We start from the raw sequence: 72089 nt of genomic DNA on the forward strand, positions 1-72089 counted from the left end.
TCTATCATTGTCGCAATGGATTGTTATCACATTATTTTAGGAATATCAAAAATGTTTGCAATACATTCTAAATGGAAACGGTACATCGAAATTGAATAGGAGAAATAATTTGGTATGCAACAATAAATTGATGTATTCTTGGTTGTCATATGAAGGTGGTAGTAATGTTGATAACAATGTTGAGGCCAAGCATTGAGGTGTCATAACAACGTTGATAACATTCAAGTATTGATGTCCAACCATGTTATAGACAATTTTGTGCCTTGCAGCATCAGGCATGAATTGTCAATAATCCAAGGGATCCAAAGTCCCTAAACATGATGTTCCTACCCCTAGAGGAACAAGGTCAGCAAACCAACAGCTCTCAGATCAGTTCTCCACCTGAAAACACTCAAAAACAAGCAATCCTAAAATCAAAGCAGGTGCTCCACTAGGCTTCTGCGCTGAAACTCAACTCCTCCATGGTGTACCTGCGTTGCAAAGCAAGTGGAACAAAGGCCACCTGCACTGAGCGAGATGGGACAAGTGGCACACTGAGTCATTGCTCTGGAATCTTCCAAAAATGACACTTGGATCAGGGATTTCACCTTCTGATGAGTCAGAGGCTCTGTTTCTCCAAGTGGAAGCAAGGTTCTCCAAGTGGACTCAAGAACTGAAGATCAACTGAAGAGAGAGAGGACACAAGGCAGCTACACATCAGTTGCAAGCTGACTCATCCTTTCTCAATTCATCTATATATTGAGCTCTCTCCTATGAGCTCAGGAGGCTGGAATTTTGTGCAAAGTAATGATATGCTGTTGGTTTCACTATAGAGCTATTGGGTGATTGCTTGAAGGAGGTGAAGAGGAGAAATTCTTTCTGCTGGGAGGCGTTGCTGGATTAGGGCCTTCAATGGTTGTAACCTTCTCAGAACTTTACTTCTTCCATTAATAAAAGCTATTGAGGTTCTTCTATATGCATTTGTTTCAATGATGTATTGTGATGATTGTATATTTGATTTATGCTAATCCTTGAATCAGTTATGAATGCATGCTTCTTGTAGTTTCCTTCTTTGTTATTTTGCAGGATCTCATTGTAGCTGGGCCAGCAAAAGAGCAAGGAGCTGGGAGCAAGCAGCCAAAGAGAAGAGTTTGGATTCGACATTAAGCGCAAGGCAATGGTTAGTGCATTTCCTCATTCTCTCTTGCTTTCGTAAAGAAGTAAACCTTAAGTAGTTTTCTTTACAGTTGTTGCTGAGGTACTATCACCCTTAGAGTGGGATAGGGTCATCCGAGTCGGATACTTTTCCCTACAACAAACTGGCGACTCCACTGGGGATCATATCTGTTTGATTGTTTGTAGTATTTTGCTATTCATTTCCTGAACAAAAGAGTACCAAATCGAAGAGCTTTTGACTATATCAAAAGCGAAGTAGAGGGCAGCTATGTTAGGATATTCCGACACATAGGATATAGTTAAGTTCAACTTGGTCTAGTATAGAGTTAGGTTAGAGTTAGGTAAAGTGTGTTTCTTTACCGTTGTACATTTTGTAACTTACAATCCGACGGTCACGATATGTAGTGATCCGACGGTTCACTCTCACCTCGGTATTACCGACACTTGATCCGTGGCTTGACACCCGATTGGTCCATGAGTTCTATTTAAAGCGCATGGAGGGTCATTGTTCGGGTAATCCGTGCATGAGAGAAGCTTATGTAAATTTTCATTCTTTGATTAATAAATTGCCTGTAGTACCCACGTTGGGACAGGCCGTGGACTGTTTCCCTCCTTGCACTCTGAGGGTTTTAACCGCGTCAAAAATACTGGTGTATTGATTTGAGATATGGTTGTGAGCGGTGTCCTTTTGGTATTCTTTCTGTGGAACTTACCCTGTAAATTCCTACATGGTATCAGAGCTATTTGAGGGCCGCGTCCGTTGGTGATCCAAATCTGAAGCCGGTAGAACTGCATGCGGCTGTCGTTTCCTAGATCTGCTGTTTCTGACTGCTTTCGGGCCGAGAGGACTGCTCTGTTGCGTTCGGAGCATCTGTTCCAGTGAGGAACCCCTTTCGTTTCACGCGAAAAGGTTTCCGGTAGCCCTAGCTGCGTCATTTTTCAGATCGGGAGGTATACAGTGTTTTTTTGCAGTTTACTGTTATTTTCTCTCTGCTTATTTCGGTCTCAGTTTATTTAGCCTTTTTTTTTAACCGGATCTATACCTTTCATTTCTGCGTATGCTCTTTGCCCTGCGACTCTGTGCGATCTGGGCAAATCAGAAACAGAAAGGAAGGATTTTTCTCATGCGTATGCTCTTTTCCCTGCACCTTAGTGTGATCTCGGAAAATCAGAAACATTGAGAAAAATATTTAGATTTTCGGCTAAAGCTAACTTTGAGATTTTTTTTAAATTTCTAGTTTTTTTTTTGCTAAAGCTAACTTCGAGCCGTAAGGTTCGTTTTTCTTTGCATATTCGTGTTGGGTTTTGTGTTTTGTGTTTTGTAGGGAAAAAGAGCTTTCTCAAGGCAAGCACGCAAACCAAGGCCCCCCCCCCCCTCTCTCTCTCTCTCTCTATCTCTCTCTCTCTCTCTCTCTCTCTCAAATTTTTTGTATAGATCAATTGGTTCAAAGCTATTTTAAGAGAGTAGAGGTCTTGGGTTCAAGTCTCCATTTTGTGGGGGCGGATTTTTTTCATTCCCGCACATTCGCGCACTTTGCCGGCAACGTCAACATTTTTTTTTCAAAAAGCCATAACTTCTTCATCTGGAAGCCTTTTTCAGAGCCGTTTTTTTTAAAACCGCCTATTTTTTCGAGATCTATCCATTGGAACACTTACTTTCAGCATCTTCAGCTTCAGTTTTTTTTAAAATGGAAAGTCCATGCCAAGTCATTCTTGACAGCACTAACTACTTCCAATGGGTAGCCTACATGGGAGATTTACTTAGAAGTAAAGGTCTCTACAGAATAGCCACAGACCAAGAGAAGAAACCAAAAGATGAAGACAAGGCGGCAAAATGGGAAAATAGACAAGATCAAGCACGTGGTTTGATAGGGATGTCTGTTTCTCCTGATCTTAGATTCCACATTGCAGAACTTGAGACTCCTCATGAAGCATTAGAAAAACTTGCTAAAGTTTTTGGAATTAAAAATGAAATTAGAGCCCATCAACTTGAAAATGAGCTGCTTACTTTGGATCCTAATAATTTTTCTTGCATTGAAGATTTCTTGTCCAAATTCAAGACCCTTAGATATCTCTTGGAAGGTGTTAAAGTTAAGAAAGAAGATGGTAACCTTATTTATTCCATCCTTACTAAGTTGGGACCAGCCTACTCTGTATTTGTTTCCACTTTCCATTCTACAAGGGAAGCTTTCATTTGTCAAGGACAAGAATACAAGGCCCCTTCCTTTGACTCCTTTTGTGATTCCTTAATAAGAGAACAAGAAAAACTCTTACACCTTGGTCTTCTTAATCTTGGAAACTCTTCCACGAAAGCGTTAGCCGCCCAGCAGCAACCAAATTCAAAGAATCCTAAGAAGTCATATCCTCAAAAGAATGGTCCTAAACCATCTCAGCCTCAAAATGAAAGATCATTTCAGCAAAATGATAAGACCAATAAAAACAAATGGAAGAAGACTGATAGACATTGTAACTTTTGTAATCGAGATGGCCACTTAGAATCTAAATGCTTTAAGAAGATGGAAGCCTTGGAAGCCGCAATGAAGAAACATAACATCCATGTGGAGCCTACTTCAACTTCAACTTCCGGAATGGCACTTTCTGCATGTCATTATCAATCATCTCAGTCTGGTTATGCATTAAATGTATCTTCTTCTTCTTCTCATTCTCATGAGTGGCTCATTGATTCTGGAGCCTCTTGTCACATGGCCAAAAACCAAGCCATGTTTTCTTCTTTAAATGATTGTAACACCAAAAATATATATATTGGTGATGATAGATCTCTTAATGTTGTAGGGACTGGAACTGTTCATCTAGACAATGGTCAGTTTAATGATGTATTATGTGTTCCAACCTTATCCTGCAACCTTCTATCTGTCTATCAGATAACTCATTCAGGTGAAGGTAAAATTGTTGAATTTTCACCTCATGATGTTGTAATCAAGGATCTAAAAGATCCTAAACAGATTCTAGCTACTGGTCTTGCTGATGATTCCAAAAGGTTGTATAAGTTTCACAACTTTGGGTCATCCAATCTTCCCTCAGTATTTGTTGCTCATAATGATGAAGTGAGCAAACTTTGGCATGAGCGATTTGGTCACTTAAACTATCGCTCCCTTCAGCATCTATGTAAAGAAAATATGGTGACAGGTCTTCCTATGGTATCTTGCAGAGATGGTGTTTGTTCCGGATGTGTACTCGGAAAACATCATCGGGACAGTTTTGACAAACGTGCCTCTTGGCACGCCTCAGCCCCTTTACAGCTTGTGCACAGTGATTTATGTGGTCCTCTTCCTGTTGCTTCATTCTCTGGCTGCAAGTACTTCTTAACTTTCATTGATGATTTCTCCAGACGCACTTGGGTATACTTCTTAAAACTCAAGAGCGAAGTATTTAACACTTTTTTGGCCTTCAAAGCCTTTGTTGAAAAACAATCTGGACATCAAATTCTTAAGCTAAGAACTGATAATGGTGGAGAATATGTTAAAAACACATTCATCAACTTTTGCACCGAAAATGGAATTCAAATGCAACATACTGTTCCATACACTCCACAACAAAATGGTGTAGCTGAAAGGAAAAATCGCACCTTAAAGGAAATGGCTAATTGTATGCTGCAATCTAAAGGACTCAGTCTTAGTTTTTGGGCCGAAGCAATTAATTGTGCAAATTATATAATCAATCGCACTCCTACTAAGGTTCTAGAGAATATCACTCCAGAAGAAGCTTGGAGTTCCATTAAACCAGATGTAAGTCACTTTCGTGTGTTTGGAAGTGAAGCATGGGCCCATATTCCAGATGAAAAGCATAAAGCTTTAGAACCTAAGAGTGAGAAATGTACTTTTGTTGGATATTCTGAAGATGTAAAAGGTTATAGACTTATTCCATTTAAGTCCAAAAATGTTATCATTAGAAGAGATGTAAAATTTGATGAAAATAAATCGGCCTGCGAGCCTAGTCCGGCGGATGTGCCACCTCTTCCTATCTCTTCTACTTTTGAAAACATTTCTTCTTCAGATGATGAAAGCGAGGATGATAATCCTCCCCCAACTTCTCAGGATCCTCAACTTCCAAGATGGGTCCGTGCTACTCGGGATGCAGCAGGTGATCTTGCCGGTGATCCTACAGATCAGCGACGTACACGTTCTCAGTTTGAAAGAGCCTCTTCTTTACTGGCTCAAGCTCCAGTAAATCATGATCCTGACACTTTTGCAGAAGCTTCAGGCCATCCACATTGGGAAGCAGCTATGAATGAAGAATATCATTCATTGATGACAAATGATACATGGGATCTTGTTCCTCTACCAAAGGGACGCAAACTTGTTAGATGTAAATGGGTTTACAGAACCAAGTATGGACCAGATGGGAAAGTTGATAAACATAAAGCTCGTCTCGTTGCTAAGGGCTTTTCACAGGTTGAAGGCATTGACTACACTGAAACCTTCTCCCCTGTTGCCAAAATGAACTCTATCCGCCTTGTTCTTTCCCTTGCTGCCTCTTTAAAATGGGAAGTCCATCAGATGGATGTTAAATCTGCCTTCTTGCATGGGGACTTGCAGGAAGAAATCTATATGGAACAACCCATTGGCTTCATACAAACAGACTCCAGCCTTGTTTGTCGACTTAAGAAATCCCTTTATGGCCTCAAGCAAGCTCCTCGGGCTTGGTATGCCAAAATGGATAGCTTTCTTTTAGAATCTGGCTTTTCTAGGTGTCATTCTGACAATACTGTCTACACCAAGAAAGTGGGCAACTCTCTTATCATCCTTGTTCTTTATGTTGATGATCTTATTCTTACTGGTAGTGATCCCAACCTTATAAACCATGTGAAGTCAAGCCTTAAAAAGAAATTTGAAATGACAGACTTAGGACACTTACACTATTTTCTCGGTCTTCAAGTCTTGCAATCCCAAGAGGGTATTTTCCTTTCCCAGTCCAAGTATGCTTGTGATATTCTTCGTCATTTTCACATGGAAGACTGTAAGCCAGCCCCTTCTCCCTTTCAGTCTGGAGTCAAACTTTCAGTCTCTTGTACTTCTCCTGAAGTTGATGCTACCTTATACCGTCAACTTGTCGGAAAACTCTTGTATTTAACCCATACTCGTCCTGATCTTTCCTTTGCTGTTGGCCTTGTTGCTCGTTTTATGCAAAACCCCCGTGAAAGTCATTGGAAAGCAGCTAAAAGAATACTTCGTTATGTTCGAGGTACAGTACAGTTTGGGATTCATTACAGTGCCAAAGCAGCTCCTCTGTTAGTTGGTTTCACTGATTCTGATTGGGCTGGTGACCCTGATGATCGGAAGTCTACTGCCGGTTATGTCTTCACTCTTGGTTCAGGACCTATTACATGGGCTTGTAAGAAACAGGCTGCCATTTCTCTTTCATCAGCAGAAGCAGAGTATCGTGGTGCCGTGGAAGCTAGTAAGGAAGCCTTGTGGCTTCGTCAGATCCTATCAGAGTTTGGCTTTGAGCAGCAGCATCCAACCACACTTTGGTGTGATAATCAAAGTGCCATTCAGCTATGCAAAGATCCAGTCCAGCATCAGCGCAGCAAACACATTGAACTACACATGCACTTCATCAGAAAGCTCATTCATGACCATGTTCTTGAAGTGCAATATTGTCCAACAGATGATCAGGTTGCAGACATCTTCACAAAGGCTCTCACAGAGGCGAAGTTCACTAAACTTCGATATATGCTTGGAGTTCAGGAAGTTGTCACTAAGGGGGGATAGGCTCTAGTGCCTCCTTCCTTCTCCTATTGTGTCATATTTGTAAATCCTTCAATCCTATCCCAAGTTGTTCTTAAGGGGGGATGTTAGGATATTCCGACACATAGGATATAGTTAAGTTCAACTTGGTCTAGTATAGAGTTAGGTTAGAGTTAGGTAAAGTGTGTTTCTTTACCGTTGTACATTTTGTAACTTACAATCCGACGGTCACGATATGTAGTGATCCGACGGTTCACTCTCACCTCGGTATTACCGACACTTGATCCGTGGCTTGACACCCGATTGGTCCATGAGTTCTATTTAAAGCGCATGGAGGGTCATTGTTCGGGTAATCCGTGCATGAGAGAAGCTTATGTAAATTTTCATTCTTTGATTAATAAATTGCCTGTAGTACCCACGTTGGGACAGGCCGTGGACTGTTTCCCTCCTTGCACTCTGAGGGTTTTAACCACGTCAAAAATACTGGTGTATTGATTTGAGATCTGGTTGTGAGCGGTGTCCTTTTGGTATTCTTTCTGTGGAACTTACCCTGTAAATTCCTACAAGCTACTCTAGCTCATTTCTGAGCATGTTCATGATTTGAAGATCTGATCTACAAGGATCCTTGTAAACTCTTAGTGATAGCTTTTCATCCTCCTTGTCATCCCTTAGTGTGTGCTTGATTGATTGCTTCTGATTTGAGCAAAAACTGTGAATTTTTGAGAAAATTGTGACCCGGAAACTGAGAAAACGCAACTTTCGTTTTCCAAAGCAGGTAGTACACAGGCTACCTGCTTTGCAACGCAGGTCCCGAAGGGGCTACCTGCGCTGAGAGCCAGACTGGCTGAGCAGCACCTGCGTTGGCCCAATTTTGCCTTGTGCAGTTGGGATTTCCTCCCTTTTTCTTGCCTGTTTTCACTATAGTTTTTGCAGCAAGTTGTCTTTCTTGTACCTATTCTGAAACCAACCTTACTTGCCATCATTCAGCCTCTGTTATATAACGAAATTGTACTTGTTCTTTTGTATTTCTTACATCATTTACAATTTCCCATAACGAAAGTTAACCAGTCTTGCTTTGGCCTCTTAGATCTGAACCTATGTTAGGCATTTTGCTGGTCTAAAGAGTTAGCTTGTTTGCTGTCCATAGCTGATTAGTCTTTTTACTTTCGTCATTATGGTTTGATTTCATGTATTTCCAGTGTTTAAACAAGTAAATCTTAAGGTGTCTTTTGATTTTGGACTAGCTTGTTTACTTTCGCTTGAAATCGAAATCAAAGTTATATAACAACTTTCTTTTTGTAATACATCAACATTAAGAAAGGGAAAAGAAAATACATGCATTGTGCATTTTGCATTTGACTGTTTGCATGCTGATTTAGGAAAATTTGCATTAGTGTGTGCTCTATGATCTGTGTGAAAAGATTTGCCTTTCTTCTCCCTCAGTAGTTAAGATTTTCAAAGTTGAAAGATTGAAAAGTTTGCTTCTCATCTTAGACTGCATTCAGGAATTTGTTACATACATCTCGTGGTGATCCTTAAAGGCAAACTGCTAAACAAGATCAACATTAAAATAAATTCAATTTACATAACAAAGCTTTGTAACATAACGCAAACACATAGAGGTCTAGGTAGAGACGTGTTCCAGCGTTGTTAAACGTAGTGACTGTCGATCTCTACGAAGGTGGGTGATTCCTCCTGAGAGTCGGTGGCACTAATACGGACTTGTGCTCCCACGTACCGTCGCGTATATATTGGGAGACCCCTATAGGAACAAAGCCTTTATCCATAGGAAGCCGTGTCGGCCGCCCTACTGATCGCGATGTAGTGAACACAGCATTCACGAAGATCGACCACCCGTACCGTAAAACGTATTCTGTGGTTTCGCGAAAAGTTTGCCACACCCTCTGCCTAGAACTCTAGAGAAGTTTCTTTTGGCCTTTTTCAAACTCTATAACTGAAAAAGTCCATTCGAGCATTTGTCACTTCGGGCTCGTTAAAACATCGAAGGAGACTAGAGTCATCTTTAGCTTTTTCTCGACTCTTAAAACATGAAAAAGCAAATTTGTGTCTAAAAGCGTCGTTAATAAAATTTATTTTAATCGGAACATAATCACCTGTTATTCCCACGTTGATCTTTCAGTTGAAAGGTATGGAGCCCACCAACCAAGGAAGTCACCTTGGCGGAAGTCCCAATCCCTTCTCCTCTTGGGGAGATGTTGGTGCGCCTCATATGGCCACATTGTCACTTCCAGGATTGACAATTGGCCTACCTGTATGGCTCTCTTCAACTAATGTAGTTCAGATCACCACTAATCCTGAGCAGTCGAATCAACAGTAAGACCAGTCTAGAGCTACCCACCAGCCTTCCACTTCTTACAATTCTTCCTCTGATCCTTCATCTTCGCAAGGTAGAGCCGGCAAAAGTCAGCCTCCCATGGAGAAGAAGGAAAAGAAGAAGAAAGAAAAGAAGCAGAAGGGGCCTATGGCGAAGGCGACTGGGGGCAAGCAAAAGACATCTGACAGAAATCCACACACTGCACCGACCGGGCCTAAATCGCCATGTGTCATTTGCAAAGGGGCCCACTTCCATCGTGATTGTCCTTGTATTCCCTGGATACTAAGGGACTGGTCCCCCAGGTTGCACAATCCGGTAGCATCAACCTCTGGTAGTTGTTGATTGAAGTCCGTCAACTAGCGAGAGTGAAGGACGAAAAGGGAGACCAAGATCACCTTGTATGTTGTGTGAAGGCGATCACGCCATCCACCGATGTCCATTCTTAGACGAGGCGAAGAGAGTTTTGGAAGATTGTCCGGTTTCACCGTTACGACTTCCTCCTGGATACCAAAAACTCGTGCCAAGTCCCTCGATAGTTGAAAATCCAGCTGGCCCGATCAAGTGGTCAGCTGAAGTGTCGGTCATTGAGAATGAACCTACTGAATCCAGACCAGACGAAAGTATAAAGGTCGAAACGGCAGTTGACCCGGTTCTTCCTTCAGAGGTTTCATCCTCAAATGACTCCGTCATTGAAGACCCATCTTCAAATGACACCCTCACTGAAGAGGATAAGGATGACACCGTCCATATTCTTTTCATCAACACAGACTCTGATGAGCATCAGGGCAATGCGCCCATTCCTTTATCACAGGAAGGAACATCGTCAGGGTCATATCCGGCCGTGTATTTGGTCCCACCACCAAGCAACCTAGTTGTATCCTTTGATTGGAATCAACTAGGCAGACCCCGGTTACCAGCCAGTATCCCATTCAGAATCATCGTCCAAATCTACAGAATGGTGATGGCTGGAACTATCATTGATGAAGGGGCATCTATGAGTATCCTTTCCTCTATTGCTTGGAAAGCAATGGGTTCCCCGACGCTTTTACCTGAGATGAGAAATCTATCGGGTTTTGATAAAGGAACCAGTCGCCCGTTAGGGATTCTCCCCAATGTTCCAGTTACATTGAAGGGGAAGACAGTTCATATGAATGTCATGGTCGTCCAGGGACCCTTGGTTTATAACTTACTCCTTGGACGAGACTATATATATTGCATGGAGGCGATAGTGTCCTCACTCTTTAGAGTTATGTGTTTTCCGCACGAAGGAAGAATGGTCAAGCTCGTAGACCAACTTTCATTTCCAGGATCACGCATCGCAAATAGTCAAATACCATCCCTTAACGGTTTATTCACTCAAGGAATGCCTCCCCCCCCCGGTTCTACTTCCCGATGAATGCGAGTGATTCGGAAAGATGTAACTGGGACCCAGGGGGCATGCACCCTGGCCTGCCTTGGGCAGAGGAAACCTTGGGTATAAAGTTAATTTCCGCAGAAGAATGGGACTAGTCCGTACCCCGTCCGAAGGAAGGAAGAGAGGGTTGTTCTAGGATAAAGTTCTTTTGTCAAAGTTATGTGAGTGAGATAATCAGCTTCTCGCTCCCTTTGTCTAAAAAGTAGGCTCTCCTGAGGGAGGAGATCCATTTGTGGCGGCAAGTAGCCACCATCTTTGAAGGCAAGCCTCACCCATTAAAACATATGTTTTGAAGGATAAGTAGGGGCAGCCTCCAAAGAAAGAGATGAAATTGCTGCAACAAGTAGTCACCATCCTTAGCAACCTAATGATAGACATCGCCGAAAAGAGAGTTTAGTTTGCGGCAGCGAATAAAACCATTTTTCGGATAATAAGTAAGAGGCAAACCTCCCTCCGTAACGCCAATGTTTTATCTGTTGCGATCTTGCAAAAATCAAAAAGTGAACTGATGGGAAGACAAGTACCATCGGCACCGAAAAATAACGAGAAGACAAGTATCGTTAAAAATATAGCAAGACGACAAGTAGAAAAACAGAGGTGGGACAGAGGAGGGGTAGCCTTGAAATTATACTTTATACCTGGGGGCATGCGAACCTTTTGGAATGCAAGCACGGGACGACTATTTATTTTTTTAAATTTTTAGGTCCTCCCTTTAAACCTGTAGGTCTAACCCGTTAAACTCGTAGGATTAGCCGTTTCCAGCTTGCATAAAGAAAGAATGTGGGGCAAAAGTTAAAACTTGCCAAATCGGAGTAACTAGTGAGGTATAGCTCCTTAAATATGACTACCTCACCTGAGGCGTTCCTTGTATTAAGACTGGTATAATCGAGCAGTTTTAGCAATGTTCATGCTCGTTTAAAAAATAAACGCAAGATCCGAGCAGTTTTAGCACATAGTTCATGCTCGTTAAAAAATAAACATAAGTTGTGAGCAATCTTCCCCTAGAGTTCAAGCTCACTCAGAAAAAATGAACCGGTAAATAACCTTGGTAAATGTAACCTTTGACAGCCATATTAAAGCCCTTGGTCGTGTTCTTGCAGTCTCACCTCCATCCGTTCATTTGGCCAATTGTTCATCTCCATATGTTTGTTTACCCATTTTGAGGAACAGCTGCGAAGAGTGATTTCACTTAGCCATCCTTGTGACACTGCCGTGATTGGAATATTCCAACCTGTACCTGGAATCTGCTGCTATCCCTGTTTATCACTCGTTCCTCAAAAGACGAGTCTTCTTTGAGCTCTTTTCACTGACTCGTAAAATATGAAAAGTTTGCCGAGTTTTGGCCTTCCAGCTCGTTAAACGACCGGAAGAGCTATCCCTCCTCTAGATTTTAATCTTTTTGGACCTGAGGGATTATTGCACAAAATGATCGAGCGCTTGTTTTGTTCGGCTCGTTAAAACAATCGAAAATTCATCCCTTCTGTATTGTTTTATACTTTTTCGGACTTAAGGGATTAGATGACGAAAAAGGAATTTTGGAGTTGACTTTATGTACCTTTTCAGACTCTCTAAAAATGAAAAGGACCGAGTTATCCTTGTCGTTAGACTCGTTAAATTCATTAAATAGCGACAAACTTGTCTTTAGACGAGAACGAGTTTCCCTATCGCTAGGCTCGTTAAAACATAGCGATGGGCTTGACCGAAGGGCAGGTTATAGAACAAGCATATGTTATCCTCCTCAAGCTTGATAAAAATAAAGAGGTACTGGTCAGCAATGACTGGGGAAAAATTGGGAGAACCTCACAGCTTTAATAGTAGCAAGTCACTCTTGAACATGACACTTTGTCCTCCGTATCACATCGGGTTGGGTTGTTTCATTCACCGGTCTCATCACCATGGTCCTCGCCACACCATCCACATTTGGGGTAATGCTACCAATCCATCACATCAGTGTCGTTATATGTTCAAGAGATGTTGTTCTGCAAAGAGTCAACCGTGTCCCATCCACTGCCATACATTGTCCTTCATCCATTTCATGACCGCCACCCTGAATCATACATCACAGTTTGTTTTTACCTCATCACAATCACTAGCTCCGTTCCGTGTCACTGATGTGGGATTCATTAAGGCCCTCCTTTGACGGATCTCTCCTTGTCGACATCAGCTCATTATCCAAGGAGTTGATCTAGGAACACCCCCTTCAGTACTTTGAAGCTTGCATGCCTCAATGGCAAGTTTCTCACTTCCGGCGACAGGTATACAACAATGACCTTCGACCAGAAGATTTTGCATGGTGGTCGACGCCAAGTCCTTTATTCCCACCATGTGAATTGTACTGCCGTACCTTGAGGGTCATCATCCTTATCGGTGATTCCTCTCGCGCTTGTTAACGGTTTACATCATTGACCGGTAATCAAGCGATGTCTTTCCATGTTCGACTTCAAGAAATTCTCACATGGATCGACTTGTACATCGAGTGAAGATCGGAAGAGATTGAAGACCCTGGATCTAGTTTCATCCATCCGGGCTGCGATATATATTCAGGAAATAAAGACATTTGATATGTACACCATTGTAGTAGATGATCATCCTTCTCAAAGGATGATAATTTCAGCAGAGAATTATCAGTCTATCATCAGACGATCGTCTGTTCTATGTACCAAAATGTATTTATAAAGTTGAGCATGGGAATGCCCGCCTCAGCTAGATCATGAAAAAGAATGAAAAATAATGTATTGTATTGTATCTTATTACAAGACACTTCTCAGCAGATTGAATGAACTTCGGATCCTCCTAATAAAGCATTTCACCCGATAAACGACCTCATACTTTAGGGGGCATCTGTTATAGACAATTTTGTGCCTTGCAGCATCAGGCATGAATTGTCAATAATCCAAGGGATCCAAAGTCCCTAAACATGATGTTCCTACCCCTAAAGGAACAAGGTCAGCAAACCAACAGCTCTCAGATCAGTTCTCCACCTGAAAACACTCAAAAACAAGAAATCCTGAAATCAAAGCAGGTGCTCCACTAGGCTTCTGCGCTGAAACTCAACTCCTCCATGGTGTACCTGCGTTGCAAAGCAAGTGGAACAAAGGCCACCTGCGCTGAGCGAGATGGGACAAGTGGCACACTGAGTCATTGCTCTGGAATCTTCCAAAAATGACACTTGGATCAGGGATTTCGCCTTGTGATGAGTCAGAGGCTCTGTTTCTCCAAGTGGAAGCAAGGTTCTCCAAGTGGACTCAAGAACTGAAGATCAACTGAAGAGTGAGAGGACACAAGGCAGCTACACATCAGTTGCAAGCTGACTCATCCTTTCTCAATTCATCTATATATTGAGCTCTCTCCTATGAGCTCAGGAGGCTGGAATTTTGTGCAAAGTAATGATATGTTGTTGGTTTCACTATAGAGCTATTGGGTGATTGCTTGAAGGAGGTGAAGAGGAGAAATTCTTTCTGCTGGGAGGTGTTGCTGGATTAGGGCCTTCAATGGTTGTAACCTTCTCAGAACTTTACTTCTTCCATTAATAAAAGCTATTGAGGTTCTTCTATATGCATTTGTTTCAATGATGTATTGTGATGATTGTATATTTGATTTATGCTAATCCTTGAATCAGTTATGAATGCATGCTTCTTGTAGTTTCCTTCTTTGCTATTTTGCAGGATCTCATTGTAGCTGGGCCAGCAAAAGAGCAAGGAGCTGGGAGCAAGCAGCCAAAGAGAAGAGTTTGGATTCGACATTAAGCGCAAGGCAACGGTTAGTGCATTTCCTCATTCTCTCTTGCTTTCGTAAAGAAGTAAACCTTAAGTAGTTTTCTTTACAGTTGTTGCTGAGGTACTATCACCCTTAGAGTGGGATAGGGTCATCCGAGTCGGATACTTTTCCCTACAACAAACCAATGATTGTTAATCTGTACTATAGAAGTAACATATACAATTAAATCCATGCATAGCCAATTCTAGTGAATATTTGTTCTAGATTACCTACCGAAACAAATTTTCATATATAGTAGAAACAAATATGTTATCTCCCCTCGCACTCCTCTCCAATGAAATTAGGTTACTTAACACGCGAGAAGAGTCAAATGGTCACACTCTGATAGTCTCAAACATACCAACCACTGTCACACATTCCTATTCCTTTAGGAGATCTCTTACGCTCATTGATTCATCGTGATCATTCAGTAAGTGGAACATTCAAATGGTCTCTATGAGTTTCCCATGAACAAATTTGAATCAGATATTGCAACCCTGGTCATATACTTCTATTGCTGGCACTCTAAAATGAGGTTCTCACATGCATGATGTTTGAAACGACCTTTTTTAAAGTCAGAAAATTGAATGATAAAACATTTTTGATCATGTGAATGAATTTCACCACATGCTCTCTATCAAATACCATTACCTACGAAGTACTTTGTTCTTCCAAAGGTATATGGACCGTTGTAACTGCTGAGTAAAGGCATAAATCCCCCAAGAAATGTGTGAGAACCATATCATTATCCTTTGACCAACTATCCAAGGTGTTAAGATAGTGAATATATGCAATGACTATTTTATAGTAAAAAGCACAGTCAAAGACATGTATTCAATGCATTTGATAGCATGAGTACATGGAAGGAGGTCTTTAATTTCCATGTTAGAATCATTTTCTTCGAATCAATGAGCATAATCTAATGAAACTAGCAACAATAAAGATGTGAGAATAAGACCTTTCATACTGATATCGACCTGCCACAATTGTGAAGTAATTAATTCACTCATAGAAGTGCATTATATTATAGTATCATTTTATATTTTGATTTTTTTTAATAAATATAAAATTAATTATGTTTGGATGAATTATAGTGTTTTTTTCTTCACTTGATTAACATTGGTAGTGGATGATATGTAGTGAGTTCCTTTTATATATTACAATTCACCATTATTAGATTAGTTGAGTTTGTTTTATTAATTTTGAAAATTGGTATAAAATTGATATAAAATGTTTTAAAGTGATTTCATGTTTGTGAAAATATTGAATTTTGATAAAAATGAATGTTGAGTAGAATGATAAATACATTATATTTTATAAAAGTGACATGGTCATTGAGGAGGTGACATGGGCATTGAGTGTGTGCTTGCATTACCATATTTTCTTAAATGGCATTTGAAATAGTTATTCAAGAAAATTTCTAAACATTTCAGCCTTTCATTCAACAAAGAATTAATGGTCTTCAATTTCTTCCAGATGCAATGCAAGAAATTGGGTTGAAGAAAGGGGACTTTAGTGAATCACGTGTGGAAAAAAAGGCAAAGGAACCCCAACCACCATTACATGGAATGTTTGGAAAGACATACATTGGGAGATTCACAGACATCAAAGACCCATTAGAAGAGGAAAATGAGCAAAAGGAAACATAAAATATTGTGGAAGAAGACAATGATGAAACTCTAGAGGACGAAGAGTTTGGATTATGTGACATTGTTGACTAAAGTTAAGTTATGCTTGGAAATCAAGCTTTGCAATGTTTTGACTTTGACGTTTTATGAGAAGAATAAACACTCAATTAGGGTTGTTATACGTTCAATATTTGTAATATGTGATTTTCGCATTGATTTTTAAGTTAATCATTATTTTTTGAAAAAAAAATGATTAGTATTATTTTTTTGACATGAAATTCATAAAAAAAGCTATTATTTAACCATTTTTCGTTAAAATTATCGTATAAAAATTGTGATTTTGACATGTCAATTCTAGAAAAAAATTATGCAAACACATAGTTTTTTAGTTATGTTTATGTTAAAAATGGTTATTTTCATGTCCACTGTTAAAAAATATTGTTTTTTAGAAACAATTATTTCATGTGGAGTGAAAAATTAATTAAGGATGTATAAATATGTAGAATATCGAAAATTCTAAATATCGACCTCCTAATTTAAAAATGAAAAACAATAAAAACCTCACTAAAAAAAAAGTTAAAATTAAAATAAAAAACAAGAAATTGTGAAGAAAATGACCACTTCAAAAATGACGAAATTTACAAAATAATTATTTACATTTTATACATTAGAAAATTTAAAGCCAAAAAGCAGGTCTTTTAAAAAAGGGGGTGATGCAGAATACTCATTTTTTTTTAAATCAGCATGAAAATCACTACTATTCAAAAACGTAATGTACATAAAAAAAATTAAAGTGCCAAAAACTATGCTCTAAAAAAAACATGTACGTTCTGCATCACCCCTTTTCAAAATCAGGTCACTTTTTTGCTATCTCTACAAGACGGGTAACAGTATCAATTCCTGTTTCAAAGTTTACATTGTTAGGTATTGTGCGAAAAATGGGTTATGTAGATACCTTGATGTTTGGAGCTACGCAAAGTGGAAAGACTTACAGGAACAAAGGAAGATAGGTTCTTGAATATAGTCCATTGATTTCACTGCCATTAGGTGACAAAGAGGGAGTAGCGCAGGCTTCTCTGCGAAGTGAAATTCAGTTGATAAGATAAGGATTCCTGTGACTGCCACCTCCAACCTCACCACCATCACCTGTGACTTAACCCATACCACTACCACCTCTGCTGAAGTTCAGCATGGAAAATTTAGTGAAGCTACCCTTGTTTAAAGGCTTGGGAAATGAGGACCCAGACTAGTTTTGGTTCATCTTGAAAGTTGTATGGGAAGCTCAAGGTGCCACAGATGATGACATGAAAAAGGCAACAATGATTAGAGATCTGTAGGATCGTGCTCTAACCTGGTACATTAAGTACTCTAATGATAACCTAAAAAATGTTGTAACAAATATCTAGACTGTGCTAAATAAAGAGTTTAGTATGCCTAAATATGAGGCACAGTTGATTGTGGGGTTCAGGGAAATCATGATGAAACTAGGTGAGACACCTTGGGAATTAGATCATAGGTTGTGTTATCTCAAAATCAGGCCCTGGAAGGCTGCTGACCAGGAAGACTTCAAGTAACTATTTCAAACCAATCTTTTGACTAAGGCTTAGCCTCCTTAGCCTGAGAGGGCTCTCTCATAGGGTTATTGATTTTGATTAAGAATAAGATGGCTAACTCTTGTGAAATAACAATGATAAAAATGAATGCTGGAAATACATTAAACTAGTTTCCATTGGGCCTATGGAGTCAATAGCACCTCAGTAAACAATGATACTGCCTTTACATAGAAGTCAGGGCATTTAGCATTTGGATGTTCAGAACACAACTCATATAAAACCACAGTTCATAAATGCATACAGGAAATCAGAGCATAATCAGTGAATTCTGAGTGATTACACATCTATGCAACTGTAAAAGACATTAAGGAAAGAATAAAAACACACATTCTGAACATGGAAATCCTTCATGAATCCTGAGAAGAAAAGCAGCCAAATTATATTACTGAAACTCTGTCTTTACATAAGCCAAAACAGTACTCTGTTTTATAAAATATCCAACCCTCATTACATTGTTGTTTCAGCTATATATAGAATCCTTATTCTAACTAATTCGAGCTTCCTCCTCCAGCATGAGGGGAATTCGATCACTACCTCTAATGACACCTATTAGCTATGCAACTAACTATTGAATACAATAAAGTGCTGACTGGAGTTCTAAAGAGTTCTAAATTAACTATGACTCTAACTCTATTTTCTATGCATAATGACTTCTCCTTGTTCTTTGACACCTGGTCTCTTTTTCAATTTGGCTGAGCTGGATGTTTCATACTCCATATCGACCTTGAACGCTGAATCTTTTAACTGCTCAGAAGTATTAGGAGATTTCCCTTCAGATTCAGAATTGATGACAAGCATACACGCAGGAGCTTGAGATCATGCCTCGTGTAAAATGCATCCACCCCAGAGCTATTTTGCATGACAGTTGCTATGGATTCGAACAAATCCCCAATTTTGTAGCGCAGCCTAAAACATGTTGCGCTGCAAAACTACAAAAGGCTTTATGCGCATCAAACTAATGTGAGCGGTTTTGAAATTTTGGCATTAGAATTTTCAGTGATAACAGTGGCTCCACTTGGGATAGTGTGCCCTTGTGGTACACTAAGAACTCGCAGGTCCAGTGCCTTATCCATTTATGACAAACAGAAATTTGCTTGACAAGCATCCCTTTCCAGCTTCTTGGGCCTTCACCTCGGGCTTAAACTTGATGATCACTGTGGGAAAAAGAAATCTACCACTACTGAAAAAAAAAATGCTCAGTCACCTTGAGCTTATTTGCACTTTCCTACCTACCTACCCTATCAGCTGCAAGCTCCACTTGTAGCTCAAGCAACATGATATTTCCAATAAAGCCAATCAATTGTCTTCTCTGATATTGGAGGCTCTTGACTGCATTCAACCTCAAAATAACCATGGTAGTGAGATGACCACATCAACTCATAATATACTTGATCTTCATAATACAAATGAAAATGAAAGACCGGAGTGCAAAGCTTGTCCATATATTCACTTATAGGGTCAAAGAATACATGGTTATGTTGATGATCATCATAACATTCTACATCTTTAGACAGCTGATTCTCAACCACACAAGATTCTTTTGATATGCTATCGAACTGCTTTTCTGAATGCTACCTACAAACAATGTAATTTTCCTCTTTCTTATGATCAGTTATTGCTGTAAGTTGCTGAGAAGTTTGACATAAAAAAGCAACCTTTTCCTCTGCCTGAGGGTCGTAAAAGCTATCTTCCAGTACTTCTTCTTTCTGTTTGTAATCTATTTCATACTCATAATGATCTGAAGCCTGATAAATCTGCTGCATCTCTACATCAACATCAAAGGATGAAACATGGTTTTCACAAATAAACCCCTGCTGATCTTCATGCTGCGTTTCATGAGATGTTATACTTTCTTCTCGGTGTTGGAATGCATTGTTATGAAGAGCCTCTAAAATTTCTTCATCCATAAATTCATCATCATCATAACAATCTTCCAAGTACTGAATAAGACTTAAAGAATGTCTACAGCAATCTTTAAGCAGCAATAAGGAAGGATAACCTTCTTTATACATTTCACAGAATTCATCATGAAAACTAGCAAGCGAATATATTGAACCATTTTCCAGACTTTTATACCAAGACCATGCTTTTCCTTCTAAAGTGGTCATAAACATTTTCATGAGACAATCTTCAGGGAAATGAACCTTAAGACTGCGTATATGCATGTGGAATTTAACCAAATGAAGAGCAGCATTATCCTTCTTTTCATCTTTGAATATTGGAAGATCATCTAACCAATCAACCTCTGGCATAGGATTTGGAAAACCAGGGATATGAGACCGATTCATAGGAGCATACCTGCCATTCATTCTCGCAGTGGAATTCATCTTGAAACTTCATCAAGATACTGATCTTCTAGCAGTGGATTCACCTTCCAATTTCTTATTTGATGTGTGGAGTCACCAAGGTAGTTTTGCAGCCTCAAATAGATGTCTGAGCTCCTGCTACCTTAAGAAGTTCAACCTCTTAATTTCGGGAATGAATAATCTCCAGACTCCCGTCAGACGCACCAAAATGTTATCTCAAAATCAGGCCCTGGAAGGCTGCTGACCAAGAAGACTTCAAGTAACTATTTCAAACCAATCTTTTGACTAAGGCTTAGCCTCCTTAGCCTGAGAGGGCTCTCTCATAGGGTTATTGATTTTGATTAAGAATAAGATGGCTAACTCTTGTGAAATAACAATGATAAAAATGAATGTTGGAAATACATTAAACTAGTTTCCATTGGGCCTATGGAGTCAATAGCACCTCAGTAAACAATGATACTGCCTTTACATAGATGTCAGGGCATTTAGCACTTGGATGTTCAGAACACAACTCATATAAAACCACAGTTCATAAATGCATACAGGAAATCAGAGCACAATCAGTGAATTCTGAGTGATTACACATCTATGCAACTGTAAAAGACATTAAGGAAAGAATAAAAACACACATTCTGAACATGGAAATCCTTCATGAATCCTGAGAAGAAAAGCAGCCAAATTATATTACTGAAACTCTGTCTTTACATAAGCCAAAACAATACTCTGTTTTATAAAATATCCAACCCTCATTACATTGTTGTTTCGGCTATATATAGAATCCTTATTCTAACTAATTCGAGCTTCCTCCTACAGCATGAGGGGAATTCGATAACTACCTCTAATGACACCTATTAGCTATGCAACTAACTATTAAATACAATAAAGTGCTCACTGGAGTTTTAAAGAGTTCTATATTAACTATGACTCTAACTCTATTTTCTATGCATAATGACTTCTCCTTGTTCTTTGACACCTCGTCTCTTTTTCAATTTGGCTGAGCTGGATGTTTAATACTCCATATCGACCTTGAACGCTGAATCTTTTAACTGCTCAGAAGTATTAGGAGATTTCCCTTCAGATTCAGAACTGATGACAAGCATACACGCAGGAGCTTGAGAGCATGCCTCGTGTAAAATGCATCCACCCCAGAGCTATTTTTCATGACAGTTGCTATGGATTCGAACAAATCCCCAATTTTCTAGCGCAGCCTAAAACATGTCGTGCTGCGAAACTACAAAAAGGCTTTATGCGCATCAAACTAATGTGAGCGGTTTTGAAATTTTGGCATTAGAATTTTCAGTGATAACAGGTTGAAGTGTAAAATCTACAAAGCTAATATGAACTTAAGGGATGGACAGCACCACGAGTGGTTCGTGTCTTCAGTCCTGCCACACCTAAGGGTTGCGTTGTCACAAAAAATGATAATGACTCAGGCAGAGGCCTTGGAGATTGCAATGAGACTGCATAAAACACCGATGCAAGATCTGAATCTGGGGGTTCAATAGATCCATGTGTAGTTGGAAAATCTCTACATTGAAATGCAAAGCTTGAAGCAAGATAGAACAGTTTGACCGGAGGTGCGCGAAGAGGTATGGTGCCTGAAATGTAAAGGTCGGGGGCATGAAAAAGACCATTGCCCGGTCTTTACGAACTATATTGCAAGAGGAGGACCAATGCGTTTGATGACAGAAGATTAAGTGGGACCAAGCGCGGGGCCTGCGTCGTGGCATGCTATATTTTAGGTAGCAGGAAAACTTACAACAAATAACTGTCATTTGCTACAGAAGTTTGCACAAACACCACAACAACTGGTCTAAAATTTTTGTATGTTGGTAGGGCATGATGAGTGCAACTATAGAAGTTATGAATTGATGATGAAGAGAACACCCACCTATAGGGTTCAGGCATAAATGCGCCCCCTAACCAGAATGCATGGATGGCACGAATAGGACTTCATGGGTGCGGACAAGGCCAAGGCAGAAGAGGATCTGGTAGAGGTCAGGAATAGCTAATCTGCTAGAATTACAGAGGACCAAGACACTATGACCGTGAAAGCACTAACCCTATGTGATTGTTGTGCAAATACTTCACTATGTTTGATCATGAAGCAGAAGATTGTCCTATGCTAATATCAAGGATACACGACAAAGGGGTGATACCACCTCAGCTGACACAGAACTTACATATGATGAGGTCTATGCCTCGCGAAGAGGATCCAAATGTGAATACAGTACTCTGAAGCAGAATTTCAATAGGGGATGATAAAGGGAAATAGCCCGAAGACAGTGCACAGGTTCGCAAAGCACCAATGAAGGAGACTCAATTTCGTTTGGAGCGTGCGCACGAAAAATTCATGGAAGAAAATAAGAGCTTCACTGAGGCCTCCACCTCAGGGAGCAAGGATAATCCTGATCAGGAAATGGACCCTTCTATGCTTACAACCTTTCTAGAAACCTCCATGAAGTTGTTGCCCGATAGCAAGGCTGTGAAGGGATTACATGAGATTATAAATAGATGCGCGAGAAAACACCTTAAGTGAACCATTCATGGTACGAATGATTGGTAAGCATAAAGCAAGGATAGGATGAGAGATGATATTGACCATGTAGATAGGAGAATATGAAATGGATGAGGTTATTTTGGATCTAGTGTCAAACGCGAATGTTCTACTAAAGCAGACTTGGGAACGGATAGGAAGACCCGCACAGTGGTCTTCGATTCAGTTAAGGATGGAAAATAAGCAGAAGATCATTCCCATGGGGTAGCTGTAAGGGGTGACAGTAGATATTGAAGGTGCAAGTGTGTTGGATGACTTTGAAGTAATAGAAATTGTCGATGACAGCAACCCCTACCCTACGCTCCTTGGCATTGATTGGGCTATATGATTGTGGATTAGTAGATGGAGACAATGTGATTGCAACCATTCTTCATGGATATATGATTGTGTATTTGTAGATGGAGACAATAAGACCTCTGCAGGTCTATACTACCAAAGGGATGGGAAATAAATAAATTTGGTATCCTGCAAATCTTTCACTACCCTCTGAATTAATTGTAGAACATTTGGAATTCTGACTTTTAATGCAACTCTAAAATTTTGACTCACATTGGATGTTTCCTAGATCCAATTTCTATGAAAATCAGTCTTAGGGCTGAGTTGAAGTATAAATTACAGCAACAAATAGTTAATAATATTTCGATTCACTTCAACTCCAATCCACTGGGAAAATCAAGAGTAAGGATACCAAACATATGCCAACAAATTTCAGCCTTGGGGCACACTTTCCGAGCATAAAATCAGATCTGGAATCACTGCAATCAATGCAGATGTATATCAATAAATCTGCCCTATTATCTTTTATATCAATGTGTAATCACTTAACAATTTCAACCTTCACTTATGTCAAATCAGCATGGCAAAGTTGCAAACTAGCACTAGAAATTAACAAACCAAGATGATGAATACTGAAAATCAAATTTTCAATTGAGACAATTTTGGACAACTGGAAATTTCATATTTATGTATAAAAATGAAGTATATGTACATACCATAGCCTCATCACAATGTTAGTACAATTTTCTAGCTCTCCAAAACCCTAGCTGGAAAACAATGAAAACCCTAGCTCTACTAGAGGTCATCTACAAATTAGTATCAAATTATCAAGACTTTTGGCTTCAAGCAAGATGTCTCCTCTTTCCTCTTCAATAGTACCACCTAAGGTTTAATCATAAAACTCTAATCTCCAAGGGATGAACCCTAAACCTAGTATTAAAGATGCTCTAAGTGCTCCAAGAAACCATAGCACCTCCAATACAAGAGGAGAATGTACCAAGAAAAAAACCAAAGAGAGAGAGAGAGAGAGAGAGAGATCAAAACAGTCTTTTCACCATATCCTTCCTAGGGTTATCTCATGAAACCCCAGTGCTCCATCTCTAAATAGAAGTTGAACAATAATGATTGAGTGAAAGAAAATACTCTCTTCTTCTTTTATATATATGCCAACAAGACACAAGTGGGCCTAAATCATTACAAGAAATCTACTACAAACAAGTAGGTCTGCATGTGTGAAGTGCTACACTCTAAAGGTACACATGTCAATCTCCAAGGATGATGTCCTACAAAATCAAGGTTCTAAGGTGATGTTGCTACACATGGTGTGTCCACACTTTTTTTCCATAAGCCCACATAGACTCTATCCCTCTTCCTAATCCATGTGCTCCTTTTCATCCATTCCACTTACTTGATCATTGTTCCAGCCTAGGTGTCCCTAAGTCAACTCTAAGCCTCAATGCAAATATCCAAGCAACCCAATGCCATCTAGGGCTAAATGCATTGCTTTAAAGTGTCCAATAGTCCTCCTCTAGTGTAAGGTGTCCTCCAAGCAAGTAACATGTTTTGACAAGATCTCCAATGCTCTAGAGAAGGAAGCCACATGAGCATTGAGTTGAGGTCTAGCAAATCAAGAGAAAACCACCTCCACATGTGCATGTTCATTACAGACCAACCAAGGGGCCATCCATATGTCATATACCTCATATCACATGGTCCAAATTCCAAGGGTTAAGTGCCCAATGCTCCTCTTCTTATGCTAGCACCTCTCCTTGTTGAGTAATCAACTCTCCCAATGTGTGCACCCAGTGGGTTACTTAGCAAGCTAATTGGAGTGTAAACCTCCTAGGAAAGAGCACCATATTGGTATTTTAACCAAGGTCAAGCATCCACTTGAACTAATCCATTCATGTGCCCATGAAGCATTGCTGAGGGGCTAGGAAACATGGTGCTTTCCTAGTAAGGTGAAACACTTTTGGAATAATATGAAAAGCTAACACTTCCTTCTCATGAGAAAAGTGTTTTATGAACACCTATCAACTCCCTCTAGAAGTCCACCAAGTCTATTATTTGCAAATATGTAGTTTCTACACTCTCAGAATTAACCCAAACACCTCCATCGAGGTATCACACCTCTCCTCCTTAAGATACTTGGAAGACTCAGATGGAAGAAGCCAATGCAACATGGCTAAAATATCTCGTGGGAGGTATACTTTCCCTCATTAAACATTTGGTTGTTCCTACATGCTTTGGAGCCTCCTACAATGTCTAGGAAAGCCATCTTCATCTTGTACATGCTAGGATAGTGGTTGAGGGCATATTTACTCTCAACCTCACCTCATCTATTTCCAAATTTGACTCATCTTGAGTCTTTGAACCTATCTTTGGAACAACAACCTCCTCTTAATTCTTCTCAATATTTGAAGGAGAATCACGTGAATTGGAAGAGCTCACATCCTTATCAAACTTCACATCTCTACTCACCATAGTCTCCTGACGTGTCAAAATATAGATCTTGTATGCTATAGAAGTATCACCATATATTAGATCTTGTATGTTGTAGAAGTATCACTATATATGTTAACACAAGATGTTATCGTAGCATCTCAAACCTCCAAAGAATGTTGACCACCTTTGAATTTGAAGGAACATAACTTTGGATCATAAGGCACATGCCAACCTCCATCATCCCTCAAGTCATCATCATGGGGAAAAATCCTATGGAACCACATCAAGAGCTACTCAAGATATCCTACAAAGATAACCATATCTTCATAGAGGACCAAGACAAGTAGACAAGGTCCATCAAAGCATAAGATGAAATATGCATACATCTCAACTCTTTGATCCTAAAATATCAAACTCAATGGAAAAGGGAAACAACAACAACCAAGTCATCATCAAATATGAACATGAGAATCCTCTCATGTACCTCAAAAATGCTAGAAATTGAAGCAACAACCTCATCACAATCAACTCCCTCGATATTAGGGAATCTCAAAGCAAGATTAACATCATGGTCAACTCCGTTTGTCTGAGAGAATCCAACAACCCTATCCCTAGTACTCATCACTACTTCCAACAACTACAAGCTTGGTATCAGTGATTGATTCCACCACCATAGGAGTAGATGTAAAATATCACCAATATCCTAACATCACACTAGCTATCTATTGAAAATGTAGCGAGTAAAGGTCTTCTGGCTTTTGCCTTAGCCAGTGAAGACCTCAATTTGTCTTTCTCTAGCATGAGTGCGAGCTCATGTGTTAGACTTTAGTTAGGAAAATTAAGCATAAACCAAAGAGACCAACATTCATATGTATCTGGAATCCCAAACTCAATGGTCAATATCTCTTCTATATTACATAAAAGAAAATAAAAGGAAGAGCATCCAAAAGCCTTATTCCTATTGTTGTTTTTTATTGCCCCCCCAACAAGAGAAATCTAATGGAAAACAAATAGTCGTTAGATGCTAGGGCTCTCTTTTGAGTTGACTTGTAGGAAAAGGCCAATTATGAGACTGTGCTAATGGCATTTAGAGGTTCCTTTGAATGACAGTAGAATAAACTGTATTGTGTACCATTTGAATAGAATTTCAATTGATCAAATGAAATCTGTTAGTGAGTGTTCTACAAGACAATATACAAACAAAATAAATATTTACTTGTTGACAATTCCAAGCTTGATGGTAGTGACCATGGAAAGTACTTCTATTTATTTGATGCCTTTCATATTTAAATAAGAAAAATAGGGAAAAATAACTACGAAACCAACCAAATGCAGTTCACTATGACCTCACTACATACTGCTAACAATAAAAATGTATGATGCATTTGTGTACATGCCTACAGGATAGAGATAGAGACCAGTCATCCTGGTAATGTGGATATTCATTATCATGATTGTAGAGTATTCCAAGTTGAGATGAGTCCTGTACAAATCTCTAAACTGTAGAACGAATGAAGAAGCCACCATCAGGGGTTGATATTATCTAGTATGAATTTGCTGTGAGATTCTTTGATGCCGGATAAAATTCATGAACCTGGCAATCAAACGTATCAAAAGATGGATTCAAGCCACTACTTATGTACCAATTTCCACTAAAATCTGCTTCCAAAGAACCATGCTTTAATTTCCAGCAAAAGGATCAACCTTTGAAAGCTTAAGTAGTTATTTTGAGCATCATATCAAACATATCTAAGTGGTTAATACCAGACTATTGTCAAGCAATGACCTAAGCAATTAGTGTTGTCAGCTCTGTTAATGAAAATAAACAGTGCACTTGTTGTTTGAATGTGCAATAACAACTTCCAAATTGCACATATATCAATTATAACTTATAATACACTATGGATTGAAAGTGCATATGCATCACTCTACTTTTTTGTGGTAGCACAAGGAACCATCTGTAATTTTTCCCATCCACACATCTTTTTCATAATCTTAGTGGACAAAATGCATGATGTTTTTTCTATCCTCGTTAGTAAAAAAAAACTTCCACTTTAGCCTCCAAAAAGTGAACAATGGAATAACTTTGAGGCGGTTCCAAATCCCTGAGAGGGTTGAGAGCACAAGATACTAGTAATTTCCAAAGTTTGCAGTATCCAATGCACTTTTTACTAGAAGAAAATTGATTGTTGATCCTCAATGTCCTGCTAGTAGTCTCTTGCAGACAGGCAGTCCAACAAGATGTGTTTCACTTGTCTCTGGTTTGCCACAAATATAGAAAAGCCCATCTGTCAACATGCTCTTATCCAAATAGGTCTTTGATGGCCTTGGATGGTTGCTGACCAACTATGCAAAGGCCCATAGCCAAACACTATGAAGCCTGTGAATCCACTTATCCTCGAGATTGAAGAGTTGAGAGAAATAAGAATCAACTCAAACCCAAAACAACTAAAAAAAGCACAACATAAAAGTGAAAAGGACCCCATAAATGATAAGAAATAAGGAACCACTAAATAATCCCCCTAATGGTTGCCACAAATGCCTAGTTATACTATAGAAGTATGGTATAACTGACCAATGAGAAAGATAGGATTCTTATAGTAGTACTTTGCAGCACACTGGGTAGTCATTTTTGATGCCTTGTTTGACGCTACTCCAAGGTAACTTGAGGTCTGTGAAGTCTTTAACACAGCTATCGACATTCTTTCTCATCATCTGAGACATTGCTACCAAGTGAGAGATTCTTATACCCAGTTGCAAGTTATTACATTACAATATATGTGGCTCTGGAATCAGACAATTTTAAAATAACCAGGCATGCAATGTAAATGTATCCAAGTGTTGTTGTATGTGCTATGACCCACTCTTTACCTTGATGAATTGTAGAGAAAATCTTGATTGATTCCTCACATTGGGCTTGGTTCCTCACATTGATTGAAGGCAGAGGATCATTCCCATAATATTATGGTTTAAAAAAATGAAAAATTAATAACACCACAATTCCTTAAGACCTTGTTATGTGTTCTCTCACAATGTTCAACCATTTTCAAAATATTGTCAATAATCTGAACTTGGAAATTAGCATAAATTCCTTGACAGGAAGTGTAAACTTTTCCTAATACGGCTTGTTGTGAAGCACAACAATTTTAGTCAAATTAATCAATCACTACATAGGTCAATCCATGTTACTTGGTATGCAGATATCGGTAATTATGATTTGTCTCGGAGAAGCGTGATCACATCCAAGTAGGGCATAGCTAGCCCGACCTATCCTTGAAATCATTAAACCCATTTGAATCTCACAATAGAGAGCTTGAAAGTGAAAAAGAGTAACAAGATCATGTTTGTTAAGGAAAAACACACAACAAAAGAATGCATATTATTACAATATCGACTCCCTTGTCTTCATCAATACCAGATTCAATAAGAGCTTTTGAATGGTTTCTAGGATTCATCTGATAACTTCTTATTGAAGTTAAATTAGATGGAAATATTCATTCAAAATTAATCTTGAATTCTTTCAGCATAATAAATAAAACTTAGAAAATGGTAAGACATCATATGTTTTATTGTCACCAAATCATGGGTTAGAATGAAGAGATTTTTTGAAAGGTCAATAATACACTTTCATATCTACATAAAGGTACAAGTTCATAACACTCATGGAACTGTGATCTCCATAAGTCTTTATTGAAACATCACATTCTACAGTTAAGTGTAGGAAGTAAGTGTAAGAACAATAATGAGATGGTTTAATGAAAGGTCAAGAAGGTACTTTGTTGTATAAGACATAATAGACACATCTTGAAATCCTTCTCAATCTAATGCAACTCAAATGGCTTCAACACGCCCATCCATCATATCACTTGGACTTACAACATTAGCTCTTGCCTGAGCCTATCTCAACATACCATTTGAAAATCACTAGTGCTATGCAATCAAGGAATAAGAGTAAGTAAAATAAAAGTCAACAAGCAGATTTGAACACAATGCACATTAAATGAAGTGAGAGAACATGAGGGAAGAATATTTACCTGGGTAATGACCTGCTTACATAACTGATGGACTATTTCATCATTCATAATCACCCCTAAACAAAACATGCATATGTATAAACATTGAAAGTTACATCCCAAGGGAAAAGTAATAAACATAGAAATGGAAAAAGAAGAAATTAAGTAATTATAAGGCTTACCATATTCTCTAACAATTCCATCATGACCATCAAACAAGTATGGATCCAAAGCAACATTAGTGTAAATCACCTAGAAATAAAGAAGCATAAATTCTTTGTGCCCTACATATTATACACCATGTCAAGTTTTGAAGAAGAATTAAAGTGTGATGGTAAACACATTAAGATCCAAAGCTTACCATATCTGGATACTTGTCCTTGAGAAGTCTTATGGCTATAGGTATAAGCCCATTTTCATTGTAGGATTCATCCCCTATGGGTGACTGATTAAATGTAATGCCCCACTTAAATCTTATCCTACAAATTTTGTTAATATTTACATTATTTTAAAATATTGAGAAATATTGGTCTAATATAAATTTATGATTTCCATTATTCAAATTCCCCACTTACCTTCTCAAATTGAATATTATGTAGGATATGGTCTCCTTCCATTATTTCAAAATATATGTATTCATTTCACATTCCCCAATGTACCCTCACATTTACTAAGGAGAAGACATGGTCCTCTCCATGTAATTACACTTCACATTCCCAAATGTACTTTCCAGATTTACTTGGGAGAAGACATGATCCTTTCCCATTAAATTCTCAATTTTATATTCATGTCACAATTCCAAATGTACTCCTAGCTTACTTGGGAGAAGAGAAGTCAACTAAGGATGGATGAGAAGTTAATGACATTAATGAGAGGTGGTTGAGATGGAGAAAGGAAAGAGGGTATAAAAAGGGAAGGGGGAAGGAAGAAAGAGGGGGGGTTGGAGTCTTGCTTAGGATTGTGGCGGTTGGTTGTGATTGTTTGGCCTTGTCATGATTTTGGGAGACCTTGGAAACCTGTGGAGGTTTCTTGGGTTTGAGAGGAGGAGAGTATCATTATCTAGTTTTGCACATTCTTCTTGAGGACACACTATATCTAGTTGGACTTGGGCATGGAGGGCTACGGAACCTGTGGAGGTTTCCTGGGCTAGGAATTTATTTCCTATTTGGCTGGGAGGTAAATCCGGTTGGGTCGGTGAGAAGGAGCATTCAGCAAGAGCTAAAAGACAAAGGTATCACCATCAACCGCCGGAACAGGTATTTTTCCATGGATTACTTTTATTAAGTTGATGGAATACTCACCTTAATTTATGTTGCTTATGATAAAATGATAAGATGTTAAATGTTTAAAGCTATGTGAAAAGGTCTGCAAACTCCTTTTATTACTTTAATCAGCAAGACAAAATAGATCTATTAATGTGTAATAGATTGAAGCTCTAATAATAGGAACCAGGCCCTTACACATGGTATCAGAGCCAGGTTCAGACACTGAGACCTAAGAACCAATCCACTTCTGTCATTTTTAGGTTGATGTTAGATTTTAGTTAAAAAAAAAATTAATTAATTGAAGTACTCGAAAGCATGAAAATCTCTAATAATCACTCGTGAACAAGGGGCTTTCTCATTTTGCCACATTTAAGATCTCAATGGAAGTGAGGGCAGTTGTCGTGATGGCTACTCTAATCTAACGCAAAACCCCTTTTCTCTGGTTTCTTCTTCAATTATTCGTCAGCACAGTGGAATTGCCGCCCCATATTTAGGAATTCGCGGCTCTCCTTTCTCCATTTCGAGGCCAATTTCAATAAAAAGGTCCAAAAATTCTTCCAACGTTTTGAAGCTGAAGATCGTTCGATCCGTAGAGGGTGATGGCTCTGTGACTGCAGTGGAAATTGATGAAGAGATTCCTATTGAAAATAGATATCCTACATTTCCAGCTGTGCTTGACATCAACCAAATTCGAGATATTTTACCCCATAGATTCTCATTTCGGCTTGTTGATCGAGTGGTGGAGTACAACCCTGGTGTGTCAGTTGTCGCCATTAAGAATGTGACGATAAATGATAACTTTTTTTTCCCTGGCCATTTCCCCGAGAGGCCAATCATGCCTGGAGTTCTCATGGTTGAGGCAATGGCACAAGTTGGAGGCCTTATGATGCTGCAACCTGAAGTGGGTGGTTCCCCTGAGAACTTCTTTTTCGTAGGAGTAGACAAGGTGAGGTTTAGAAAGCCTGTTGTAGCAGAAGACACATTGGTTATGCACAAGTTACAAAGACATTTTGGCATTGCAAGAATGGAAGGGAAGGCTTATGTTGGCGGGGAAGTTGTTTGTGAGGGTGAATCTATGATAGCCATTGGTAGTAACAAATAATGTATTTTGTTACTAGGAAAAAAAAAACAGTTCCATCCAATTTTTAAGGATGATGCAATGTTTCATTTACACAGCATGGAGTTTTAAGATTATTATTCATTTTCCTCATTATCCTTTTTCAAATATGGTTGAATTTGTCGTATGTAGTATTACCGAAGAAAACCTTTGGCATAGCAATGATATAGTAAATTGGAGAACTCGAATGCACTAGTCTTATCCACAAAATAGGGTCTCCTATAGGTCAAAGGGAGAAGTGAGCGTGATTATAGGGAGTGTGATATTAAGTGGATCTGTATTGAGGTTTCTGAAACTGTGGGCTTGATGTGATTTTCCTGTGGAAAAATCAATTACAGAGAGCAGCAGTGGCATTATGTTATATAAATTGGTGATGGTACTATGATTAAGTATGCACTTTGAATGTTGATTAGTTTTAGTCTTGATTGTGGTGCTTTTATTATTTGTATAAGATATGTGGTCGCATCGTAGATCAGAGGAAATCAGTTAACAGTAACACGAGGCTTCTAGTGAAGAGCAGTCTATGCAAGGTGTGAGCTTAAGTAGGTCCATTTTCAGTTAGATGACACATGACACTTGATTTAAATATTCTGTTCGAAAATTAAAATGGTAGTAACTCCAGATTTTCACTCCAAATTGATATATCATCATATGCATGTGTAGTATCTACCATTGTTTTTAATGACATACATTATATTTTCTGAATCCTCATTGAATCAACAAGAAGATATGTATGGCCAAGATGTCAAACTTAGTTATAATGTGGATTCATCATTACCTCAACTCACATATAATTGTTGTGGTCTCTTTTTCAACCTGGTGCATACTGTGACTGATTTGGCATTGCGTGCTTGAGTTGTATCTAAAAGGCTTATTTGACACACAGTTCTGAGAATTTATGTGTAGACCATTATGTGTTTAGTTGTTATGTTTTTTCTCATCCTTTTATTTTTGACAACTGTGTTCAATTGAAAAGGAGTGGAACTTCTAAGAAGTTTCCTATGTTAGAACTCTTTAGAATAACCAAAACATATGAACCTCAAACATTCTCATTTGTTCCATTGAAAACTCTTACAACCCACAGGCTTTCCTTCCATTCTATAATTTATAACTGTTAATAACTATGTGCTCATAGATGTAACACCATTCCTAGCCACCACTCAATTAAACTCTTCAGCCCTTTATTTTCTGACATGAAGTTTCATAAGCAATTTAAGCATTACACGTTCTAAGGTAGTCCCTTGCATTATTAAGCAGTTTAAGCATTGCACTTTTGTTTTCTATGGGTCCAAACTTGTTTAGAATAGGAACAAGGTGATTTAATTGGTTCCATGCCAAACCAAGTGGTTCACTACGGAACTAACCAATAGTCCAGTTCAAGGCCCGCTTTTGTGATGGAGGGTTGAACTAGCTGAACTAGCTGGTTTCGGTTTTGATTTTGCATTTTCTTAATACACTGATACAGATAGAGATTTTATTCTAGGAGATGCTATATAAAGGAATAACATCCATTCTTCACTTTCACACCCAATTATAGGGCTTATTCATGTTTTTATTCATTCCTTTGATTGCAACATGATTAAGATGTCATTAGTTAACAACTATTAGCTATCATATAAATTGAACCCCTTGTCTGATTATGGGCCAAGATTACAAGGCTTTTGGTATTCGTACTTTTGTGAGAATCCAACAACCCTTGTATACTTTAAAGTTAAGAGATCTCTTATACATCAAACTCACTAGTGGTTCTTGAAATCTCCCAAAAGGGTTTCTTTTTGACAAAATAGCTAAATAGAGCATGTTGGAAAAAAAAACAATGTTACATATTCATTCACTTATAGCAGTTAAGTTAGTAGCTGGAGTCAGTTTTCACCTTGCTGTAATCCTTCAGTGAAAACTTATTTTGCTTCAGGGGTGCCTCTAATTTAATTCCTGAGAGCAAATTGGCTTGGGTGTCTCTAATCAACATTCCAAATGTATTTCCTAACTAAATTATCTTCATACTCTATTAGAACTTTAGAACACAGGGCCAACATTCTCAAGAAAGTTCAGGGGAGGTTACTTTTAGATTTTGTGAATGATATCCATATATTCCCCTATTCCATTCAACTTGAAAATGCCAAAATGGTATGCTGTAGAAAGTATCAAAAAAAAAAAAAAACATTAAGCTCAAGGGACCAAGGACTTTCTGTTTATGAGTTATTTGAATGTTGGCTTCTAGGATTTGTACAATTGACCTTAATGCTCCATACGGCTCCAATTCATATAAATAGTATTTTAATTTGATTGTAAAATGTTCGCATCTCTAACAACATGTCAAATCTGTGACCTATATTATGCTTAATTTCAAATTCTCTTTTAAAATTAGATAATCTAGCTTCTATTTTCACCTACGGGCTGAATTTTCTTCTCTTTGTGTCATTTTTTTTTTATCTATTGGGATGTCAATGGGTGTGCAATCCTTTTTGTCTAAATTTCAAATAGCTATTGGTATAAGCATCATATCATCTTTTGTTTCCTCAAGTGGACCTCATTTGAGGCTATTGTAGTATTGTACAAACTTTCTCACCGGCAAGTTTCAAGCAACAAGCATTATATCAATTTTTTTTTGTCCCATTAGTTGTTTTAGCTTTTTGGAGCCTATTAGAAACCCTCAGATTTCCAAGGGAGTTCATCAAAGCACTTCTATTTGAAAAGATCATCTGGCAGACTGACCTTGTCGCCTTTTTTCTTTCAAGGGGATTGAGAGTGCAGGTTGCACAAAGATTTCAAGATTATTATCACAGGGAGTAAGGGTTCATTTCCTGAGAATTTATCTCCAGGTCAAGAGTTGTTTCTCAACCATCATCTCTGTGATGAATTAGCTCTCCACACTCAGTCATTAGGGGCACCCATTATTATATCAAACAGAAGAAACAATGCCGCTATTAGAAATTTTAGGAAGATTGTCAGCAGAATTGGCTGTTTATTACTTAAGGATGGCATTCATCATCATGTGTACCATTTCACATTCACCGGTGTCATGGTACCCAGCAAACCTCTATTTTGGAACCTGGAACACGAGAAAGTTTGAACATTCACCCAATCATGCTTTTTGTAGAGAATAGCATTGTAATATGATGAGCTATAGATGAGGGCCAACAAAAGGTCATATGAGAATTTCACATGGATTAAAAGAGGGTACTTGAAGCCTGAGGCAGTTTATCCCTCTTTGAAGTGATACTTCATTCCAATAAAATGTGAAGCTATCTTTTTCTAATGAGTCGCAACTTGTTAGCCTTTAAAGCTTTATTAAGCTCATGTGCAGCAACTGTTCCTAACTAGATTCCAGGGTAAATTGGCATTTGGCAGCACCCTTTCTCTTGCATAGCTTTCATTTTACTGCAAAAATGGCCAAGTTACCTAAAAATGGCCAAGTTCCTCAGTTAGCCTTGCATCTCTCAAAGTGTAATTGTAGTTGTAATCTCCCTAATATTTCCATTAGTAGAATGAATTCAAAAACAATGTAAATCCAGGGCCTTATCTTCTAGCAATATAGATGTGAACTAATGCTAAAGTCAATCAGGAAAAACTGTTTGGAGTCCCAGTGAACTATCACATTTGATGTTTTCAGATCAACACACACCAAACCTCCCTCATGAGAGTCAAACTCTGTCTATCTTCCATATATTCAGATGTAAGGGTGTGCACTTCAAAGTCAAAAGAGTGGGAATTCCACCTCCAAGGCTTCTAGCCTTATTCATGCAATGTTCTTAGCCATAAAGAAATTTTGAGATCACCTTTGAATCCAGTATGGTATACCTGTACTTATTGGAGTAACATAACATAATTATGTCCTTCCTTCCCAAAAGTCACATTCAAATGAACAAATGTCTTTCCTAACATCCTCTGTGTTCCCTTAAAGAAAGTAATTGATTCATATCCCATTGACTTGTGTGATCTAAACTGCATTATTAAGTGGTAACATGCTTAAACCAGGGGTGCAGACTCCAGGTGTTTAAGAAACCATCACTACTTAAAACCCTATCCAAAAACTACGAGCCAAAACCGTTGGCTATGATCTTTTAAAATCTAAGAGCAACCACTTTTGGACTATATCCAAAAACCATTTTAAATAGGATGAGCATTCCTTATAAATACTCCTAGATCACTATTGCACCATATAAACATATGTGGGTTGGAGTAGGGTTGCAGGAACATAAGTTTGTATCTCTCATTTTTGCAGATGGTTTTGTGGTTGATTTGCTGCAAGAGTTGGTGTCCCTTTTGCTAAGAAATCTGCTAATTGGAGACCTATTTTCAAGAGTTAATACCTTTCCATTTTTCCATAAATTCAATCTCAAAGTTTCGTTTTATTGTCAATGTTTCACTATCGCTAGGAGTTGTGCTTCAAACTGACCCATTTATGTTTTTGTTGTGCTGTTCTTCCTGCCACCTACTGCTTAGAATGGATCTCTTGGACAAATCTCTATGTTGGGTGCTATTGATTTGAGATCCTACCTTGAAACTTTTTCCTGAATCTTCCATCCAATGTTGATACCACTGGATTTGTTTTATCTACCTACCAAAAATACGTACTCCCCTCTGCAATCTTAAGACTATGTTATATTTGTCTTATTAGTATTCCATCTACAATCTCCAAACAACCTTCATGAAGAAGAATATTTTTTATTTGCACACATTGATTCTTGTGGGATACTTTCTCCTATACAGTAAGCTTTAACACCTTCAGTACCGACCTTTCTGAAAACCTTATCAATTAGCAGAACGATTAATACTATGTCTGCTGACTGGATCTTGAAGAGGGTAACATACCAATTGATAAATGTGCCAGCTGTTTCTGTCTTTATAACTGTAGTATGTAAAATGCCCTCGAACAATACTAGGATCAACTTTTTCAACTCTTATATAAGTATCATCTTCCTCGAAAAATTTTGCCATCTATTGAAAAAAAAAACAATATCCATCTTGCAAATGGGATTTCGTGCATGCTCTGCATCATCACAAGTGCTCTGACCCAACAATATCATAAGATTTTTATGTAAAACATTGTTGTTGCTGGTCAAAATATTTTACTTCCTCATCACATGCTATATCGTTGTTATCTTGATCAACCTCTTATTTTGCACACACAATGATAATTTTCTAGGGTTTTAATAAGAATTTACACTGTTTTAAAGTCTTTGGGTTGCACTTTCCTAAAGAAAGAGTTGAACTTTGGATGGAGAGCAAGAGCATTGATATAGATCATTATAGCAAAAACCATCATCGATTTATATGATGGATGAACTACCAAATATATCTTAATGAATTTAACATGAAGTTCCCAAATGACTCACTCCCTTTCTTCAATACATGTGAACTGATGCAACTTGACCTTGTACTCTGATGTCCACCATTCCATTTGAGAATCCATGATGAATATAAAGAAATCATTGCATGGACACTGTCCCAACCTTTCAACCATGGAGCCAGTAGGTAATATCTTCTTGGTCTTTAACACAACCACTTGCTCTCTCCACCCATACAAGCAGCAACACTTTAAACTTGAAATGGAAAGGGATTCCTTTTTCAATGGAGTTGCCAAATGAGATGGAAGATCTTCAATAGGCATATCTCATCAAACTTGTTGTAGATTATTTATTGATTTTGAGGACTTGATATAGAAAACTGCTTTCAGCTCTTGAGCACCTCTCGCTTTGGTTTGGTTTGTGCCAACACTACGGTATATCCCTAAGTCCTATCAATGGTCTATTAATGGGGTCAAGGAATATGAATCAGACAGTTAAGTAGATGAAACTCATAGAAAATAAGACAATAAAAATTCATGATGGATCTGGGAAACTAGTGCCTGTGATCAGGTCATGGAGTAATATGAGGACTAAAGCAAGTGTTTGTTACAGATGGAGAACTTCAATGTTTGTTTCAAATATTGGTGACATATTTGCCAAAACGATGTTTGAAATTTTGACCTCATTGGATTGATATGTCCTCAACCTTATGATCAATTTTGGAAACATAGTCCTATCCTAGTCACTCAAACTTATATCAGAGGAAAATGTCGTAAGCTACAAACCTTTGTGGTGAAGGAAAACTGCTGAGATTCATAACAATTCCACTTACAAAACAAGTGAAACTTACTGGTGGAATTATAGCGATCACCTCTTTAGTATCTCTTCTTAGGGTTCTTTGATGGAATACCCAAGGTCTCATAACTATGTTGACAAGAAGTCAGAAATAATGCCTTTTACTTGAGTTGAATGTGTAGCCATGCATGATTGCTTTGAAGGAGTGACATTGGAAGTTGACGCAAACATATTTTTCTTCATATGTGGAAGAGAAATCTTGTACAATTTCAATCAAATCATTAGATGTTCTTCATCATGATTGGGTCAATGGAGAGGATCTAGTTTCATCTGGATCTTTAATGTCACATGGTTCAAGGGATAACAATTTTGAATATTCTTGATCACGTCTAATATCCTGAAGCACTGATAACACAGAGGATGTATTTCCATGAAAACCTGCAAATCCTCTAGAAAAGATAGGTTAGATTTAATAAAATGTCTAAAGACTTTTTGAGACAATTTTCAAATGCTCATTGAGAGTCTTAATATTGTTCAATACAGTTAGAAAAGCCCCTGAATAGGAGGCTCACACAAGAAAGAGTATCCGAGGGCATCAAGATGATGCAGTTTTTGTTTGTATTTGGACCCAAATTGTTGCTTGATGTACAATTCTTAGCTCTTTTTTTTTGAGGCCTTAGTCACATGAACATAAATAAAGAGAGGATTGAAAGAGGGCAGTGTCCAAAATATAATGAAAACTGACTGTTTTTTTTTTTAGTTTGTGGGATTTGAATGCCTATGCTGGTTCTCCTAATCAAAATGCCTAACCAATTGACTAGTCTGTTTTTTTTTAATAATAAATATGTAATATTCATTTATTTTTCATGTGGTACGTGTTACAAGGGTGTCATTTATAGTTTGAACAAAACAACATTGATTCTTGGACCTTAGTTTGATCAAATCAAATTTTAACCTTATGAAATTAAGTGTCATCTCTTGTCAGTGGCATTTATGTACTATGGTATCTTAGTGATATTGTATAAGTTATGTGTCGTGGCCATGCATCATATTATGGTGAAGATTTTATAAATTCATCTTCTCTTCTCCACAAACATTAATATGCATAAAAAGCATAGATTTGTTGGATGGTGAATATTGTGGAATCATATTGATCTTATTCCAAAAATCTATTTATGTTCAGTTTATGCTAATGTCTTCTTGGTTCTTGCATTAAAATAACCATGTAACCTCTTAGTTGTTTGGAAACATGGCTTATTATTATATAAATATAAACACAAAAATTTCAAAATCAACTCTACTATAAAAACATCTTTAATATAGGCAATTATTCCATTTGTCTAATTATTTCTCATTTGACAGCTCATATTGTGAGTTGCATTATATATCATGAAATTGTTTTAGTACTAGTAAACAATGATAAAAAAAAATAAATAAAAAAAAATTGAACCTTTGATATGTAAAGGACATTTCTCTAAATTACAAAAAAAAAAGGGTATGAAAATCATGCTGGAAACAATTTCTAAAGTTTTGAGTCTTTTATTTTCAAGATTAACTAATTGGTTTGGAAGATTAAAAACCGAACAAATTGGAAGAGTGGGACTTTTATATTCACTAAGGTATTAAAGAAATTATATGCATGAAACTTATACTAGCACCTTCTAGTGGAAATTGATAGTGCACGAATCCGTTGCTTGCCATTATTTTGGTTTTGGTACCACCTTATAGCATATCCAGGTTCAAATGCTATTTTCCATGACAGACAGTTAAATCTGTTTCAACTCTAATTGTTATTAAGGGGTTCCACAAGGATGTCACATGAGCGTTTATGATGCCCATTTTAACATAGATACCCACCTATGTTAAGGTTCTATTTTGTAGTTCCATGTTATTTATGAACATTATATACATTTGGTTGGACACGTGAAAATCAATTGATGGATTTGGTATTGATGATGGACATGTTGGATGTATGACCAAATGTATGACTTACTTGGTTACAATTTATCTAGTGCATGACCTGTCCAAGTTATTGTTGCATCGTATAGGCTTATATAGATATGATTTATCTAATCAATGACCTAGTGAAATTATGATTTATCTGATGTAAGATTTATTTCCAATATGAACAACAAAAATTGACACGTGGACACTGGGCTTAATAAACATGATGTTTAAGATCATGTATCTATATCTATTTTGTGGTTGTATATATGCGTGGATGAGAACTAAACTACAGGTTGGAAAGAACCATATGATAACCAAGATCTACTATTCCATTGGGGAAGGTTGAGACGACCAATGAGGAAAGGTACGATGTACATTGTTCTATTACATTTGGTATCTACTTGATATGCACTCTTATGACATGAGCAAAATGCAAATGACAGGTGGCAAGATGACCTGACTGGATTATTCGATGACAAGTCCAACCAGCTCTGTAGTGTGGTCCGTGCTCTGAAGGAGGGGTGGAGGTGTTTCCCACCATGTATCCTCCAAAACCTGGAATCGTGGGGAGGACAGCTGAACGCTCCCCCTAGACGTGCGATGACGATTGCCAGTTGCCTGCTGGGGAAGTTAGGTCGATGTATTCGACGCTTCCACCATGTCGGTTTTATTAGTGGTTAGTATGGCCGTTGCCACTAATAAAGCAACAGAGGGCGGATAGGGTGGGAATGGAAGTAGGCCAGGTTGGATAGGAAGATATAGATCAGTTGGAGACTCTGGATGGGAAGTAATGTCATTGTCTAACTTATCAAATTTTAATGCTATAACTCTCTCTGGATTGCTATGCTTTCAAACTCCTTGTATATTTTCATTCTAACTTCGGGACGAAGTTTCCTGAAGGAGGGGTGTATGTAATGCCCCACTTAAATCTTATCCTACAAATTTTGTTAATATTTACATTATCTGAAAATATTGAGAAATATTGGTCTAATATAAATTTATGATTTCCATTATTCAAATTCCCCACTTACCTTCTCAAATTGAATATTATGTAGGATATGGTCTCCTTCCATTATTTCAAAATATATGTATTCATTTCACATTCCCCAATGTACCCTCACATTTACTTGGGAGAAGACATAGTCCTCTCCATCTTATCATCAATATATATTTATTCATTTCACATTCCCCAATGTACCCTCACATTTACTAAGGAGAAGACATGGTCCTCTCCATGTAATTACACTTCACATTCCCAAATGTACTTTCCAGATTTACTTGGGAGAAGACATGATCCTTTCCCATTGAATTCTCAATTTTATATTCATGTGACAATTCCAAATGTACTCCTAGCTTACTTGGGAGAAGAGAAGTCAACTAAGGATGGATGAGAAGTTAATGACATTAATGAGAGGTGGTTGAGATGGAGAAAGGAAAGAGGGTATAAAAAGGGAAGGGGGAAGGAAGAAAGAGGGGGGGGGGGGGGGGGGTTGGAGTCTTGCTTAGGATTGTGGGGGTTGGTTGTGATTGTTTGGCCTTGTCATGATTTTGGGAGGCCTGGGAAACCTGTGGAGGTTTCTTGGGTTTGAGAGGAGGAAAGTATCATTATCTAGTTTTGCACATTCTTCATGAGGACACACTATATCTGGCTGGACTTGGGCACGAAGGGCTAGGGAACCTGTGGAGGTTTCCTGGGCTAGGAATTTATTTCCTAGTTGGCTGGGAGGTAAATCCGGTTGGGTCGGTGAGAAGGAGCGTTCAAAAGGAGCTATAAGACAAAGGTATCATCATCAATCATCGGAACAAGTATTTTGCCATGGATTACTTTTATTAAGTTGATGGAATACTCACCTTAATTTATGTTGCTTATGATAAAATGATAAGATGTTAAATGTTTAAAGCTATGTGAAAAGGTCAGCAAACTCCTTTTATTACTTTAATCAGCAAGACAAAATAGATCTGTTAATGTGTAATAGATTGAAGCTCTAATAATAGGAACCAGGTCCTTACATTAAAACAATGTTCTGGTTTAGACATTTCTAACCAAAAAAAAAGAAAAGAAAAGACCATGCACAAAAAAATACTGAACATTCAAACCTTCAGAGAATTAGAAATTTTAGGGAAAAGCACCACACTGTTAACACCAACATTGCGAGCCTTATATACCTGCATAATACCAGCGAATTTGACCTTAGATTCAATAGTGTCAAAAAGGTGAAACTGAATGGGAAAAAATGTTTTGAACTGAATAACTTGAATATTATAAAAAAGTGCCCAGTTAATCAAGCATGAATATGAAATCATGACCATTTAATAGAAAATATCCATTAGAAATTAAAATTCTTAGAATGTAGTCTTGTAGAATCTCTTCAATCAATCCATTCTACCAACCGAGCCTGAAACAACTTGGCATTGCTCCTATTGGGCTATCCTCTTCCCCTGTTAATTGAAAAAGAACAACAACTCTGATTTAGAAAAAGGTTGTTTTGTGTGCTTGTTAGATAAATAAGAATCAAATTAAACAATATACATGGGGATTACCTCAAATATTTATTGCAGGAGATATAATTGTTTCCTAGAAGGCATCTCTCAGAGTAGTTGATTTCTAGTTGCAATCACTAGTGCCTTCATATTCATGCATGATTTATCTAGCCAACATATCAATTATTTTCCTTGATGAACAGATCTGAAAAAGGTCTTTGATTTCCCACTGTAATTGGAAGTGAGAATTGAACACCGAAACAGATTGGAGAGAAAGTCATATCTTCTTCACATAGGTAGAAAAATTGATCACTCAACACTTAGAATGCATTACAACCGCTACTATCTCACGTTACCTTATTTTTTCTAAATTCTAAGTATAGTTTGTTGGCAACTATTCACCAGTGGCTTGGCCTCTTAAAGTGTTTAAAAATACATTAAGTTGTCCTTAAATAGTTTCTACAAGTTGTATAATTTTTTTTATTTCTAAGAAGTGATGTGTTGATCTACAAGCAACCCTCCTACACTATTTTAATTTCCACATCTGATGAATTCAAAGTAGTATCAAGCTTCTTCATTTTGTTTTAGATTTCTTAGCCTACATGAACCCTATCTTGTTTTCTTTTTTTTAGTTTGAAAATTTTTAGGAAATTTTCTTTGGTTATTTTTGTTAAAACTCATTAGGCTCTAGAATATGTGCATAAATATCCTCCTTCCATGCTTGAGAGTTAGTTTTGATTGTACAAAATTTCCAATTTTTTTCTAAATATCTCTTTTGAAATCATGTAGAAACTTGCATTCCCATGCATTTGACGAGAGTAGTCAATTAGCTAGTAAAATACCATAGTCACTAACATCCTCCTTCAAAAAACTATATGATTCATCTTCAAATACTAGAATAAAATAGATTCTAAAATTTCCCTATTAATTAGCACTATCTACTCAATTCATATACCATGCACTTCACAATATACGTTGTAATTTTGCAAAGGTTTTGTTTTTGAAAAAATAATAACCGCACTAAATATGAATCTCCATTTCCTTCCAAAGTACTTATCTTACAATGTGAATGAAATCCATTCTACCAATTAACAAGGATATCAAATTTAGAGTACATAACTTCTTAACAAGTACTAAACTTGTGATTGCAACTATATTGCAACTATTGATTGATCATTTCTGGAAAATAAAGGGACATCTAATGCATGTCATCCCCTACCAAACAATACATCTAAATTTTTAAAACTGTATTGTCCATGAAGCTTTGTATTTTCTCCTATTTAATGTTTTGGAAAATGATATTCAATGTTTGTATGCCCTTATTTCCTTTTCAAATTGCTAGGGTTATTCCAAACCCTTGAACATTTGTTTCTACCACTTCTTTTTGGAGGCCATTGTGTCGTTTGTTGTAACTTAAGCACTGTGAGCATGCTCACAGCTATTAGTGAAACATTTTCCTAGTTTCAATATTCTCTGCATGGAATACAATAAAATCTTACAATTCAAAACTCCTCAATAACTATATACTAAAGATAACAATATTATGTTGAGATCCCCTTTCTACTCCAAGAAAAATCAAGAAAAATATTTTAGAAAAGACTACAATAATTCTCTCAAGCGGCCAACTCCATGATACAAGTCAACAATAACATGATAATGGAGTTGGTTTTGGAACAACCCTCCTAACATGGCACCTTGAAGTAGGGTTCCTCCTCCAAGTGGTTGACCATTTATCTACCTTCAAGAACAATGAATGAATCCTACATAGAAACATGTGTGGCCTCCTCCAATGTGGATTCATTGTTCAAACCTTGAATGAATGCACAAAGACCATGAAAATAAAGTGGCACTTGTGGCAGTGTGAGTGGAAATTTCCATCAATAGTCAATGCAAAAGGCTCGATTTCACAAATCATAAGGTAGAAGTACAATCTAAAAAGGAGAAGATGAAGTAAAATTATCAATAGATGGACATCCTCATCATAACATCTTGGAAATGTGTGCAAATGAATTCCTCTCAATATATAAGGTGTCCTTTCCTTTGATTAACAAACTCTTCAAAGGGGTAATGACCCTCAAAATATTTGTTGAAATTGTGAGTGCATTATAATCATATGTCTGGCCAACATATCAATTGTTTTCCTTAATGAATAGATCTGAGAAAAGTGTTGAATTCCCACTGGGGATGAAAGTGAGACTTGAACACTGAAATAAATCTGAGAGAAAGTCATATCTTCTTCTCATATGTAGAAAAATCGATAACTCAACACTCATAATGCATGTTCTATTGATACTATATTTCATGTTAAGATATTTGTTCTAAATCTTGAGTATATTTTGTTGGAAATTATCAACTATTCACTAGTGGCTTGGCCTCTTCAAGTGTGCAAAACCACATCAAACTTTCCTCAAACATTTGCTACAGGCTATATAAAATTTTTTATTTGTAAGCAATGATGTGTTGAGAAGAAACAACCTCCCTATGCTATTTTAATTTCCACATTTGATGAGTCAAAATAGCATGGGAATTATTCATTTTGTTTTGGATTTCTTAGCCTACATGAACTTTGTCTTGTTTTTATTTATTTTTTACATTGAAACTTTTCATGAAATTTTCTTTATTTATCTTTATCCTAACTCATTAGGCTCTAGAATATGTGCATCAATCCTTTCCTGCAATGCTTGAGAGTTAGTTTTTTTCTGTAGAAAAATTCCAAAATGTTTCTGAAACTCTCTTTTCATGGCATGTAGAAACTTGCATTCCGTTGTGATTTATCACACCTTATCTGTTTTTGGTTGTCGCTTATAATATCACTATAAATCTTCCAAAAATTTATTTTTTCATTGTGTAGGAATTTGCTTTACCTATTATGTATCACTCCTCAACCCCTTTTGGTCCTAAAATATCACATCACTATAAACTTTCCTTGGTTGTGACATTTCAATCTTCAAATATTTCTTTCTTAGTGATGTATCACATGTACCAAAATTTTCCACCTGTGCAATATATTTCTTCAGAAACCATTTCCATTACAACATATCACATAATTTCAAGGTTGGTTTGTGAATACAGAAAATAAGATACATTGTACACTTCAAAATGAAAGTGGAAACACAAAAGGAGGAAGTAGAAAGAAAGGATTAGGGAATTATATATTGTACATGACGTTTAAATACCTACTTTGTTTGGGTAGAGAACCATACAACATTGGACATGGGGCCTGCAATATGCCATACATTGCTAGTTTAAACTTGTCTCCAATAATTATACTCATCATATTGTGGTGTGACCAATGTTCTCTCTTATACAATAAATCCTACTAAGTTACAACTTTGAGGAACAATAAGTTGGATGGAAATATTTTAGAAATGTCAACTCTCTATTATGTTCTAGATACAAAACAATTTATCAAATTTTCCATGTACATAGTGGGTTACTCTACAATGTATGATTCCGAACCTCTAAATATCTATTTTCTTGGTGGAGTACTTAGAATTTGGAAATGACCATAATAGGCTGTAGGTATTTTTAGAACACAAAAAAGTAATGTCATTTCACTACACATAAAATACTAATTTTAATTCCAACATAAAAACATTGTTACAATATTGCCACTAAACCAAAACATTTTTTCTTGATTCCAAGTATCAAACATAAAGATTCCATTTAATAAACAATCAATGAAAAATCATATCCTTTGGGAAGAGGTTCTCAATGCATGATTGCCCAGTTCTCAATGCATGATTGCCCAGATTTTTGATGTCAATCTAACTAGACAAGAAAAAGCCCAAAACTATTTTTCAGCTTTTCCAGTTGTGTAAATAATAAACTCAAATCCCTAAGCATCATATCTATTTTGATTACTAAATCCAAATATTCCAAAACCTCTATGGATGTATATGTTTCTTTTTAATTTTTCAGTCTTCTTTAAATAGGAACCAAACCTAGAGAAATTTGCAAAATTTTGGGATGTAACGGGTTAGTCAATCAGCTAGTAAAAGAGAAAACAAAACCTAGAGTGATTATGCAAAACTTTTGGATGTATAGTAGTTAATCAGGTAGTAAAAGACCAAAGTCACTGACATCCTCCTTTGACAAGCTCTATGAGGCTTCTTCAAATACTAGACTACACTAGCTTAGAAATTTTCCCTATTAATTATCAGTATATACTCAATTTATATACTGCACACTCCACAATCTGTGTTGGAATTCTGCAAAGCTTTTGTGTTTGAAAAAAAATAAATACACTAAATATGAATCTCCCTTTCCTTCAAAAGGATACCATCTATAATGTGAATGAAATCCATTCTACCAAGTAACAAGGATAACATCTTTAGATTCTATAAATTCTTGACAAGTACTAAGGTTGTGATTGCAACTATTAATTGATCAGTTGCAACAAATAAGAGGACATATAATGCATGTTAGACCATACTAAATAATACATCTAAAATTTTGAAACTGTATTGTTTGGGAAGCTTTGTCTTTTCACCAGCTAAATGTTTTAGAAAATGATCTTCAATGTTTATATGTCCTTCTTTCCTTTTCAAATGGCTAGTGTTATTCCCAATTACCCTTAAACTTTTGTTACACTTCTTTTTAGCATCCATGGTGTCGTTTGTTGTAACTGAAGCACTGTGAACATGCTCGCAACTAGTAGTGCAACCTTGGAAACTACACCAACCATTGCATGCAGCAAGTTTGAATTCTTCATGATTTGGATACTAAAGCTAAGAAAACAAGGCCATTTTTCCATTTCTTTTGTAAGTTTTTACTACTTTCAGTGGTTTTGTCATTTTTATTACAGTAGACTATTTTATTTTCTTCTCTAGTTGAAGAATTTTGGTGAGCACAATGGTTTGAATGTATATCCTCTACCTCATCTTTGTCACTAGAAAATTCTAGAGCTTCTTGAATAACAATTAATTCTCTACCCCAATGTTCTCTGAGCCTTCTTAAAAGCATGAGCCAACTTTCTTCCAAACACATTAGATATGCATCTTTTTTAGTGTGTTTCTGCAATTACAGGGTTTTTTCAAGAAAAGATAGTTTTATAACGCAACTCTTATAGAATACAATTTGTTATAAGGGTAATGGTGAAAATTTGAACACCAATTTAGAAAGTGTGTGTTCTTAGGTAAAGGAATATTCTGAAAATAATGATGGAGAAACACCTTCTTGAATAGATCTGCCACATTGAGAAACACTCCATTCTTAGTGTTTGCTAGTGCTTTAAAATATTACATTACCATTCTGATATACTGGGGATTTATATTTGCAATTCCAATCTTCTTGTGATTCTGTATGTATTTTACATCCATGTAGTGATTGTTTTTCTCCAACTGATAAATTGATTCTTCCAACAGTTAAAAAGAGAAAAATATCATTGTAAACTTACCAGTCAAGTATAATTTTTTATTACCTTGGAAACTATGTAGGTGCTTGATAAGGATGGTGGATTTCTTTCAAAAGGTAACCTGGAAAGTGGTGCAAGCTAGATAATGGAATTGGGTCTTCAAACTATGGGGTGCCCTATCATAGTGGAGAATATGAGTCAGCCCTGAGAATTTCTTATAGAGTTCAGCTAATTTCTTAGATTAACAGGATTTTTATATTGCATTCAATAACTCATTTTTGTTATTTAGAGAAATGATTTAATGTTGTCATGCTATCTTCTATTGGTTTTCACCGATATTGTATATGCTTTGTGAGGAGCGGGGGCTCTTCCTTGGAATAGCTAACATCATTTGAGGCTTGGGGCTTATGATTTTAAAGGGAATCATGGAAGCTCACAGTGATAAGATCTGGGCTCGCTTTGTTGTTGAGGTAATGCCATGATTGCAAACAAGATAATTAACTCTCCGACCTCTGATTCCATGTAAAGCTTCCTATTTTATTTGTTTTTGGTTGCTTGAGCAGATCATAGACTTAAAAAATTGGCATTTTCATTTATAATGAGAACAGGGTATGCAATTTATTTTAAGTTTGTGTGTGTTTCTAGAGTTGGATAAAAGTTCCAAACCAAATAAATTGCTATGGTTGATTCTTAATAACTAACGCTTAGAGACTGTTCTTGGGAATTTGATTGTGTAGGGTTGTAGACCATAAGATGCTCTAGGTATAAACCTCTATATTTCACCTTATTTTCTCTATGTTATGCCATATAAAATTCTAAAGGCGCCCTAGCCTAATTTGTCATGTTATGGAATTTGGTAGTTTCACAATATTTTTGCACAGTAGTGCCTTCTTGTATTGGAAGTGAAACTCTAATGATGTAAAAGTATTAATAATGTTCTAAGAACTGTACATATATTTGAAAATCACAATTTTGATCTTTAGTGATCCTTGGACATGCATGTTACTAAAGACTACTTGCACTTAGCAAGAGACGAGGTAAATCGGTGAAGTTGTTTTGGTAGACTTAGTACTCTCAGTTGAAGGTGTACATTAGAATTATGGAAGTGTAGGAAGATGCACAAGGAGAAATAATGTAGCACTATATTTTATGACTTCTCCATAGTTACGTTTGCAGGAGGTTGTGTGCAATCAGTATGGCTGTAATGCAGATTTTAACCTGAGAAATGCAATTTTTCCACTTCGAAAGAAATTTTGACACCTTGGGGTGCATTCTATGTATGGAATATGATGTTTCTTGGCATATAGAATAGCCCCTTTTCCTTACCATCCATAAAGTTTGCAATTTATGTGCATGGCATGCAGTTTTTATGTAAGTGGACATTTCGGTACTAGGAAAATAATAGGTAGAAAGCAAAGTTTGTCTTACAAAAAACATATTTTAGCCCATGGGAGTATAAATCAGAGTAGGAGATGGTGTTGGTCAACAATATGAGTAGGTGCCCCCTTAGACGTGACATGGAAAAAAATCATCATAGATGCTAACTTGGAAAATTTCCCATTACAAAGTCCTCCAAGCATGGGATTGGTGATCAACTTTGACTTCAACAAACTTAAAGATGAAATATTGCGTGGTAGGATACGTAACATATTTGGAACTTGTCTTTTGACGATTAAAGCCTAGGAGGAGGATTTTCATATTTGACATTGTAAAAAGATTAATGTTGAGGGATACAAATTACTTCCTTGATGACCAATGGATGAGAGGAATGATGATAATATTTGATTTGATCAAAGTGATAATATATATTTATTGGAAAATAAAATTTGACTTTGCCAAATGGTAAAGATTAGAAATTAGATAATCATTTAATACTTTTTCAAAACAATCTACATTGAGGATATTGAAAAACCTGTAAATAGGTGGAGGAAATATCTGTGTGAGACAGATCTTAAGTTGCAAGTATGATCACATATGGATGACACTTAGATTGTTGATAAAACTATATACGAATGTATGATATAGCATTTATGAATACATCTATGAGAGTTGATGTGTTGTTGTGTATGTTGGTGACAATATATCTCTGAGTTGTGCTTTGCTCTATCTTGCTTATAGGGATTCCTTGAAAGATAAACAGATTGGTGAACATAAGTAAATAATATGAACTGTAATAGAAAATTTGATATGAATCTGCTATTAATTGGGGTTCTAATACCAATGATTTGAGCTAACCTAGAATTCTACTATTATAACTTAACTTTGAAATCCAAAAATTCCAGAACTAGATATGAAATCTGAAAAATAAAGAAAACCACAAAATCAGAACTTAAGAAGACCCTAATTGTAGTAAAAACTTGAATAATTACAAAATAATAGATAATACATGAAGACAAGGAACAACAAAAGATACTAGTGATTTCAACTAGAACTGGATACTGACTTTGAAGAACAAATGTAAATGTTAGCAAGAAGTAGTTTGTAGCTAAGTAACCCATAGAATAAATATGATACAAAGGAATTCTTCTCAAAAGGTACGAATGCCAACTTAGGTCAAATCAACAACAATATGGATGCTGCCTACCCCAAATAGTCTCTTCCAAAATCCATGCAATAGCACACTTCGCAAAAAACTTCGTCAAGGTATGGATGCCAACTAAGGACCAAGGCAGTATGGATACTACCCTTGGCCCAAATGGTCTCTTTCAGACGACCTTAATAAAAATCCTCTACTCAAATATCTAATGGTAATTTTATAGTTAGTCTTCCCACTATCTGTAGAAAATAGGAGTTGTAAACTTTTATTAGTGACACTTTTGAGTGAAAGTTGTAACTGAATACGCATGGAGTTGCAAAGGATTTTATGATGAGAGGGACATAATTTTTAGCTTTCTGGGTTACTTTGAAAATTTTTACAGCATGTTTGGGCCTTGGGGGTGCTTCGTGAGATGTGGGGTACATGGTGTATGGTTGGACCATGCTCTTCCATGATTGACTTGGACATTGGAGGTGGTTTACTATTTGCTGCTAGACCTTGTTTGGATGTTTGAAAGACATTGTTCCTCAAAATGTTGGATAAGTATGGAGCTTGGTGACTTCATGTTATTGATGCATGAAGGGATTTTATGTGCTTCGAGTAGAGTTGGGTATTTCAGAGGAGGTTATTAAGTGGTAGATAGCATGGGGTTGCTTGGTTACTTGCATGGAGGTTTACACTTGACATGTGGATTCTTGGGTTGAGGGAGTGGATATGTAGGTGTGAGAGTCCATAAGGTGACACATGACCTTGGATATGCATTATCCTTAAGGAGACACATGACCATGGAGATACATTGGAGCTTTGGAACTTTGGAGGATTGTTGGACCTTGAGAAGTAGTGCTCATGCAATGGAGGCCTTTCTTGTTCATCATTGTCACCTCTGAGCCTCACACATGTCACTTAGAGTAGAGTTCTCCACATGGGTGGACCTACTTGTGTCTTACAAGTTTTCTTGTAGTGAGCTAGGTCCACTTGTTATTGCAATGCCCCTTTACCTCTCATATAAATAGAGGAAGGAGTGAGTTGTTATTATAGTCGATCATGCACTTGTGCATATTCCTTTTCATACTTGGGTTAGAGATGTAAGAGGAGTGCTACTTTCTCTCTCTCTCTCTTGTTCAATACTATTTGTTCTTTATGTGTTTTTATCTTAAGGTTCTAGTGTTTCTTAGAGAATTCACCCAAAAACTTCAAACATATAAAGAGGAAATGAAAGATGTGAGGTGCATGGTATATGGTTGGACCATGCTCTTCCATGATGGACTTGGAAATTAGAGGAGGTTTACTATTTTCTGCTAGACCTTGTTTGGATGTTTGAAGTACATTCTTCCTCGAAGTGTTCGATAACTTTGGATATTGATGACTTTATGTTGTTGATGCATGAAGGGATCTTATGTGCTTGGAGTAGATTTGGGTATTTCAGAGGAGGTTATTGAGCCCTAGATAGCATGGTGTTGCTTGGTTTCTTGCATGGAGGTTTATGATTGACACGTTGAGTCTTGGGTTGAGGGAGTGGATATGTAGGTGTGGGAGTCCATAAGGTGAAACATGACCCTGGATATGCATTTTCCTTAAGGAGACATGTGACCATGGAGATGCATTGGATATTTTGACCATTGGAGGATTATTGGACCTTGGGGAGTAGTGCTCATGCCATGGAGGCCTTGCTTGTTAATTAGTGTCACCTTTGAGCCTTACACATGTCACTTAGAATAGAGTGCTTGACATGTGTGGACCTACTTGTGTCTTGCAAGTTTTCTTATAGTGGACTATGTCCACTTGTTATTGTAAAGCCCCTTTAGCTCCCATATACATAGAGGAAGGAGAGAGTTATTATTATAGTTGATAATGCACTTGCACATACTCCTTTTCATACTTGGGTTAGAGATGTAAGAGTATTGCTACTCTCTCTCTCTCTCTCTCACGTTCAATCTTCTTTATAATTTATGTGTTTTTTTCCTAAGGTGCTAGTATTTCTAGGAGCATTCACCTGAAAACTTCATATATGTAAAGAAGAAATGAAACCCATGAACACAATCACAACCTATCATATAATTCTCCATGCTTTCAAAAATCCTAGATAGGTAAAACCAAGAGAAACCCTAGCTCCACCAAAGATACTCCAACAATCAATATTTTTTAATATCTTTGGTGGAGCTAAGGTTTCTATTGGTTTTCTCTATGTAGGGGTTTGGAGAAAATAGAGCATTATATGATGAGTTGTGACTATGTTCATGGATTTTAGTTCTTACACACACATATGAGGTTCTCAACTATCCAAAATTATGTTATTTCAAAGAGTTTACTTCGAGATTTTCATAAATATAATGTCCTCAAAAATATAGCTAAACACTTCCATATTCATAGTTAGATCATATTCCAAGAATATATACATTTTTTGTATGGATCAACAATTGTATCACGAACAAAAATCATGTCACAAGCGAGAATTGAACTTGGTTGGGGAGGATATTAATTTATCCTCTCAAGTTCATGAGTTATTTCTTCTATTAAATCGAATTGGAACTAGATAAAAATGGATAAAAAATTGGTTGACCAAAAAATAGATAAATTATTCAAATTTAGAAAAAAAAATTATATATATATATATATATATATATATATATATATATATATATATATATATATATATATATATATATGTATGTATATGAATGTGCATCCATATAAATCAAAACCATTATACAAAAGAATTTCCATTTAACTTGAGATTTCCTGGAAACAGATTTGAAGGTTTCCCAACATGAAATTACTAAAGAATATGCTGTTTTAAAGTGAAGCGTGCACCATATCATAGTTAAAATATGAAGTAATTGGCACCCTTAAACCTAGCACTAGTCTAATAATCCTATACCACACTAAGAGCATATTTTTGCTAAGAGAGTTCAAAATGCATTTACAACCACATTTTTTCTTAAGGGTGAAAGTGGTTCTGTGCCACATAACTCTATTTGAAGGATAAATATCCATATCATAAAATACAGGCAAGCTTGAAATCCTTTTTCTATAGCTAGAAGTATTGTTATGACATTGTTCACAACTTTTAAGTACTTTGTTGAAGGACTTCAAAAGGATGTAAAAGTGATTTAGTGGGACATAATGTTCAATGATGGGTATTATTGTGATATTTTTGCCCAGCATGTTGCTACTAAATTGAAAATGGGTTTTTTCTGTTTATTGTTTGGGCCAAATATTTTAACAGCAGCACTAGGGCATTAACTATGATAAAATGTCACTTTCGTGTTAGTTTTACCATGAATATTTCTTTTACAAAGCAATATTTCTTAGCTTTTTTTACGTTAGTGGTTCGATAAGAACATTTCTATAGTCTCTTCACTGAATTTCTTAAAGTTTTTACATTTATGCTTCTTGAAAAAAAAGGGCTAACATTTTACCCTAGATAAGTAAGGATTCTTTAAATAACCTTCTAGCTTGTTTCCTTTTTGTTCCATCTAAGCTTGGAAAAGTGTCATGAATTTACATTGAACAATGTTAGAATCTAGTCTTCTCCAGAAACAATCAAGCCAACTCTTTCATTTTTCAAAATACCTACCAGTTCTAGAAATATTCTTTGAAATTTCTATGTTGAAGGTGTTGGATTTAGGTAAGTGATGCAGAATGCACACCTACAGTTCTATTGATCACATATTAGACCAGTGAAAATTATAGTAAAACTTGGAAGGGTTGGACATGACTGTTCCAACCATACTCATATCGGCCTACAATACATATATTCATGACACATACCTACAATACCATTGTTCACATATTCGGCTAGTGCATATTATAGGAAAACTAATAAATGCTGGACTTTGTTGTCTCAAGTTCACACACCAGCACTAAATATACAATGTGTTGGGTGCATCCTTAGATATGTTTGATATTGCAAGATAACTTTTTAAATAAATGCATGTGTAAAACTTCTATATTAGCAAAATAACCATGAATATTTCTTTCTAGCATTTTGGGTTGAATTCACAATAGTATGCTAAAATGTGTCATTTCAATGTCTGGAAATTAGGATATATGTAAATGTGAGATATATACTCTAAATATTTGGGTTATCTCCTTTTCTAATATGAGCCTTTTTACGTTACATGTCAATTGTTTTAACTTTGAACTTTGAATAAATTCCTGAATGGACTTCATAAATACTCAAATGAACGGACTTCGTAAGGAAGTGGTACAATAAATTGTGTTATTTCAAATATTTGACTTCCAGATTTTCACAAAATACAATGTCCTCAATAAATACACATATGTATAGATACTTATGTTTAGGATTATATATGTGTTGGAGTGGCTCCTTTATGTTTTACTAAAATCTTGTTGCTAACAAGCTTTAGATGATCTTTTTCATCAATTGTTCATAGAATATGCAAAAGATTTCATTGTCAAAATGTGGCAAAAATTACATTTCTCCCGATTTTTTTTTTTTATTGTTCATGACAAGATAATCGTGTTGCAAGAATGAGGTATCCTACAGTCTATTTCAATTTGTAGCTATTTGTTTTCCTCCCATTTTTTTACAAGGATGTAGATTTCATTTTCATTTTGATGGGTTTTGCATGTATCTTATCTAGCCCCAAATGTTGGTAATGGAGCGGATCTTGAGAAGTAGTCATGGACACAGACTATTAGAGGTTAATGTTATAATACCACTTCCACCTGGTACCAGAAAACGTTTAATGGTAAGTGACATAAAGAAGATTTATTTAACGACAGGGTTGAAAGGGAAACCTCATGTCTTAGTTCTAAGTCATTTATTTGTGTTTCTTAGCTGTAAGTCATCTATTTTTGAGCTTTACTAGATCAATTATTTCACTAGTCCAATATGCATGTCTTGTATTTCTCACCCGATATTAGTTACTTGACATGGTTGATATAACATTCAATTCTAGGCCACTTTTATTTTAAGTTAGAGATTTTATTGATTAAAGGGATGTTTATATTTTGATTGGTTTACCTGGAGCTTGATTTAAAAAAGTTTTGTAAACTCCAGTGGATGTTAATTTCTCAGGGTGATCTCTTTGCACTAGTAAGGTCAGATAAGTCCTAGAACATAGGTATACAACAAGCACATCTTTGGAATTTGTTGTGTATATGTTATTCTTTATATCATTGATGGATGGTTATTGATGATGTAAAATAGAGGATGGGAAGGTCTTACCAATTCTCTTGACAAAATAAAATAAAATGGAGTGGTAGAATTGTGTTTCAAATGGTGAGCTAGAAATCAGTACTTGAAAGATATAACTTGAGAATGGAAAGCTATCTGATCTAGATCTAAAGACATAATAGACCGTGGAAAAAAAAGATGGTATTGATGAGTCTTCCCAGAAAATAAGCTCTAACTATTAGACCACTACCCAAATTTTAGTTATCTGCAATGGAAATAGTGACTCTAGCTTTATTTGTATGAATAGTGACATTGGTCATTGCCTTATTCGTTTCCTATGAATGATTTTGATTTTCAAACACCAACTAATTTGTTGTTAAATTAATTAAATCTTTGATGAAAAACTTATAGTTTTCAAAGCTCTTTTCTAAATCTATTTTCTTGAGAAAAATTTGTATTTTTACTTTAGGTACTGTAGATTGCTGCTATGTGACATATGCTATGATATAATTTCCTGGATAAATAGAAAGAATTTTTGTACAACATAGTATTTTCTAAATCTAAAGAAACATTATTTCCAAATACAAAGTTTATTAATTAAGAAAATCTTTTAGACTTCGTTGCTAAGTTATGATTATATTTCGGCAGGGGATTTTCTGTACGATGATATTTTGTTGTCTCTTTGGTTTCTGTTAGGTAACAATGGTTAATAAGGAATGTGTTCTTGAGCAGCAGGCACACATCTTATTCTACTATCAATAGGAAACTCCATGGTTTTCAAGCATGGCAACAAAAACACAGATGTGAGTGGGATATTCAAAGTGTGTGTTGGATGAATTTAATACTAGTGATGAATTTGATTCCTTGCCAGATAAAGAATGTCACGAGTCAAATTCAGATAAACAGAAGTAGCTCAAGAATGAAGGTGAAGCTATTGATTTATGTCCAAGTCAATTTCTTTTATTTGTTGGTTGTTGTCATGTTTTGAGTGTGGACTTGTCAAATTCCAAATTGCATGTTGGTTTACGTAAAGGTGATATATATCTATATATATATATATATATATATATATATATATATATATATATATATATATATATATATATAATTTTTTTATCATATGCCATTCATGGTTTCTGGATATCTATGCTACATTTGCACAAAAGTTTAGATATCATTCAGATATCTAAACACCAAATAACAATAACAACATTGAGATTTTTCTTTCCTTAAACCTATAACATATTTAATATGTCTTCGTCAATGTTATTCTTCCATATTCTATCCACTTATGACATTTCCTTTGCAATATTTGGTGCATTTTCTAGTTATAGGTCATTTATAGATTATAAATGTCTTTAGAGTTTCACTTTTAATTGAGTATTCAACTAAACATATTGATTCTCTTAAACATAATTATTTTTCCCTGCACGCACTTTCTGTAACTTCAATAACCATTAGGTAGGGACCTGCAGCTTCAATGTTTCTTTTCTTTTTTAGTAAAATATTATAGAGACTTTAATTTATTGAAAGTTGTAGACTTTACAATTTATGAAGTTTCAAAATCTAATTTTTAAAATTATAATTTTTTAAAGGGTGCTAGATTAATGGAAGAACACCTCATTTACAAACAGGAGGTTGGTGGTTCGATTCCATCATGCCCTGACATCCATATGGAATGGAGATTATCAATTTTTGGTGATAGAGGCTCTTTCGATCATCACCAATGAGCTTTGGTGACATTTTTCGACCCTCACCAAAATATGAAATGGTGACAGTCAATGAACGCCACCATATATATGCATCAATAGTGACAACTCTCAAAGTTCCATAACCATAAATCATTGTTTCTAGTATGAAATGGTGACAATTGTTGTCCATCATTATAATCATTATTGGCTATGGACCTTGAATTTCACCAAAACACCTATACTTATGGCAATGCGAATTTTGGTGACGATCAACAGACGCCACCATATATATGCACCAATAATAATGACCATGAAAGATCCATCACAATAAATCACTATTGTTCAAATCAAATGGTGATGGCAACTATCCATCACTATAATCAATATTTGTGATGGACCTTGAATGTCACCATAAAACCTATACTTTCAGCGATGCCACATTTGGTAACATTCCGTTTTTGGTGATGGAGGCTATGGTTTTCACCATTCCTCAAATGAAATGGCGACGGTCACTATCCATCATTATAAATCATTATTGGTGATAGACTTTGAATGTCACTAATACACCAATACTTGCGATGATGCCACCTTTGGTGACATTCAGTTTTTGGTGACGAAGGCTATAGTCTGTCACCATTTCTCATATGAAATGGTGACAGTCGCTATCCATCATTACAAATCAATTGGTGATGCACTTTGAATGTCACTACAACACCTATATTTTTGGTGATGCCACCTTTTCGTGACATTCAATTTTTGGTGATGAAGGCTCTTTTGACCATCACCAATGAGCTTATGGTGACACTTTTCGCCCCTCACCAATGTCCCTTTTTCTTGTAGTGACTTGTCCCTTTATTGTTGCTCTTTATGGTTCCATTTGTGTGCTACATGATCTTTAGGATCTGTATTCTTCTTTATATGTGCTTTTGTATTAGAGTCTCCCTTCTAAAAACCAATAACATATATGATCAAGGGATATCTTTGACTACCAATAAAATTTTCCAAGTAATTTGTAGTCTTCTCCATCTTAAGATAGTTGTCTTTCTGTTCAACTTTCTTCCTCAATGAGATAGCCTTAGCCTCAAGGTTTTTAATTCGACCTTTATTTTCCATTAGCTTATTGGCCATCACATCCTACACTCTTATTGCTTCTCCCAACTAGATATTCAAGTTGATGACTTCTTCTTTATTTTCAACCTCGATGGCATCAAAATTCGCAATAATTTGTCCTAATATCTACACACAACTATCAATCTACTAATCAATAGATAATTTCATACTACATCCATGGATGACTCGTATTCAACTTTAAGAAGCTTAAAATCATCCTCATTTTCACTTGGCAACTCAAAATTACCATCATTAAATATGTTTAACATGTAGGTTTCAACCCCATATAGAAAATACCTACAAACAATTCTGAAAACAGAAAATAAGCAATTTCAAGAAGATAGAACATATAATAGATATATATAGATATCTTCCCATGGATCCCATAACTAGGACTACTAGATTGATTTTTCATTATATTCATTTCAATGTTACAGCACATATATATACATGTCGAAGCATTCATAAATCCCAATCCATTAACCCTGAATTAGAACATAATCGTAGTTCCCTTGACTGGATCTACAAGATACCATGGGCAGAAAACCATCATGCCTAAAACCATGTGGAAAATCCATGCACAAAAGCATAAGTAGGTCCGCCGACCTAATATAGGGTCTAAAAAAAATTCATGGGGGGATGCCCTGAACCCCATGCAAGGGGGCTACCACACCCCTGCAAACCCCCCGACAGGGGGTCTGCCACCCCTCTTATGACCCTTTCACTATGTATAGTGTAACAAAGGAGGATATTTCACCCACCCCAGCCCACTTTGTGATGGGGCTAGTCATGGAAATAATATAACACACCCAACATAACACAAAACTAAAAAATAATTCATCTTCACTTATACCTTCAAATCTTAAATGTTGGAGAACATTTTCTTTGGTTGAGACTTTATCTTCTAATTTATCAGTTACTCCATTCGCACTAGGGGGACTGATATTCTTGGGTTGGAATTGTTCCTTTTGGGAGTTGTTACTATTATTATGACCATTGTTGTTGCTACTGTCACCTCCCTACAACCTGCCCCAAATTTCCCTGCCATTTTTCAAATCTAGTATCTTTCACATCTGCATTATGGATATTATCATACATAATACATCTTGCTTAGGCATTCTGTTGCATCACTTTTATTGGCATGTGATCCTTTCTACAACCTTCTCACACAAATTTCCAAATTCCAAATCCACAATATGGTAAATGAGATTTTATCTTTACAACCCATACCTAATACTTTGAAATAGTGAGCACATATAGTCCATGAGGATTCATTCCAAAAAAAAAAAATCAAACTTTTCACCAAGTATGTTTGGCTCTGCTTTCTAGCGATCAAGTTGCACTAAAAAACCTAGCTCTAATATAAATTGTTGGAAGCCTTATATTATGAAAAGGGGGAGGTGTGAATTAGTATTATGCACTACATCGTTCTTTTACCTCCTTTTTCCCTTCTTTAACAATTAACTAATTCATTCATTTACTAGCAACCCATCACAATGTATAGGAACAAAATATATGCATAATATACAAGAAAATACACATGCATAACTAAGTACATCACCGGGATCATATAAACATCAAGGCACACAGAGAAATATCACACATGAGACATAATATGTAAGGTGTAAACTAAAAGAGATAGAACCACCATCTTCTTCTGATATGCTTCATCTTCTGTTTAGTAATAAAAATATTTGTTTACATATGCAATATCCACCACCAGTGTGCAAGCCACATCTTGCCAACAATGTGAGCAACAATAGTTTCGAACCACTATATATCGAAACCCACTAGTTCCTGAAATATGAGGCCCACCATCTGCTGGAATGCATTACCCCCTGGAATTTGCATGCCACCACTAGTTGGATACACCAACACTCAATTGTCTATCCAACCACCACTGGATGGAAGCTACTACTCCCATGTTCCTAGGCCACTACTCGAAGGATGTTGCTACACCCTAAAAATTCAAGCCACCACTTGCTATCATTGAAGGCCCCAACTTTCAAGCTATCTTGTGAACGACATTTCACACATTTTTAAACTAGGATGCACTTTACATGAACAAAACAAACATGGGCCTCATTTCTTCCATTTTAAGACTGGACCCATACATACTCTATTGCTAATCAAGTGACTACAATCTACACTCTCTCGACCAATCTCTTCTCTCATACAATTAGACCTTAAGCAAAAACTCACTTACATGGCAACATAAATCTCCTGCTCAGTAGCTAACTCAATTTTTGACACAAAATTTTCCCTCGCAATACAATAACCAAACCCCTCACACATCATTTCTCACAGCACCAACAACATATCTAAACATTACAAAGTTTATCCCATAAATTAGCATTGTATCATTAATGACAACCAAATAGTACATAAAACTATCAGAACCCTAAACATTGACACAACAATAAGATACATATGTGATATGTGGATTTCACAATATAAGGCTCGGCTATACACAACTAATCCTTGGAACCACATCAACTAGTACACAAACTCTCTCTACTTCAGCCACTCAAATAAAACAATGCATACTAGTGAATTTGATTGACCAGAGGCACTAACAATCTAATCTGATCTAGAGTAGTTGTACCACATACAATCAGAATCTAACCAAAATTCAACTACATGGATCGATATCTATTGTACATTGATTACACAAGACAATACAAAATTGACTCGTCTCTCATGGTAACAACCAATTGTTTAACTCATCCATAGTTTTTAGCTACCAAGAATCTTTGTGCATAAACTAAACTTGGTCATCCATCTCTACTACAGTGATCATTTTCTATATTTGTCTAAGAACACATAATCCAATCTTAGCATAGTGCAATGTGTCAGTATTTGTAAAATAATCCTCAATGCTCCAATTATGATAGATCCACAGCCATTATCAATTCAGTCCACTAACTCTAAAGTCAAATTGAATAATCAAATAACCATTAAAATAATCACTTTAGTTTCAATGCATTCACACAATTGTTATGACTAAATCAATACGATCATCATGCACAAGGTGAATTGAACCTTCGTTGACCAAAACCATGGGTGTCTACATTTGATATGTGTGTGTGGTAATTTGTTTTGCACCTACAGGAAATTGCATAAGCATATAACTAGCAAACTCACACCAAACTATATAGGCATATAAGGGGAAGAGAGCAACAGTGACCCAATACTGCACTGTGATAGTTCAAACCCTGTGGCACTCCCTTATCCGCCTAAGGGGATTGGGTGGGTAAATAGTGGTCGAGCCTTAAAGTGCATCCCCAAATCGAGTTATCGAGAAATTATTGGCACCTTAGAATAGTTCCTCTGGGATCTCTAGGACATGTAGACACCTATGCAACACTTCATAACATTAGAAAACTTTTGGTGTTGTCACAAGCTCGAAAAGCCCATTGACATCAATGTCAAGCTCAATTGGCTACCTAACTCCAAGGGTTGACATCGGTGCTAACACCATGCGACCAACAATTACTTTTTCTCCCATGGATCAATTGTTAATTAATGTGGGGATTTTTCTCATTAAATGATATGGGGGAAACAGGTGAATGATAAATTATAGCACAATTAATCCTACCAAGTGAATATATTTACGAAATTTAGGGTGGCATGGAAACATAAATCTCCAATCCCATAAATCACCACTATTTTGTGATCGGGTATTAGAAAAATATGGATTTTGGGATATCAATAGTGCCACATATATAAAAGGTTTACTTAGTAGTCCAATCAGATATACACACTACTAAGTTGGTGAACATTTGGGAAACATAGGTTGGAAAATTGTGGAATGATCTACACAACTCTCATTTAATTGTGTTTCCATGGTGTCATCCAGAAATTTGTTTGCCAATAGAAGGCTATAGATATGTTTGAATAATATGTAGCTTCAAAACCTCTATGATCTATAACATAACACCATGTGGAGAAATATATATGGATTCCAGTAGAGAAGATGCCACACATATTGCTTTTATAGTCTCCTCTACCTCAAGGAAGGATTTTGTTTAGAAATACGTGTGTAATGCACCTCTAACACACACACACACATATATAGTTAGAAAATTTGTTTGATGTACTTTAACTGTCTCTCCCTTTCAACCTTACATTGTTCTTAGTGACATACAATGTTAGCTATAATTGCAATCATGTCATTTTTTTATGGATTTGTAGATGCTTTTTTATATTTTCCTACTTTTATAGCAAACTTCCTTCTAGTTATACCTGATTGGTGATATAGAAAGTTAGTTTTCTATTGATTTGAAAATTTAATTGATTTTTTAATAATTTAATTCACGTTTAGAAAATTTACTTAATTCTATTGTTCCACGATATATTTATGTTGTATGATAGCAAAATTATACTCATCATTAAATTTTTTCCCAAACTCTTATCATATTTGTTAAAAGATTAATTTATTCACACCTCTAGATTCACTCTTTATTTGCAAAATCTAGATTACATTAATAAAAAAATTTCTACATCATAACATTAAATAAAATTTTCCCATGCAACCACAACGCACAAAATATAAAGTGATGTTGGAATTTAAATTATGGGTTCCAGTGAACATTGTCAATAGATCACCTAGTCAAATTATTACCATATTTAAAAAAAAAACCAAACAAACAAAAACAAAGTATATTGTGATTACATTAGATCCAAAAAAATCCTACACTTATTCTCGAAAATTCCATCTACACAAACAAATGGTCATACTCAAATCCCAATCAAAATGTCTTGGCATTAACAATACATAAATATCAAACAATAAAATTACAAAAGTTACAATTGAATCAAATATGGTGACACTTAAATATCATATATACTTTATTATCCTAATTTTTAGATCCTGTAACAAAAACACACTAACATTTACATCAAAGTTGAGACTTCACATTATTATGCATTTCAATTGATTTTACTTTAGAAAAAACAACTATTTTATTAAGATGTGCTTAGTGCCCCTTGAGGAACAATTATTAATTTTTTAATACGTTGCAAAATCAAATCATTTCATAAAACCATTGGTATAATAAATTATCTCATAACTTCTTATTATACTAATTTTATAGAAAAATATTTAATATAGTAATTTGACTCAAACGTTATAGCATATTTTTCACTTATTATGTATTAAAATAAAAATATTACCATAATTATTGAAATTAAAATTAAAATTAAAAGCATACCAAAAAAATAAAAAATCAACTAGTATAAGCACATACAAATCTTGGTGACGGAAGAAGACTTGTACAATGACCACTTTATGAACTAACATAAAACGATAAGGGATAAATATGCAAGTCCACATGAACAAACACAAAAGAGCACATCTATGCGAAGTCCAATATTTTGATAATAATAATGTCATATGTTTGATAATAATAATGTCACAGTTGAGTAGAAACCACGGCACTTTTAATTTATAAAAGAGTTTTTCTTTAAATTTTAAGAAATAAAAATTAATATAATTTATTGATTATTGGTAAATATAGTTGATATGGACTAAAAACATATATTTATAATTATTAATCCATAAATATTAATGATAATTTATTTATTTTTATTTCATTCTTTAATAATTATTAATAAATAATAATATTTAACTAATTATTATTATTTTTTATTAATATTCTTTCATTAATATAAAAACTTTAATATTATAAATATTTATTAAATAATTAATTGGTTTATTATTAACAATTACTATATTTATAATTAATTAGTAAATAATAATAATAATTTACTTATTATTATTATTATTTAATAATATTATTTTATAATATATTTAAGGGATTAATTCTAAACCACCAAGGTATTTTAAACCCAAGAAATTAATATTATAAAATCTAAGATATATCTTATAAACCCAAGGGATTATAAACACTTTATTTAATAACCCAACAGGTTAATATTATAAACCCTAGGGAATAATAAACCCAAAAGATCAATACTAAAATCCCGAGGGATTATAAACCTAAGGGAATAATATTAAACCTAAGGGATAAATCCAAGCGATTAATATTATAAACCCTAGGTAAAACCATAATATAAACAATATAAACCCTAAAATAAACATTGACCACGTATTACCATGGTTAATTTTCATATTGATACAATATTTCTCACAATATGACATTTGACCATGGTTGATTTTCATACTGAGAAAATATTTAGCACAATGTGACATTGGACCATGGTTGTGCATGGTTGACCATGATCATAAACTGAAGAGATCTATACTAAATCTTAGGATTAATATTATAAACCTAAGAGATTAATTATAAAATCCTAAGATATTATTAACCCAAGGGAATAATAAAACCAATGTACTAAAACTAAAAACCCAAAGGTATAATATTAAACCCAAGGGATGAAAATTATAAACCCAAGGTATATGAACCCTAAGATAAATATTATACACCCTAAAAACCATGGTTGACCATGGTTTACCACGGTTGATTTTCTTATTGACACAATCTTTGTCACAATGCAACATTGGACTATGATTGACCATGGTTGATTTTCACATTGAAACAACATTTGTCACAATGTGACGTTGGACAATAATTGGCCATGGTTGATTTTCATATTGAGACAATCTTTGTCACAATGAAACATTGGACCATGGATCACCATGGATGGCCATGGTTTTCACAGTGTGACGTTGGACTAGGAGACACTCTTTGTCACAATGTGACTATGATTATTGACCATGGTTGACCATGATTGACCATGGTTGACCAGGGCTAATTTCAATATAGAGACAATCTTTGTCACAATGCAATGTTTAAACATGGTTGATTTTCATATTAAGACAATCATTGTCATAATGCGATATAGGATGATTTTCATAGTGAGAAAATATTTGTCACAATGTGATGTTGGACCAAGGTTGACCATGATTACAAACTTGATGGATTTATATTAAATCCAAAGGTTAATATGATAAACCCTGTGAATAATATTATACCTTAGGAATATGAACCCTTAGATTAATCAACTTAAAAGATTGATATGATAAACCGAACAAAATAATAAATCTCTTTTAACTCATATTAAATATGTACTTAAAATAAATTTATACTAATATTAATTTAAGAAATAAATATTATAAATCTATTTATACTAATATTAACTTAAAAAATAAATATTATAAATCCAATCAATGAATTTCTTTTGGAATTTCAAGAAATAAAAATGATGTAAAATAGTTTTGAAAATTTTGAAACAAATAACCGTACATGATGTTGTATCAAATTACATAAATTGGTTCACGAATCGTACAAAGAAAATGGCGTGAGAGAATTTTAGTGAATTGACATTCTTCCCTAAATATTTATTTTATCAGATTATAATAGCACGGAGAATCTTAGGTGCTAATGTTTTTGTTTAATTATTTTTGAATGAATTATTTTACTTAAATGTATATAACTTTTTAAAAATTGAATAATTTTACAAAAACAATATTCGTAATTTTATATTTTATATTTTAAATATTAGTAATATTGGTTAGATATTTATAATTTAATATAAATAATATTTTTTTAATAATAATTAACATAAATAAGTTATTTGATAAGTAATATATTTTTTTATATAATGATGGTGATTGATAATATATTAGAGTAATTTGAACAAAGTTCAAGATTAAATTTTTTTATTTTTATTATAACATCAAGAAGTATATTCAATAGTTCACAAATTAAATATATAAGAAATCTACAATTTAATTTAAAATCGAGATATTTAAAAATTACGAAAACTGAAACCATATATTTGATAAACAAAGTAGTTATTAAAAACAAAAGTTAAAGACAATAAATCATCTTGTCCTGAGGATGAACCACATTAGCTGGGTGGAAACATCCACAAAATCCTAATGATGTGATTAATCCAAAAGACATCTATTTACAATATAGATCACAAAAATCTCAGATCTGACAGTAAAACCATTAACCATTAAAAGCAGAAATTTGAACTACCCTTAAACATTAAAATTTCCAAAAAAAAAAAGCATGACAATGCATGTGATGACTAGTCATAATTCACGATTATTTTATTTATGAAATTACAACCAAGAAGAAAAAGATAACAAGCCACCTATTGACAAAATCGATGTAATTTGAAAGAAATATACAAATTTCCAAAAAAAAATATATGACAATGCATGTGATGACTAGTCATGATTCACGATTATTTTATTTATGAAATTGCAACTTAAGGATAACAAGCCACCTATTGACAAAATCGATGTCAATTGAAAGAGATATACAAATTGTTTATTCACAATATATCCCTTAATAAGAGAAGAAATGTTACCAGGGAAGTCGTGGTTGACAATGAAGAAAGAAATAAGAGATACGGATGTTTATTCACAATATATTCCTTAACAAGGGAATAAATGTTACCAGGGAAGTCGTGGTTGACAATGAAAGAAAGAAATAAGAGATACGGATGGGAAAATGAATGTGAAAGTATAGGAATGGAATGAATTAGGTTGAGATGATAATATGATAAAATGTTTTATGTAATGTAAAATATTTTAATGTAAATTATATATATTATATAATTTTAGTGAGTTTAATGGTTAAGAGTATGTGTTTTTTCTTAACAGGTTATATGTTCAAAATTAGAGACGGGTAGAGTATATATGTCTTCGTAGGCTTAGTAATCAAATTGTTGCATGGAGGTGTGTCCCTTGTATCATAAATAAGGGGGTCTCATACAATAATTTGGTGTCTCACTTGGCAGTAACCTTCAAAATAAATAATAATTATTATTATTTAAAAAAATTATGAATATATCATTAAAAAAAATTATGGTTAAAAAGTTTATTTGGTCTTATATATAATTTATTTAACATTTAAAAATACAATTTAAATAACAAAAAAATAACATTATATTTTGTACTCTAAAAATATTTGTATCTAAAGAAATTTCATCCCTTTCAACTCATATTAGATCTTTACTTAAAAAAAATTTATAAATTCAATTATGATGAAATTTAAAAAAATTAAAATTAAATAAAATATCGTAAAATCGTTTTGAAAATTGAAAATTTTAAAACGCAGAATTGTATCAAATTACATAAGTTGGTTCACGAATCATACAAAGAAAATTGCGTGAGAGCATTTTAGTGAATTGACATTCTTACCTAAATATTTATTTATGAAATTATAATAGCACGGAGAATCTTAGGTGTTAATTTTTTTGTGTAATACTTTTCAAATTATTTTACTTAAATGTATATAATTTTTTAAAAATTAAATAATTTTACGAAAACATTATTTTATATTTAGAATTTTAAATATTAATAATATTAGTTAGATATTTATAATTTAATATAATAATAATTTTAAAACTTTTTTCCTATATAATTTTTTTTATAATTATAATTATGGTAAATCAATAATATATTCGGGTAATTTGGACAAGGTTTAAAATCAAATTTTTTAGTTGTTATTATAACACTAAATCTAATAACTATATAAGAACTCATAATTTAATATATTTAAAAATTACAAAAACTGAAATCAAATATTTAATAAACAACTTAATTATTAAAAACTAAAACTGAAGAGCGTAAGTCCATTAACCAATAAAAGGGAAAATTTAAACTATCTTTAAACGTTGAAATTTCCAACAGAAAAATTATCAAGAATGCATGTGATGACTAGTCATGTTTCACGATTATTTTATTTATGAAATTGCAACTAAGAAGGAAATGGATAACAAGCCACCTATTGATAAAATCGATGTCGATTGACAGAGATATCATTTACAATTTGTTTATTCGCAATATATCCATTAGCAATGGAATGAATGTTACTGGGGAAGTCGTTGTTGACCATGAAGAAAGAAATCAGAGATATTGATGGGAAAGTGAATGTGAAAGTATGGGAATAGAATGAATGAATGTGAGTATGTAGATGAAGAAACAATCAGGTTTAGTTAATCAAGGCATATGCATCTATTGGGATATGAAGCTAGGGACAAGGATTTTTGTGTAATAAGTTCACTGTTACTATGCAAAGTATGAACAAAATTTCCCTTTGAAAACAGTAGCACTATTACTAAAGAGAGGAGGAATATGTGTGCTAATCATTAATATTATTTCAATAGAATATATGTTTTCTACCAATTTAATTCAGATTAAGGTTGGTTTAGTGTTTGGTCGACTTTGTCTACAAAAACTCATCTATTTGTTTTAATATGTTGTTGTTGGATTTGAGAATGTGTAGTATGTATTGTGGTTGAACAATTTTTGAAGAGTGAGAATTTTAAATGTGAAATATAAGTCTATCAGAAATGAAATTGCCAGATGTAAGAGGGAGATAATCACATGAATATGTAATTGGTACATAGATTTTGTGAATGAAACCCATCGTGTTTGTAAAAGAAAATAATATTGTATAATCAGAAGAGTAATTTATGTGAGAAGACATTAAAACACAGAAAAACAGATTTTGTGGTTAGTAATGACATTGCAAATATTTAAAAAATGCCTGCGAATTTATAACGAAAATGAACAACAAAAGTAACGAAGAGGAATATGATTCCATTAGACCGAGTCCGAGAAGAAAATGTTGCAATTGAAAAGAAGATGATGAGAGCCCTTTGGAATTTCGAGGACGATTAATATCAGATACCCTAGTGCATGGTGGAAGCCTAAACCAAGAGGCGTTGATTAATTGAATTTACAAATGACATGTAAGTTTAGTTTGACCATGTTGAATACCTTAAAATGATAAAAAAATATGTTTCCACCAAGTTGAAAAGCCATGCATTTTGTATAGGGTTTATATAATAAAAATGTTGAAAGCACGTGTATTATGTATTTATTAAAATGACTATTTTTTAATTTTTTTAATAGTATTTTATTAGTAAAATTATATATAATTATTATTTTTTTTTTTCTCGGTAAGACTAATCTAAGTACCCAGGGGGGATTTGAACCAGTGACCTATCGCAAGGAGTGCCTTAACAGAACACCCATTCACCGTCAATCCAAAGCCCCGTGGGCAAAATTATATATAATTATTAATAATATTTTAATAATAAAATTATATATAATTATTAATAAGTTTTTGTTCATAAAAATTAACTTAATTTTTTATTATTTGATTTACAATGATTTTTTAATTATACTTAATTCATCGTAATAAAATATATAACTTAATATTACATTTTTATCATATTCTGGTAAAAATATAATAAAATAAAGTAATTAAACAACCTCCTTAAAAAATACAATCATTTAACATATACATCTGAAATAATAATTAAAATTATTTTTTCCATTTAATTTTAAGACTTCTTACTACATTAATAATAATGTTATTATTTAAATACATATTTAAAAAATGAAATTCATATATCTAAATTTAAATACTAATCACGATCTGGATAGAGAAAAAGGGGTTAAAAATTAAGATATAGTAGTATTCACGTTTGTGTTGCTGCTGTTATTATTATTATTACTACTTTGGTTTTCTTTCTCTCGGCTTAGAAAAGAAGAAAATAAAATTTAAAATCAAATTTAGTTTTGTTTATTTTTAATTTTTATAGCTTTTAAATAATGAAAATTAAAAGTACTTAGTTTTTAAATTCTACATATTATATTAAAATGAATAAAATTATAATTAATATAAAATAAATAAATTTTCTTAACAAAATAGTTAGAGATTAATAATATTTTATTACGATATTAACAATATTATGATTATGATATTAACGATAATAAAATGATAAGAAATGATTTAGAAAACTTTCGTTCCTTTAATTATAAAAAAAAGATATTAAAAAATCTGATTTTTTTTTTTAAATCAGATAAATTACATTAATTAAATTTGAACAAAAATTAATCATCATTATAAATATTAAAATAAATCACATTATAATTAACCAATAATATAAATATAAACAAATAATTCCAATAAAATAAATATAAACAAATAATTAAATAATTCCATTGCAAAATTAAATATACCACATATTAAATAATACTATGTAAATAGCATATAAAGGCCAGAACATATTTAATTGATTGTAAAATCATTTAATACTTTCATTTCGATGTTTGTTGACCGGTAGGATTTAGGAGGGTGGTTGTGTAGAAATTTCTCCTAGCTTTTAAGCGTTGAATTAGACATTTTTGTTTGTTTTAATATAAAGTTGGGTCGAAACGTTGATGGGTGAATTTGATCGATCATACTGTGTGTTAATATCATATTCAATAAAGATAGTCTGACAACTTTTGTAACTTACCGTTTGTTAAAGAAAACAATGGGCCCATTTGTCAATTTAGAAGCGACTGTATTGACTTTTTCATGGAGTGTGGTTTTCATTAACCTTATAAACATAATTGCAATATCATTTCTGTCACACCAACCGAGGGCCCATTTGCTCGCCCCCGCGCATATACATGAATAGAGAAATCAACATCCCAACAAAAATCACAATCAAAAGCAACGTGAATCCGATTTTCAGTTCACGACTCAAAATTTAGGGTATCAAATTCGATAAATATCTATGGTCTTCCACTGGACATCCCAATTTTAAGTGATAGCGAATTCGTCGTCCTTCCCAATCAAATAAAATGTGAAAATGACGGGACGATTGGATCACATGCAGCTTCATTCTCTTCATTTCAAATCACATTTTAAATTCGTCAACGATGAAAGTCTCACCAATCTGATAATATTGAAAACTCTGGGCAGGATCGGAACTCACTGGGAGCGATCCTGGTCAATTTTGTCAACTAGCTAATTGAGCAACGTCTACAGTATACAGCTAGACTGTCTTTTGCTTTGCAATTTCGCGGGTCAATTAAGAATAATTAAGAATAAGACAGTATACAGCTAGACTGTCTTTTGCTTTGCAATTTCGCGGGTCAATTAAGAATAATTAAGAATATTACTTAGGGATATTGAAAGAAGTGGTTTCGCTGTATCTGGATTAAAACATAATTACCAAATTCGAGTTGGAACTAAAGTATAAAAAAATTCATTATCTATAAAATTTAGGAGTAAATATCTTACACATACTATAACATAACATGTTATTTTTGTTCAAAATTTCATAATTGTTTTTCTATTTCGCTCTAGGCAGATTGTTTTCTTTTTTTCAAATATTTGCTAATAAGTATAAATGTTCTTCTTGTATTTAATGCTGTATTAATTTATCCCAGCAAAAGAAGAAATACACAGAGTTAAGAAGATGAGAAGCTTCAACCTCAAATCAAATTTGCTTATTAATCTACAAAAAGGAGACACTTCTTATTAGCCCAACTCAACCAGCGAAGAGAGAAAACATTTTTTAATAAAATATTTGATTGGTTACAAAATGATAGACAATTATAGTGTTAATGAGTAGTAGTGGGAGTGCTTCATCTCGTTTTTTCAATGAATAGTGGAATGGGAGTGCTTCATCTCTTATTTCATTTTTTTTTGCTGTTGAACAGTCAAATATGCGGGATGAAAATGATGAAATAATATTTTTTTGAATTCATTCAAAAAAAACTTGATCAATATTATAAATTTGAATTCAATATATCAATCATATAATTATCATTAAGGATTTGAGTTGATCTTTTATAAACATCATTAAGGATTTAAATTGATTCTTTATATCTTTGAGAACTTCACTTGTCATTTTCATAAGGGTTGTTTTGATGTTCTCATGATTATTCAGGAAACCCGAAAATTGAGTGATGTATTTTTTCAACAAAATTCTCGAAAACAAAGAATTAGATTCCAACCAATATTACTAAAGACAAAACAATTAAATATTCCTCAACTTTTAATTAAGTTCTTATAAAATAAACTTTCCCCGTAATACATAATATCTAACCATCATGAGTGATGAAAAGTTTAAATACCTAATTATCAAACTCTGCTCAGTGTTGGCTTTATGTGAAGCGCTAAATCCCTAATTGTAAAAGGTCATAATCCCCGATGGGAGAACAATATTGCATATAAAGAATGCATAAAAACTTAAATAAAACTGAGAGACGTTATGGGAAAAAACTAAAAATTGTATATATGAACTTGATGGAAAACTATAAATTTAATCCATTTTACAATAACAAAATTTTACGCTTTTTTACATAAGAAAGAAACTATT

General features: G+C 35.0%; 1 pseudogene; it reads right to left on the bottom strand.

Moving 5' to 3' along the window:
- Nucleotides 1–28352: 28352 nt before the first annotated feature.
- Nucleotides 28353–47423, bottom strand: LOC149181636 (delta-aminolevulinic acid dehydratase, chloroplastic-like; annotated as a pseudogene).
- Between the last annotated feature and the right edge of the window lie 24666 nt (nt 47424–72089).

The sequence above is a fragment of the Pinus tabuliformis genome, chromosome 3_2, assembly GCF_031772625.1.
Source record: "Pinus tabuliformis cultivar Carrire ecotype Pingquan chromosome 3_2, CPIR1, whole genome shotgun sequence".
NCBI classification, from domain to species: domain Eukaryota; kingdom Viridiplantae; phylum Streptophyta; class Pinopsida; order Pinales; family Pinaceae; genus Pinus; species Pinus tabuliformis.